Source organism: Bidens hawaiensis, unplaced genomic scaffold, assembly GCF_021521415.1.
Source record: "Bidens hawaiensis isolate Kalapana, Puna unplaced genomic scaffold, B.hawaiensis_p1.1 tig00012184_1, whole genome shotgun sequence".
NCBI classification, from domain to species: domain Eukaryota; kingdom Viridiplantae; phylum Streptophyta; class Magnoliopsida; order Asterales; family Asteraceae; genus Bidens; species Bidens hawaiensis.
This window is the reverse complement of record NW_027491981.1, coordinates 232079-304167: the sequence shown is the minus strand read 5'-3', so window position 1 is coordinate 304167 and position 72089 is coordinate 232079. Positions and strand designations below refer to the sequence as shown.

General features: G+C 33.9%; 4 protein-coding genes and 3 pseudogenes across 4 annotated transcripts in view; 1 reads left to right on the top strand and 6 right to left on the bottom strand.

Moving 5' to 3' along the window:
* Positions 1-2815, top strand: part of LOC143540263 (kinesin-like protein KIN-7N) — a 6704-nt gene extending 3889 nt beyond the window's left edge. The window contains exons 10-17 of the mRNA XM_077033369.1: positions 276-344; positions 428-487; positions 558-635; positions 706-948; positions 1229-1312; positions 1402-1542; positions 1619-1777; positions 2150-2815. Of these exons, the coding sequence (XP_076889484.1) occupies positions 276-344; positions 428-487; positions 558-635; positions 706-948; positions 1229-1312; positions 1402-1542; positions 1619-1777; positions 2150-2578 (1263 nt within the window). The 3' untranslated portion in view covers positions 2579-2815. The remainder of the gene's footprint in view (positions 1-275; positions 345-427; positions 488-557; positions 636-705; positions 949-1228; positions 1313-1401; positions 1543-1618; positions 1778-2149) is intronic.
* Positions 2816-16685: 13870 nt separating this feature from the next.
* Positions 16686-17900, bottom strand: LOC143540238 (transcription factor MYB14-like). The gene is made up of 3 exons (XM_077033351.1): positions 17520-17900; positions 17296-17425; positions 16686-17199 (listed from the first exon to the last, which is right to left on the bottom strand). Exons 1-3 carry the CDS (start codon positions 17650-17652, stop codon positions 16698-16700), a joined length of 765 nt encoding a protein of 254 aa, XP_076889466.1. The 5' UTR covers positions 17653-17900; the 3' UTR covers positions 16686-16697.
* A 7819-nt stretch (positions 17901-25719) lies between these two features.
* Positions 25720-28916, bottom strand: LOC143540237 (protein root UVB sensitive 2, chloroplastic-like). Its single transcript, XM_077033350.1, has 9 exons — positions 28788-28916; positions 28447-28535; positions 28259-28343; positions 28116-28175; positions 27942-28035; positions 27762-27859; positions 27445-27624; positions 27212-27334; positions 25720-26198 (listed from the first exon to the last, which is right to left on the bottom strand). The coding sequence occupies exons 1-9, from the start codon at positions 28893-28895 to the stop codon at positions 25785-25787; spliced, it is 1251 nt and encodes a 416-aa protein (XP_076889465.1). The 5' UTR covers positions 28896-28916; the 3' UTR covers positions 25720-25784.
* Positions 28917-30928: 2012 nt separating this feature from the next.
* LOC143540262 (uncharacterized) lies at positions 30929-33042 on the bottom strand. The gene is made up of 6 exons (XM_077033368.1): positions 32923-33042; positions 32694-32788; positions 31837-31937; positions 31585-31654; positions 31301-31344; positions 30929-31216 (listed from the first exon to the last, which is right to left on the bottom strand). Exons 1-6 carry the CDS (start codon positions 32933-32935, stop codon positions 31114-31116), a joined length of 426 nt encoding a protein of 141 aa, XP_076889483.1. The 5' UTR covers positions 32936-33042; the 3' UTR covers positions 30929-31113.
* Positions 33043-40694: 7652 nt separating this feature from the next.
* Positions 40695-42559, bottom strand: LOC143540261 (inorganic phosphate transporter 1-4 pseudogene; annotated as a pseudogene).
* An 18024-nt stretch (positions 42560-60583) lies between these two features.
* On the bottom strand, positions 60584-61255 carry LOC143540236 (ethylene-response factor C3 pseudogene; annotated as a pseudogene).
* A 1467-nt stretch (positions 61256-62722) lies between these two features.
* On the bottom strand, positions 62723-63403 carry LOC143540254 (secreted RxLR effector protein 161 pseudogene; annotated as a pseudogene).
* Between the last annotated feature and the right edge of the window lie 8686 nt (positions 63404-72089).

Sequence of the window (72089 nt, the reverse complement as noted above, 5' to 3'; positions counted from 1 at the left end):
GTGTTTTATATATCAAAATTTGTACAAAAATAAATAAATTAATTAAAGGAGCTCGGATCCAGATCTAAACGAGCTGAGCTCGGGCTTGATTTTTCAGCTCGATGAAGAAAATGAGTTGAGCTCGAGCCAATTCGTTTAACTTCGAGCACACCCTGGCTCGGCTCAATTACAGCCCTCATACCGTGGTACTGAAGCATATATTGACCTTATCTTTTATTTATTTATGTTTTGTTGTCCATTGTTATTAAGGTTAAATGGTTTTTTATTCTCAATAGATTCTGACAGATGCTGCCTTGCTGAAGCGCCAAAAACTCGAAATAGAGGAATTACGCTTGAAACTTGAGGTGAGGTGTTTATTACATCTTGTTTTGAGGTTGTGCCACTGCCACCAAGGTTAGAACTTTAATGCAGTGTACTACTTTGATAGGGATCTCATGCGGGGGTTTTGGAACAAGAAATCTTGAAACTGAGAAATGATATGCTCAAGGTAAGTTTATTCAGTTTAGTCATCATCTTCTTTTATAGTTAACTCGATTGTTTATGTTTCCATTTATCAGTATGAACTAGAACGTGAAAAGCTTGCTATGGAATTGGAGGAGGAGAGGAAATCACATAGAGAAAGAATCTCAGCCCAGGTAAGACTTCATTAGTTATTATTGTTATGTTTCATCTATACCGCTGGCTGATAATTTAGATTGTTTGTAGGGTAGCGAATCCTTAACACAAGAAACCGTTGACACACAAGGAGATGCTTTTAGTACTCCTACTTTTAAACCAGCTCCACATGCATTTGTTGCTAAACGATCTTATAAATTGACACCACCTGAATATAGCCCTCTTCCATATGAATGTGGTGTTGTTGCTGATGAAGACACGTGGTTCAAGATGAACAATGGTTTCATACCTGATCTTGATTTACTTAGTATGACTCCTGCAAAACAAGATTCTGTAAGTTCCAACTTTTCATGTTTTCTCCTACTTGTTTTCTTAATGAAACGCGGGTTGCTTAACTAGTATCATCTTTGGCATTGTAACAAGCCTATTATTTATAATCATCAACACTAAAGCCAAATTCAGTTGAGTTAATATTTAGATAATCACTTATATTTTCTAATACAACCTATCACATGCTTTAGGATGTAATCACACTACTATATAAAATGAATGATGTTAAACTATGTTGCCAATATGCATTTTATATAAAACCGCACACGCATAATTTTTACAGGATTGTCAAGTTGGCAATTACAAAGAATTTCAGAATCTTCAAAGACAAGTGCAGGAAGCTAATAGTGAAAAAACTGAATTTGAGGTTAGTTTGTTTCTCTATCACGTGATTTTCTACATCAAATCTTATCGAGAAGGATATCTAAACTTATTTTGTTTCAAATCGCACTACAGAAAAAGTATAAAGAACAGTTACAGTTGAACAACCAACTTGTGGAGGAGATATCGAAACTTAAGAGAGAAGCTGAGGAAATTCCTAATAGGTTGAGGGAGTCTTGCAAAGCCGTAAACGAGGAAATATCTTCTACTTTTCAGGTACCATGCATACACATTGCAAAGCCACAAATGAGGTGAAATTGACATGCATAATGAATCTTGTTGACTTGAACAGAGTTTGGTAGCGGATGACAAATCCACGGCTGCAAAATTGTTTTCTAGAACAAGTGAATTTGTGACGTTTCTCATGTCAACGTTTGAAGCAAATATGTTTAAGAATGAAGGAAATGAAAGCAGTTCTAGAAAAGATGAACAAGGAAGCAACAAAGACAAGGTAGATGCCTGGACAAAACTATCAACAAGTTACTACATGCGCATTTTGATATTTTTCATCATCTTAATCTTGAGTCTGTTGTCTACCCTGCATTTTAGTCAGGTATAATAGGAGGTTAGTGTTCAAACTTTATTGATTGTTAGTATATCTTTTATACATAGAATAGCTTTTAGGAGAAAACTAGATTGGGCATCATGGAGTGGAAAGGCAAAAGTAAGCATATATTTTTTTTTCAAGTTTTTATAATATTTGTTCAAGCACTTCCCATGATAAGGTACTCATTAGTTAGACCAATTCAGTATCCCTTACTTGCATGCATGATTGTCTTTTCACTTTTATTTTGGTTCTAAGAATATTCAAACGTGAATTTAGGACCGCCCACAAGTTGTTTCTTGGAAGACGGAACTAAGTAGTGAAATTGAATTGATCAAGGAAATGTACAAGAACATGGAACAAGAGTTAGATACTAATAACCGCCTTCTCAAAGCTTCTAAAGAAAGAGTTGATGGCCTTGAAAGGGAGTCTCAGCTTTTGTTAGCAGAAAGAGATGAGCTGCTTCTAACCGTATCTGATTCATCGAAAAGACTCGCATCACTGAGTCAGCAAAATGAAAAGATTTTGCAGGATCTGTCCTGTGAAATTCAGAAGAGGAAACGTCTGGAGGAAGAAATCAAACAGTTTAGTATTGCTTTTGCTTCTCGCCAAAGGTCACTCATCTCATTCCATTGCGACTTTCAATCTAAACTAGAAGATCATTTGAAAGCTCAAAGTCTACCCAAGTCTTTTGATTTCTCTTCTTGATACCGTAAAATATACCTTGTATGCTTCTATAACTACTTTGTTCTTTTATCTCGTGTATTTAAAGATTTATGTGGTTTGTGCTCATTCATTATGTCCAAATGGTAGAATACTACAACATTTTAAGGTTTCCACTCTGGTGTCAAAATGACTGACACTAAGATGTTTCCACTCGCTTGCTTATTTAGCACAATAACTAGTGATTAATTAACACTTTGGCATCATAGAAAAGTTAGAATTCCTAAGTTATTTTAAGTTACAAAACAGAAACACTAATCATAGAATGAATGTTTAACTACAACCTATACTGCTTACTCAGCAAACAAAATTGTGAGAACAAATACGACGCTACCAGAACTCATGTGCCGCATATCTAATAAATCGAACCACTACTAAAGTAAAGTCGTATTATACCACACCACAAGAATCTTAAGAGTGACCAAAAAACTGATGTGTCTCATTTAAAGGTTTTTAGATGCTTAACATATGCTCATGTTGGGTAAACTTTACAATCCTCAAACCATCTAACCAAGAAATTTATAATCAGCCATAACACATTATTTGATGAAATGCAAGTTGGAGCACTCAAACTAAGTCCTCGGGAACTCATTGTATACTATTATTTAAATAATCATAATACTCAAATATAATTAGTATTTAAAGCAGGCCGGGTTAAATTGCACTCTTACAAACTCGCCGTGAAGCGCGGTACACCCACTAGTATATTCTAACATGGAGAATGAAAGAAATAATCAACCAAGTTTAATGAGTGGGCCTCACTATAAATCAAATTGGAGTTGGGCTAGCCATTGCAAATTAAAAATAAAGGCTAAGAAGGCCCATGAGGGCTGGTAATGGCCTTACAGAGTTATGGGAATTAAAATTTAAAAGGAACAGTCGGCACTCGGCAGTCCTGGGGCTTTTTGGTATCGGGTTCGAGGAAAACAACACGTTCGTTTCATAAAATTCATAGGAATTTAAAGAAATTGGAATTTAAATCCCGCGACATGACGTGTTCGATTTGACAAGAGATGGAATAAGAATTTAGGTGAATTCCAATGAAATACCATATTGAGTGGAATTCGTAAATCTTTCCGACTTTAAAAAAAAGTTGATAAAAACCGATGAAATGTTTTAGACGTATCCCATCCCCCCAGCCCTCCCCAAATTTTTTTTTTGCTTGTTTATTCTTTTTTTTACCAAAACAAATACGGAGTAATATATCTTTTGAGTTGAGAATGAGGGGCCCACTCCCATCCAAAAAAAAGTAATTTTTTTCTTTCATTTTTTTAATTAAGAAAAAAACGATTTCATACAATATTAGCTAAAGATAACACAATCACACAAAGAAAAGGCAACACTCAAAGTCCCACCAGAAAAGTAAATTAACCGACCAACATAAAATTTAGAAGGGCATACACATAATCAAAGCAAAAGCAAATAACATGAACTAAATTCTGACAAAAAATTACCTGCGATGTCATAAAAGATTGTTGCCATCGATCTTATAATAAATTATGAACACACTCTAATCTACGGCGGAAATGTCAGGGCGTGAACTGATTTTTCACAGCTCGGAATGTACTATCATGAAATTTTAAAGCGACAATATCTAATTAATTTATTTATTATCAAGCAACATTTAAATACAACAAAAATAAAGAAAATTACAAATACAAAACCAACTATTATTATATATGTTTATTATCCTAAAGTTATCTTCACGTGAGTAGACCACCATCCAATCTATAACCTGCAAATGCGTACAAAATATATATTTGTCAATAATACATGTTGAGTGAGTAGATCACCAGTTTTGACACAAACAAAAATGGTAATATATAATGATATAAATGAATGAATAAAAATAGGCAGAACTGTTATATGTGTGTATAAACAACGAAATCGTTAAGCAAGTAATGAGTGTCGGTGAAACCATTGCCAATGCGATCGGGCTCCAGCCACTACGACGGTTGTATGATCATACTATAATGAGATTATGTTGGACCTCTCTGAATGCGATTCAAGTAAGCAAATAAACAAATAGCAAGTAACAGGCAGTCATTCAATTGATACACAACACAAAGATCACAGTTTGCGTTTGAGAAATAATAAGATAAATAATTTGATAAATGGTACGCAAGTGATTATTTTGTAAGTAAAATAATTGTAGTACTTGATTCCTCTTTCATAAATTACAGTACTCATAAACATAATTACACTACTAACACAGATAATTACATCAAATTCGTTGCTTGTTTCAACTAAAGTAATTATATTGTAAGTAAAATAATTGTAGTACTTGATTCCTCTTCCATAAATTACACTATTTGTTTCAACTAGAGTAATTATATTGTAGGTAGAGTAAATATTGAATCTTCTTCTTCATATATTCACGGCCATTTTCTTCTATTGGAAAATTCAATTAGCTTCAATTGATGTACTACTTCGATTCCCAGATTGACCAATAAATGATTCGCAAAAAAAATTCAATTTTATCCATAAAATTGTAACCTAGAATGAACGAGGGTAATACGAAACAACGATTGACGAGGTCTGGTGGCCAGAATCTGGCGGATGCGGACCGTGACGGAATTGATAAGCAATTGACGGTGGGAAGTTGAGGCATATGTGTGGTGGTCGGAGGATCAATTGAATTAAGCGGAGGCGGTTGGCATGGTGGGGAACTACGAAGTTGTTGGCCATCATCATTTATTTTGGGATTCCTTAACTTCGTACGTTTAACACGTATTTTTTATTTGTATTTGATCTTTACCCATTAAAAATTTATATAATTAAAAATATATATATAATTAGCTTTTGATCCCGTGTCACACACGGGATGATGCAAATTATAAATTACAAGTAAACAAATAATTGCAAAACGTTTATGAAAAAATGTTTTGCATCTATGTTTGTATATACTATGTGTACATAAATTAATTTTATTTATATCAAAAATGATTTTTATTAAATGAACTTAATAACAAAATGCACGTGCAAAAATGTACCCGAGAACACTCTTTTATTGAAAAATTCATTTTCAGAGTCATATATGTATCATTGAAAAAATTTTGGTTATGAACCAATTTCGGAAATAAGACTTCTCATACGATAGTAGTTCTAACCACTCAGCCTAAATACAGAATGAGCGTTACCTTTATTGATATATTTATCAATTTACTACCCATTGAATGAAATGAGATCATTAAATTGTAACGGCAGATGTGCTTCAGACTATGTTTTTGTAAGTTATACCATGAAAAAGATTTTGATAAGTTATAAAAACAACATGTTAACCTATTTAATTTTGTGAAAATTTTGCTTCATTTGAGCATAGTTTTGCATGACATGATTCTCATACACAGTTCTGATCGCAATTGAAGGAAAAGTTAACGCTAACACAAATATTTCAAATTTGATAAAAGTTAGAAACATTAATAGGCGTGAGGGTGGTATGTCGAAAATATTCACAATCTTTTCATAAATTTTAATAGTCGATAGGAAAATAGTCAATTTGCCAAATCACGAACCTTTGGATTATTTCCAAAAATGTCATTGAAAATAAATTTGAAACCCGAATCATGTTTAAATGTAACATCCAAAATATTATAATGTTCAATAAAGAAAGTTACGTTTAGTGATTTCGCGTTATTAATTAATTAATATCGAGTAAAGAACGAATCATGGACTTAGATTAATTAAGGTGGATTAAGTGGTAATGGGCTTTAAGTCCATGGGCTTCAAGAGGTATAAATACCCTCTTAAACCATCCTAAAACCCTAAATCCTCATTCTTACCATCTTATTATCTAACACACTCATAACACACACACACACACCCTACACCACCTTACGGCCGAGAGAGAAAGAGGGAAAGAGAGGTCGAGCGAACATTCGTTTTGGTGGATCTTGACTATTCGAGCCATACACGAGATTTATAGTTCATAAACAAGCTAGCCTAGGCCAAACGAAACGTAAAGGTATGATTTCGATCTTAAAGTTTATGTTTTTATAGACGGTTAGCCTTGAAACTTGAGTCTAGAATAGATCGGGTATGAATGAAACGTAAAGTTGTAAACTTGATGTTAGAGATGAACTTAATGAACTTACGGCTGCTATGGCTCGTTAGAAATAAACCTTTAAACCTAGTATTGAACGTTTTAATCTAAAGGTCCAAGCTTTACGCACTTTCGGGTCGTGTTTTACCCAAAAACGGCTAAAGGAATGTTTGCGAGAATTATTAACATCTTATCGATATATTACACCTTGAAAACCGACTGATTACAGAGTTTTTGGGACGAGCCGTAGCTGCTGCTGGGTAACTTCGCCCACAGCAAGTTCGCCCAGCAAGTTCGCTAAGCATACAAGTTCGCCTACTGTGAACTTCGCCTGGTATAAGTTCGCTAAGCATGCAAGTTCGCCTACTGTGAACTTCGCCTAGTATAAGTTCGCCAAAGCCAAGTTCGCCGAACACTAACGTCGCCGAATGTTAAGTTCGCGGAATATTAAGTTCGCCAAAAGTTAAGTTCGTTTAGAAAATAAATTAAAATCCTAGTGAAAAATGTGTTAAGACAGTTAATGTAAATAAAATTTTTCCAAGCTGACCTGGCAGCTCGACCCCAGCCAGGGGCTCTGCCCCTTGGACCCTGCTAGGGGCTGCCGCCCCTAGAACCCCGCTGCCAGGGGCGCTGCCCCCGGACCCCCGTTCGTTGTGGGATTACAATAGACTAGAAGCACGATATGGGTAGTGATAGTTAATTAATACATGTAATTATAATACAGTTAGTCGTGCACAGCTCAGGAAAGGGATAACGATTAACGGTGAACGCAACAGGATCCAGGTGAGTTCTAGCCCCATTTATGTGTTATGTTTTCGGGGCTGTGTGCATACTCAATATGTTTGTTAATACGCTTATCCTAAGAGATAAGTGTATGCCTTATGTGAATAATGTGAAATGTATGAATGATTGCTTGATGGTACGTGAACGATCTTCGGATATTTCACGTACTGTCAGGTTGTAACGCTATGTATAAGGTAAGTATGATATGTATGCTTATGTGTATGAACGTGATAAAGTTAATAAAAGAAGGAAAGGATGGTTGTATGGTTACGAAAAGGGTACCAATCCCTAATAATACTCGAGGTATGATGTATGGTTGTATGGTAACGAAGAGGGAATCAAACCCTACTAATATTCGAGAACTAGGGAACCGAGCCCTAATAATACTCGAGGAAGGAGGGTACCGAGCCCTAATAATACTCGAGGAAGGAGGGTACCGAGCTCTAATAATACTCGAGGAATGTAGGGCGTAATGCTCTTTATAACGTAAGATATAAAAGTAAGTTAGTATAAAAGAAAGTATGAAAGTATGAATAAAAGAATATAAGTTTGTGTGTATTGTATAATGTATGATTAACTAGAACTCACTCAGCGTAGCTGACTTTTAGTATGCACGCAGATGAGTAGGATGAGGCAGCTCGCTTGAGGAGACACGTGGCATTGAATAAGATGCTGGCATCAGAAGGCTCAAGACGTGATATGTTTTAATTACCTTGTTTTTGAAAGACAAGTTTTAGATTGTTACGAAATGTTTTATTAAAGTTTTTAATGTTCCGCGAATGTTTTAATTAACTCTGATATTTAGAACTGCGTTTATGAGTAAATCAAACACGAAAGTAGGGCTACCGGTAACGGGGCCTTACATTAAAAGTCTAACTTTCATCCGTTTGACATTTTCAAGTCAACACTTTGAACCAGTAACAAATTTGACGATAAATCTATTTGCATTCTCAAACTTTTAAAAATACTCAGATTTCCCATTTTTGACTCGTAAAAATTTTGACCCAGTTGTAGTTAACTTGCACAAAACATTCTATTACCAACATTTGACCCATAAAAATCAAATTTAACTTCCACAAAAAATCCGAAACAATCCTTGATAAAGAAAACTAAGAAATTAAATATGATAAACTTTGTTTTGTCTAAAAGTGATTGGTATATACTATCATTACATTTATAAAATTGATAAACTTTGTTATGCCTTACATTTAACATATATATAGTTTAATAAATTAACCGAAAAAATAAATCGAAAGATTTAAAGCATATATTTATAATTTATAAATTTATATGACAGTTTACAATAATAATAATAATAATAGATAATTAGATTGATTTTAAAAGGCTTGATCGAATTTAAGCATATATTTATAATTTAGTGATTAAAAAAATCACTTCGTAAAATGAAATCATATTCGAGTTTGTTTTTCTTTACAATCTTCTACAATATACATAGTACAATATGTTAATGATAACATTTGAAAATATATTTTTTTTCAATCTTTGACAAACATGGTTTTTTGTTGATTTTTGGATTTCACCAAGTATTTTAGATTATATATAGTAAAATAATATGTTAATATTTATTTTTATAAAAATGTATAGATATAATATAAATAGAGTGTATAAGAAAAGTGAATAATTATTGATCTATTACATATATTATAGTTAGTTAAAATCTTAATTTTGAAGAAAAAATAATTGTGAGAATTAACAAAAAGATGAAAATTGTCCATAACTATTTTAATTTAGTAGAATAGAGAGATTTAATTAGAGTTATAATATTGTCGTTCTAATAAAACTATATATTCAATTATCTCCTTTCCTTTATTACAATACGTCTGCATGATATCACTTTACACTTGATTTGCTAGAAATATATTACTTTACACTTGATTAGCTAGACTTTTTTTTTACAACAAATTTATGTTACCTACAATATTTATTTTCACGTCTATTGATTTAGGAGTAGCAATATTCGGAGACATAACATGTACCTAGAACTTAATGATGAAGCTAACTCAAGATCAAGAATCGAATCGTGCGTCTCATGTCTGCCAGTGGAACCAAAAAAGTAGATCAGAATCTCCAACCCACCACAAAAAACGAATAAGTTTAAACCTTAAAAGATATCTTAGCTTAAAAACTAAGTTACACAACCCACTCTATAACCTCAACCACAACACCATCATCCATAATTCAATGGCGTACTTGAAAAATATCAAAAAGCTTCTAGCTGCTAAAAAGGTTCTAAGATTGTTCACCTCCAAGCTCCGCCTACACAAGCTCCAAAGGTCCAAAACCACTAGTCGAAAAATCAAGAAACGTCCCACGAACAAAGGCGCGGGCAGCTGGCTCTCCTTGTCGTTTCAATCCAAGTTTAAACGAAAACGAAAGGATGTTCATAGATATCCTAGAAAGAAAACAAAGCCGGTTTATGTTGATCAGCTGTTTTTGGACAAGAAGCCGATGGTGGAGTATCCGGTGGTGGAGAGAATAAGGGAAAACACGGTGGAAGGGACGAGTGGCAAGGGTGGTGGTGTGGCGGATGAAATGTGGGAGTCGTTGGTGATGGGGTCGTCACAAATGGATAGGATTAACGAAAGGGCGGAGGAGTTTATTTCTAGGTTCCGAGCTGATCTCCTGGTTCAGGAAATAATGGATCGGAGATTGTAACGGTTCGAGCTTGTTGGTTTTGTATGTTGTATTTTTTTTTTTTTTTTTATTTCGTGTTTCTAAGGTTTGAAAAGTAAAAGTCAGTTGTAAAGCGACTTAATGATGTATATACATGTTGATATGCATTAAAATAATCTGTAGCTTACTACTACAAAACTGTCTGTCACTAATAAAAATTAATATGATCGATGTTAGTGATTACCGACGTAGCATATAAAATAAATTTTATAAATGTGATGATTGTGCTTTTTGCTCATAGCGAGCATGTCCTTTTTGGCTCCTTTTCGCTCTAATCGAATGGATAATTGCAAGCCTGGTCGGATTGCTTTCTCGATAGTGATAGTGTCCTTCGAAAATCGATGGTGTGTATAGTTCGTTTGGTCCATGGATCAATGGTGCAAATCGGTAGCACTTCAGAAGCCGAATGTGTTTTTCATGAATAAAATTAAATAATATCTATCGAAAAGTGTACACTTACACCATTGTAATTGATGGTTTGTGTAGAATTGGTCAAATAATATGCGTACAAGAGGTGCTTGTTGAAATGCTTGACCAAGTGAATAAAGAGAGTGTGTAGACAGAGGATTTAATATTTTATTTATTTGTTAGCAAGGACGTATAGGTCACTTCATACTAGTTCATAACATAACATAATTAATGGTGTTGGTGAGTTGGATCAAAATTACAAGATAATAATAAATCACAATGGAGAAGAACATTTTAAATGAAAATGATAAAAGTGAACAAACAATATGGACAGAAATGATAATTTACTTTACAAATTAATCATCTTTAAATTGAGCATAATATTGCTATATAATTTTTTTACAAAAATGATTTTTTTAAAGCAACGACTTGATATGCGTATAATTTATGTAATTATTTACATGTTTTGAGTAATCATTCATATATGTTGCATAATGATATAAATGTATCAATTACGGATGCTGAATTTTTAAAATAAATCTCAATTTTTATTGTTTATATCAAGGTACTTTTATCAGATCGAATTACCGATATGCTTTAGTTAGATTAGGTGAGTCATTGAAAAAGCTCTTGAGATGATTTGCTTCGATTTCTATTGGTATAGAAGATCATATCAACCGTGTTGATATGAAGTGATTTCTAATGTGTTATCGTGATTTGAGGTGACTTCAATTTAATATTTTTTCATAATTATTAAAATTATTGGTAGAGGCATTTGTCACTCAGATAGAAGGTCCAAGACTTAAACTTAAGCAAAGACGCAGTTTAGTATTATTGGTGTAAAATAGGAGTGGTGAAACATTTGTTGTTAAAAAAAGTTCAGATTTAAGTGTAATAATAACAACTATGTAGCCTTAAAATTCAAAATCAGCCACACAATTTTCATTTTAATTACAAAAAATCTATTAAGTTTTAGAAAGAAAAACATAACATATATGAGGGTTGTAATGTCTCATAAATATATGAGATGATTGTCTTTTAGGGGTGTGTATTAGTTAGTTTGGGGTTAAAACCGAACAAAAAAAAGAGCTGAAAATTCAGTTTTTGAGTTTTCAAAAACCTTTTGCTTTGATTGTTTCGGTTTTGGTTTTAGATTTGTGTTTGGTTCCATTTTTTTGTTGTACAAATATGATGTGCGAAATTATATATATATAAATAAACACAAATCGCAACTAAGTTTTAAAAAAAAACAAACAACCTATCATAGTCCACACAAACGGCAAGTGTACCGGTCGCGTATAGCAAAGATGAGGAAAGTCCGGATATCGAACTCGAAGACACGTGAGAACGGCTCAAATAATAAACCCTAATCCAAGTCATACCCTAATAATATTTGTAATTGATTTTTTTTTTATTTTTTTTAATTAATTTAAAACTAACTTACTTAACTTAAAGAAACTAACAAGAAAACTTAACTGCACTAAACGAGGTTTTAACAAATGTGGAGAAACGACTACCTAGGCAAGAGTCCTATTGACGGTTCAACGGCTAACGGAATTAACTAATCACACGACACCGGGATCTTAAAATAATTAACTAAGACTTATTAAATTTCGCTAGATTACTTCTCGGTCTCACCAACTAACCCTCACAAATCTAAGAAGATTGAATAAATATACCGGAAAAAATATTACTAAGGTACCCTAATGACGCATCTCCTCTCGGACTCAACGACACAAAACCCGCTTAAAATTGGTACTAGCAATTATAGGGATAAATGGGTAACAATATCTAACCCAATCTAAGACACATATTTGCACGCAAAACTAAACCGGATAAGACCAAAACTCGCTCTCGCGCAATTCTAACCTAACCGAATAAAGACGCGAGACAAACCGACTCCCTATTACCTCTCGGTCGCAAGGAAGGTGAAACTATTGAATTTTAATAATTAATCGTACTCAAGATTCCTATGGTAGCGCTAACCACAAACAGATCAAAAACACTAAGTCTAAGACCTAAACGTAGAACCCTAACCGAACGACACACAATCAATCAATCAAAGTAATACGCGGAATCAATAAACAATAATTATATAAAAACAATATTTAACACACCAAAAATTAAATTATATAAAGTTTTCAATAATAATACGTCGTGTAATCAATTAAAACCAAATAAACCGCTAAACAACGTTAATAATCATCAAAACCTAGGTAGTACAAACAAGTTTAGCTACTCATAATTTTTGGACAGCAGCAAACAATTGATTGATTTAAACATCATAAAACTCAACCAAATCATAATTAAACTCAATCCACAATCAAGTATAATCAATAGCAACTTAATCCTTATCTCAATTGCAAAAGAAATCAATAATATGATAACAAAACAAAAGAGTTATGAACATAAAACAAACTAAAGAGTATGAAGATGTAATAATGATGATCTTGGCTGTCCTTAGAAGCTTAATACACTCGTAAACAACTCAAAACTTGGCTGCCCAAAACTCTAAAATCTTCTTTGCTGCCAATCGATAATAAATCCCAAGGGTTATATAATATTTTATTTTTCTTTCCCACTTGATTTTTTGCCGTCCCTTTTTAACCAACAGTAGTTGGTTTATATATATATATATATTTACTTTCTAGCTGGCCACGTGATTGAGAAACCAAAACCAAAACAATTTGGTTTTTGATATCTTTTTTCCTTTCTTTTGCTCTCACCCGTTCGGAACATATATGGGGTTAGGGTTTTTATTTTTTTAATGCATAATATATAATATATAATATATAATATATAATATATAATATGCATGTAATGGTCTACACTTGTGGGCTTGGGTCGGGTTTCAACTTGGTTCTTCAAGATTTGATCAAAAAGGCCTCCAATGTCCTCAAAAATCCGAACCTTTTTTGCTTTAAAACTCGTAATCTACACAAAATAATAAACTTTGTAAAACCAAGTTAAAATGAGTTAAAATCATTAATTTATTATACGATTAAGCACTTAAAACGTGATAAAAAGGTGCGGAAAATAGGTGTGTTTTACGACACATCAAAATAAGACATGAAAGTATTTGAGTCAAGAAAAAATTTGGCCTAAAATAATAAAATTGAGCATACATTTTTTTGTTAATCAATTGATTATTATTTATTTAAGTTAAATATTTGAATTATATTATTTATTAATTTCTTATTAATTACTAAAAATTCAGGATAATAATGAAAATCCATTAAGTTAGTTTGGTTTTAGTTAGATGTAAAACCAAAACCAAACCAAAAATTCGAATTTTACAAAAACATAAAAAGTCACTTTTGTTTTGAATTGGGTTTTTATGGATTTGATGCATACACCTAGACACCTAGTGCCTCCATTTCCTGGGATGGGTAAAAAGATGTTATTTTTCATGATTAAATTTGAAAAAAGGACACTATTCATTTCTCATAACTTTTTAAAATATTTTTTTACCGTGGTTGTAAATGAAACAGAGAAAATGTAATGATAAAAATATAAAGAAAAATATTATTTAATTAAAATGAAAAAAAAAATTGTAATTTTTAGTGTAATTTTAAATTTAGAGATAAAAAACCAATTAAATATGCTCTAATGCAGATGGGGTTAGTGAAGCAATTAGAAAACAGATAATTAGATTGTAAGTAAATAAAAAATGTAAGACAAACAAATCGTGAGAAATTTAGCATCGTCATGTCTAGAGGTGGCAATTTTGACCCAAACCCTTACAAATGAGTCAATTTGAGTTGTTTTAAAAGTTAAATGAGTTGGTTTGGGTAAAAGGTTTTAAATAAATGGGTCAAAATGAGTCATTTGAAATTCCATCTTTTTTATTTTCGGGTCAAAATGGGTCGACAAGTTCAAAGAAATGGGTCGATGTGGGTTAGTGTCCTAAGGAAATGTGACAGGTTTCGGATCGGAACGGGTTTTCGTACAAGACAGGTTTCAGCATGAAGCGGGTTTCAGATCGGAACGGGTTAGGTTCAGGTTTCAAGTCAACACGAGTTTCACCCGTGACGTGTTGGGTTTTGGTTTATTTTGTTTCTTTTTGGTCGATTCCGGACTCGTTTTTGTTCGTTTTTTCAGTTTTGTTTTTGTTCGGTTTGAATTCTTTTAGTTTCGTTTTGATTGATTTTTCGATTTCGATTGATGTGGTCCGGTTTTGGCGTTTTGTTTCTTTGTTTCATTTTCGTCGATTCTTTCGGTTTCGGTTCGATTCTAGATGTTTTTTTTATGGAACGAGAACAACGTATGAAACATTTTAGTGTTTTTACTTTTTTTGTTTATGATTTATATTTTGAGTTATAATTTTTTTATTATTATTTTTGAATATTTTTTGAGGGTTTTTGATCTTAATAGAAAACCCCTCAAAAAATTCAAAAAAAATAATTAAAAAAATCATAACTTAAAATATAAGTAAAAAACGAAAAATCTAAAAAAACTAAAATGTTTCCGCCGTTATTCTCATTCACAAAAAAAAAAAAAAAAAAAAAAAAAAAAAAAAACTCAGTTTGACCCTAACTTATTTTGACTCAAACCAAAACAACCCTTTTTTTAATTGACTCATTTTGACCCAAACTCATTTTGACTCATACTCGTTTTGACCCATGATTCATTTAAACTCATGACTCGTTCGACCCAACCTAACCCATTTGCCACCTCTAGTCATGTCGCTAATATGATGTTTTTTGATTCTATGTTTTTACTTTTTAGACCTTACGTGTTACGTTTACACTTAAGAATTGATATCATGGGCTTAAATTTACAAAAGTGGGCTACAATTAAATTTCCTTAGAAGACAAAGTGGGATGCAATTGGGTATCTAAATGTATCAAAGAATGGTCACCGTAGAGTTTCGAAAAGGCTACTCTCCTCTTGATGGTATATTTTTTTATTACTTATGTCACGCAGATTATATTTATGGTCAATTGTTAAAAAAGATTGGGTCAATCCGTCAAAAAGGATTTGGATCAACCTACCTCAGCCCATGTCTATTCCCTAATTAATTGTGTCTCACAATTTGTGAGTGATTAGTTATATACATAATACATCGCGTAATATTTTACGTAATTATTTATGTAGGTTGCATAATTTATACGTAGTTATGGTGCAGAATCAATTTTGACACATATGCATCACGTCTATGATAGATGTCTCGCTATATCATTTTCTATGCTTGGCAGATTAAAAATCAGATGTGTAAAATAAACTCTGTATTTATATATGCTAATATTTTTTTTGGGTACGGTATATACATATATATTAATAAATAATATAATTGGTATACAAAGTTTCAAACTACTTTTTGCCTTGAAAAGTTTCGTCCACTACAAAACTTACATTACACCCCTATTCTTTGTCATGTTTTATTTGCCAACTTTAGTCCACAAAATTTGACTTACAATGCCTAAACGCCTAAAAGTCAAGTTGTCACCTCTACTCTCACATGGAGTCCAGTCCATTGTATCAATTCAATATTGGAAAAAAAAAGAGAAAAAAAGGAAAGAAAGATAAAGGGAAACGTCCTTGCATATGCGTTTGCAACCACTTTTAAAAATTTAAATATTTTAATTTATGATGTCATATACTCATATGTTAACTATTCTATTCTATAGTGATGTTAATTTTCGACACATTTTTCTCGATGATAACTTTATTAGACACGTTAACACTCACTATATTAATTGCCATTTAATTTATTTAATAATACTATTTACTACAATCGATTTATAATATTTATATTGCATTCAAATAAAATCAATTAAATTTTAAAATATTTAAGTTTGGTAAAATTCCTTTACATTTACTTGTTTCAATCATTCTATTGAATTTTGAGATATTTGTATCTTTATGTTTAATTAATATCCTATTAATGTTCATATTTTCATAATCATAACTTTTATCATTTATATTTGATAATGTACTTCAACACAACAAAATCTCATGACACACTTCAACTTTATACATTTTCCAAATATATGTAATATCAAGTATCAACATTAATTATATAATTTACCAATGCAAAACCGTTTATTTCAAAAACTTCATCACTCTAACAAAGTACATCTTTCTTTCATTTTAATTAACATAATTTGCTTAAATGATTTTTCTAAACAAAAATCAAACTCAATAATAACTAGAAAGAAAAAATAAACTTGTTGCCTAGAATTTTGGTAACTCATCACCTCTTGTTAATGCATTCGACCAAAACTGCATGTCATCATACATATTAAACTTGTAATATTCATACCCTCCTTCCACCTCCGTCAACTCACCGGAGCTTTCACCGGAGAATATCTCCGACCAGAAATCATCATCCATTTGCTCCAAGTTTCCTCCTAGCACTTGCATGTCACCTTTATTATCCAATGTAATCTCCGAAGATGTTTCACTATAAGAATGCTGAGGAGAATTAAGTTGACCACTTGTTTGACCACCCGCACCCGAATTATTATTTTCGGACATCTTTGATGATGATGATGATGGTGATGTCCCAATCTCCTCTTCTTTTAATTCGGGTTTTTGTTGCTGATGATAATCTAAGACTTGGTATTCCTTTTCGGGTTTGTTCATCGTGTTCACTCTTTTCTTTAAATGAGTGTGCCACACGTTTTTTATCTCATTATCTGTTCGTCCAGGCAATTGTGCCGCAATAGCCGACCATCTACAATTCCAGTTATTTAATTTGTTCATGTTAGTTCCCAAAATACCTTAAAAACATTATAAAGATTTACATGGTTAATAAAAGCATAGAACAAACCTGTTTCCCAAGGCTGCATGCAATTGTATGATGGTTTGTTCTTCTTCTCTTGTAAAGTTACCCCGTTTAATATCCGGTCTTAAATAATTAATCCATCTTAGCCTGCAACTTTTTCCACATCTCAACAAACCTGTCAAATAAAATTTTAAATTCAGTCTCTATAAGTTTTCTGGTAATAGATTCTCATAATAATAAAATAAAATGAGCTATAAGCATAAACGTACCGGCTAGTTTAGGGAGAGCACGCCAATTGTCATGACCGTACATATTAACATAATTAACGAGGATTTGATCTTCTTCACGTGTCCACGGGCCTTTCTTTAACCCCATCCTCTCGCAACACGGGGCTCTAACCATTGTTACACTTGAAATGTTTATAAAATTATATGGTATGTTTTATAATTTCTAGTGTGTGAGATAGTGAAAAATGGAAGGGAAAGATGAGGGGTTTATATAATTGATGTTGGCTAAAGGGACGTACACAAAAAGGACACTTTATGACCGAATATAATATGAAAGAGGTCAAAGTAGTGAATGCTTTTGGAATTTGGATCCTGTTAAAAAGGTAATATATCTTCAAAAGATATGGAACTGAAAGATAGTATTAATTACAAATATATCATTTTAAGTATTTTGAGCAATAGTTTTAATGATAATAATAAAGTATTTTCATATGAATAGTGAATCAAAGATTTCACACTTGATGGGCTATTAAATAAATTTCTTTTTTTTTCAAAGTTATAATTCATGATAACTTTTCCATAAAATATACAACACACAATGCCTCATTGAGTTATCACAAATGCAAATATTTACGTATTATTAAAGCTACAAGTTAGTTAAAAAAAGTTATTTTATAAAAATATAGATAAGACAACTTTTAGGAGACACGGCCCACGTTAATTTAAACGACATGCATGTTTAACTTACATCAATGCACATAAAGTTGAGTAACGTAAATGTTTTACACAACCCTTAAATTGGGGTCAAAAGGTACCTGTGTAAACAATACTCAATACAACATTGAGTCAAACATATAGAATTGGGTTTGTCATTGTTGCAAGTTGAAAACATATCTTTAAATTAAGGCTAGACAAACAATTATAATCAATGGCAGATCACATAAAATGCCGTCCTCCTAAATAATATAGTTATCAAATTTAATAAAATGAAGATTTACCTATGTATGGTATATGAAAATGTTAAAAATACAAAAAGAGACAAAAATAAGAAGTGTGAGAAAAATTTGTGGCAAAAAAAATATTCAAGAAAAATAATAATAAATCATAACTCAAAATATAAATTCTCGTTAAAGATACAACGTCGAGGAAAAAGACACAATGACGAAAATAGACAAAATAAAACACAATGATAAATAAATAAAAACACAATAGATCACAAAATATAACACAATATCAAGTAAAATATAACGCAATGTCGAATAATACAACAAAATATCAAGGAAAAAAGACAAATTAATTACGAAAATAAACATAAAACACTAAGTAAAAAGACACAATGATAATTTTTTTCCTCAACATTGTGTGCTTTTATTTCAATTGAGAAAGACGGGAGAAACATTTTAGTTTTTGTATGTTTTTTTGTTTTTTTTTATATTTTGTGTTATGATTTTTTTAATTATTTTTTAAGGTTCGTTTAGCCACAAATAATTTTCAATTTCTCATTTTTGTCCTCGTTTGTAAAATAATCTGACTCATATGATATAATTCAAAAGGTACGTATAATAAAGAAGTCAAATAATATTTTATCCGATGGTATTTGATGTGTTATAAAGTGCTCTATTTCTTAAAAGCTGGAGAATTTGTGTCATAATTTAAAATTTAAATTGATGTAACATCATCAAAAGTAGTGATGATGATGATGATGATGATGATGATAAAAGGAGTTAATGGTATTTAGTATTAAATGTGTCATTTCTAATTTCTAATGTGGTGTTGGTGTAGTGGTAGGAACTTTGGGTTTCTCAATAGAGACTCATGTTTGATTATCACTTACAACACTTTGGGAGTTTGGGAGGGCAGGGTGACTAAAAGAAGGAAGACCGGTATGTTTGTGATATTTGGTTCAATTCTAAGTGCCTCTGTTTTTTACTACCAATGGGCCTTTGAGCAGGTAAGTTTTCTCTGAAACTGAAAATAACTTGGAGGCGTTTAAGTGCTCCATACAACTGAGTTGGGCCAGTTGACGGTGTCTTTTACTATTAAATCATGTTGTACGGAGTAACTAAACAATTCTTTTTGTTGACCGTTAAAAAAATAGAATTAAATATAAAGTTGAAAATGGTAAATCTTTCTTTGGGTATTTAATTTCAAATCAGTTACGATTTGACAATCAAATCAGTTTTAACCTTTAATTTAATTATATCAATAGCTTAATTTCTTCTTACATTCTTGAAAAGAATTAAGAACATTTGGTTTTCCACATATCATGATTTAAGAATTTGATATTAATAAAAAAATAGATTTAAATCACGTGACAAGAGAATGATTCATTTTCCAGTTTTAAATAATATATATTTTAGCATTTTTTTATACAAAGGTCAAAATGGAATGTGAACACATGCGCGTATAGCGGCCAGTACGACTGTTACATGATTGCAGTGTGCTTGAAAATAGTGAATACCACCACTGTCTACATAGCTAAAAGGTATATTATTTTCTCACTAATCAATCTTTTATTTTATGTTTAATTTTATTTTTTTACGACTAAATTACATGGATCAATCTTCTAATCAATTATTTTTAAGATGGTCTCTTAGGCTATGCCGATGCGTAGTGGAGAGGCTACATTGGAGAATGATTTTTGACACGCGATACCACGTTAACAGTGAAACGATTTTCATTTTAGAGTATAGTAATTTGTAGAAAAAAATCACCACAATAATAACATAATAATACTAGATGAAAGAGTTGGGGGTGGAGGGCGACGTTGGGACAATTTTCGTCCCAAATCACTCTACTATACACAGTCTTATTAAAACTGTCGTTTGTGTATAAGTTTGATTCAAATGTTTATATTAACCAAAGTTATGAGCATTCGTGGTGGAGTTACGATAAAATTGAAAAACTCCATGTTACGTCACTGACACGTAAAATGATTATAATAATATCTATAACAATGATGATGCAAAACCTGGTCAAATGTTATAACTATTTTTTATGTTTTCTTTTTAATAAAATAGAAAAAAAAAATTAATCATGTAACCTTTTTAAAAGAACCATGAAAAAATATTATCATAATGACTCGACTTATAAAAATTAATTATTATTCGTATTAAAATTAATTATTAGAGATTTGTTTAAGAATCGAAGTTAATGTTACTCTAATTTCATTATTGTTCTTATTGTTCTTACGTCACTGAATCGTGTTTGTTAAGTAAATGGTGGGCTAAAGAGTCAATCCTAAACTGTACAAGGTGTTTGTAGTTGATAATGGTTTGATTACAGGCCCTCATGATAATGACTCATTACATACTTTACCATGTAAGTCCAAAGTTTGTCTTTTAATTGGCCTGTCAAAAGAAAATGTAAGTTGATCATATTATTCATATATTACATTATAAAATAATCATATATAATTATGTGAAATGTGATAAAATATCACGATTTATTGACCCTAGATATAATTTGACAAATTGGTTAGTAAATCATCTAAAGACGATCTTAAATGATTAATTTATAAATTATGTGAGTGTGGTTATATTATCAACTTAATTTGATGTTTTATAAAACAAGTTGGGTTGAAATTAAGTAATTTAGACTCAACTTCACAATTTGATATGTGATAATGACAAAATAAATAACAATGATCGATTTTATTTAATTAAAGTTGAACCGATAATAAAAATATTAAAATTGACCATGAAACCCTTTAATGTAAATGATTGTCGAATTAGTATAATAATTAAATTTGCGTTGACCATCAACCAACATCGTGCTAGAGTTGATCACTTGATTGAGTGTCCAACTATGACCCCGGCCTTCGCTACCATCGATGCGACACCTACCGATAGCTGTGATGCCATCACATCGTTGCCACCTACGTCAACATAGCCTCTGCTTCCACCAACTATGCCTCCACCTCTCACTATGCTACGCCTTAAAAGTATCATAGTATGAACCGTCATAACTCAACCTATTATGATTCAAACATATAAACATATATTTGACCCCCTAGATTCACCACTCATACTCGAGCAAAATGTTAGATCTATTGACATGGTTAAAGACAAAATGTTGGACTTAATTTCCGTCCTCGAGTCAATGAGGCGGGTTGGGCCGACTCATCGAGCTTATGATGAGTTCGTGTCTTGTTTATCAAGTTGAGCGCGTGACTTGGTTTACATGGAATAAATTACTTGGTGAACAAGTCGAGCCAATGACTTTGACAACAATGAATTTATTAATTAATTATTGTTTAAATATGTTTTTACTAATTAGTGTTTGAGTATGATAAGGAGTTTGTATTCTAGTCTAATTAGGTTTTCATGTTTAAACTAGTATATATACCCGAGCTTGTGGGTTATATCAAAAAAGAGTTTATGTATTGTAATTTTCGAGCTAATGAAAGTTACAAAGAACGAGCTTATGATCTAAACTTCGTTTTGTGTTTTTCGATCCTGGTCACCAAACTTCAATTAGTATCGGTTTAAACACGAGTTCTTTAATTATCTCAAGACCATCGGAGGTTTACGGCGGGGAACGCAAATTAGATTAGTTAGCGGTGGGATTTTTTTTGTTTAAAAAGTCAAACACCAGTTGCAAATCTTGAAGACCAACACAAATTTCAATAAAACAACTTTTGGAATTAATTCTCTGCTTCACGATTTAATTCTAGGTGGAATTAATTTCTTTATTTTACCACAAGGCTAGTTTTATTCATTTGTTTTACGGCGTGAATCGTTGATGTAGTCTGGGTTCCTTTACGGCGGCGAATTCAAGATTTGAAAACCTACGACGAAGAAGAACCGAAGCCATGGGTGATCAGCCGAATAACCAACCTAGTAATCAGACCACTATTTCTTTGCAATGTCCGATGCTAACCAAAACGAATTACACCATGTGGGCTGTCCGGATCAAAGCGGTGTTCCGGTACCATGGAATATGAGATGTAATTGAGCCGGGAAGTACGGACGAGAAGAAGAATGGTGCCGCCATCGCTCTTTTCTTTCAATCCATACCGAAAGATCAAATCATGCAAGTAGCCCAATACGAGTCGGCTAAAGAGATCTGGAATGCCATAAAAGCCCGGTATGTCGGAGCGGAGAGGGTTATAGAAGCACATCTACATCCCCTTATAACTGATTTCGAAGGAATGAAGATGATGGATTCCGAGTCTATAGACGATTATTCTGGGAGATTATCCGGTTTAGCGACTAAATTTGCAGCACTCGGTTCCACCATAGATGAAACAAGATTGGTGAGAAAGTTTTTAACTGGCATGCCTAAAAGATTCATAAATATTGTAGTTTCTATCGAGCAGATGGTAGATCTCAAGACACTCAAGTTTGAAGAAATAGTTGGGCGTCTTAAAGCTTTTGAAGATCGTGTGAACAGTGTTGATGAAGAACCTGAGAATAATGGGAAGTTACTGTTCAATAGGGCTAAGGCTGGAAAGTTTAAAGGGAAGGGCAAAGCAGAATCTGAGCAATCCCATGATAACTCAAAACGTGACCGAAACAAAGAAGGTAACTCGTGGAAGAAAAGGGATTATTTAGGGGTTCAATGTTTTCGTTGTGACAAGATGGGGCACTTCGCTTAGACTTCGGGTTGAAACGTCGATCCGGGTTGAAACACCGATGTGTTTGCTATCACTTACTTCGGTTAAAAATTTTGATGACCGAAGTACCCCTATGGTTACCCTAGGTACCGAACCCAGAAAAAAGGCATATCAGAAGTACAACCCGGTTTAGAACCAAATACGTGTTTCTCGAGATGTAATTTTTTATGAGAAAAGAGGGTGGAACCTGGTTGATAAAAATCCTAAAAACCGAGTTAATTCGCTTCATAGAAGCCCGAGCAAGGTTGCACAGAATGTTACAGCCCAAGCTAAAGGTCCGGTTCTTTCTTTGTCTGATATGCAAATTGATCCGGGTCCATCGACCGTGAGACGGATGACTCGAACCACCATTTTTCCAAAGAATATTATTAATGATAATATGTTGGAAAGAAAGGTTCGTTTCGAGCGAGGAAGAGACGACGATATTGATAACCCGAAATTACTTTTAACTCAAGATGGTGAACCGACGAGTTATGTTGAGACATCCGGAGTAAAAGAATGGGAGAATCGAGACAAAAGAGATATGCTCGGAGTTAAAGATCCACCAATTTTCGAGTCCGAAATTAGAGGGGTGATTGTTGTACTTAATTTCCGTCCTCGAGTCAATGAGGCTGGTTGGGCCGACTCATCGAGCCTATGATGAGTTCGTGTCTTGTTTATCAAGTTGAGCGTGTGACTTGGTTTACATGGAATAAATTACTTGGTGAACAAGTCGAGCCAATGACTTGGACAACAAGGAATTTATTAATTAATTATTGTTTAAATATGTTTTTACTAATTAGTGTTTGAGTATGATAAGGAGTTTGTATTCTAGTCTAATTAGGTTTTCATGTTTAAACTAGTATATATATCCGAGCTTGTGGGTTATATCAAAAAAGAGTTTATGTATTATAATTTTCGAGCTAATAAGAATTACAAAGATCGAGCTTATGATCTAAACTTTGTTTTGTGTTTTTCGATCCTGGTCACCAAACTTCACAAAAAAGTTACTTTTATTGCTTCATTTTTATTTGATACACATGATCAATCAACAATCAAAAAATTTTAAGACATAAAAAGGCAATTGAACAAGAAATCGTAGATGGGCCCCGACCTTTACCGACAAAAGATTCAGGGCCGCTTTTCAACGTTCAACACCCAACTTGTAATTATTGCAAGTTGAAAGCACTTTCTCTTTAACATCTTCATCATCATTATCATCAGCAATAAATCAATAATAATAAAACAATTTTCACCCAAAAATCAGCCAAATTTAGTAACTTACTTGATTATTTTGTTTCAATTTTAATACATTGAAACAAGGCATCTCATCCATCAACTTGTTAAATTACGCACTCTATACTTTTTAAAAAAAAAATCAAAGAAAAAGTGGATGCTTCATACAAACAAAATTGTAGGACCCAAACCTATTTTTTTAACCTTTGACAAAATGGGCCTACATGGCTTTTGCACGAGTTGAGCATTGTCAACAAAAAAAGGCCATCCACAGGACACCTTCATGTTGGTGTTGGACAATCCGTATTACCTCATGAATCACAAGGCTTCTGTCTTATTTCCAAGGTGTCGCGTACTATCCTCCCGCCCTAAGTATTTGTACACGTATAGATTAAGGTGTTAAAACAAGATATCGGACCTCAACTCTAATCAACTACTCATCGATCAACATATGACAACTAAATAAACCTGTTGAAGTATTTATACGTGTATAGACCTTTTAAGAGAGTGTATATAGGTACTATCATAGGGGTTAGTGCCTATTTTTCCGTTAATTGTTCTTTTACCTGTTGCTACTATAATTTATTATTTATCGCTACATCTATCATTATTGATAATTTTGTATAGCAGTTTGCTATGATTCTCTTGGTTATATTTATTATCCGGATTACTATATTGTAAATAATATAAATCACATCATCGAGACCCTACCGATAGCTCTATTAATCGTTACATATTTTATTTGTTACTATATTTAAACGGCAACTTTTCTAACCACAATAAAGGGAAATTAACTTGTTAAGTATGGTTATGAAAATGTGAAAGCAATATGTCAAATGCAGGAGACAACATGTATTGCTATAGCCAAAATTCCATAATTATTAGTGGAGCAACAGTAGTCATGGACATGTAACATCACCCACATTTTTGTTATGCACTTATGCTTAGATGTGTTCAGATTTCTTACATCCCCCTTGTAGACTTGTAGTGATGAATTGATGATACATTTGACAAATCAAACATATCTAAATATGTTTTGTCAACCTGTCCATAACTCCTTTTTTTATAAGTAATTAAGATATAAAATAAGTAATGAAACTTTACTAAAGAAATAAACAATAATACTGCATATGTGTAATTTATGAATTTGGGAAGTTGTATACACTTGATAATACTTTATGTGCCGACGTGCCGTCATGTTTTTCTTACCGTTAATTTAAAACTTATCCCATTGACTCGTTATGAGAACATACAAATTTAAAATTATATATTTTCTTGTATAAAAATTGATATTGACAACTAAATGGCCAGAAAACACATCCTATAGATGGATTACCTGGATGAGTTCAAATAGTTAGACAAAGAACAAGAACAAAGCTCATATGTTTCCAAAAACTAAAAAATGGGTAGATTAGGAACAACACATTTTTGTTTTCAACTAAAGTCGATTCTAGAATTAATCAACTTACATGAAACTAAAAACCAAAACGTATACCTTTTCCATCAAGAAAGCGGTCAGTGTGCCACCCTTTTGCTTGTAGTTCAGGAAGCAATGAAGGCATAACCGCCTTCATCTTCTCATACGCATCTTGTAAATTCTGTTCAAAGACAGAGCTTTCACTGCTAGCGTATGCTGCCACCAGCCACCCTCTTAACGCATCTTCACCACTAGCATTTTGCTCCAAAACCATGTCGGTCCACTTGTTTCCATAACTCAACAGAAATTTCTCGTTTGGAAATATTTCTTTGAGCTCTTTTAGTTTTGAAGGCTTGATTGCTTTATGTAATTCTCGACCGACTTTAACATTTCCAGCATCTTTTATGAGCCGCCCGGGAAACAAAAGATTTTCTTTGTACCTTAGGTCTGCAGGGCTTGATACCTTCCCTGTCTAGATCATATACATTTCAACATCACACGCAAAATAAAAAAAAAAAAAAAAATACCATTTTCCTCATTGTGGGTCCCATTTCGTTTCTTAAATATCCCGGATAAATGGGTGATGCTGGTCATGTGTTTGATTTTTTCTTTTCGTATGTGTACAAAGTACAAATGCATGAAGATCGGCCAACACATTTTTTTTCTTCTTTTAATATTATTATCGCATTTATCAGTATATACATTAAAGGAATTTTTACATATTTCCCCTTGCTAAATACCCTTAATTACATATATCCCCAACCCCAAAAATCAATTACATATTTCCCCTTTTTATATGTGTTAGGAAGGGGAAATATGTAATTATTTTTTTAGTATTGGGGAAATATGTAATTAAGGATGTTAGGAAGGGGAAATATGTAAATGCCCTTACATTAAATATGATCACAAAACTATATTAGCAAAACTATAATGACATTGTGAGTCAGGATGTGGTAAACATTTTAGTACACCTTTATTGACTTTTGATCAATGTAATTCATTTGACACATTTGACCAATTATCTATTCAGTCAACCTTTTTAGTTTTACATATTTTAGGTAAATAGGTCAAAAAATGAGACTGCATGATATCCTAAGGATATTTAATAACAAGTCAAAACTGTTTGGTTGAATTGGACTTAGGCACAACTACATTTTTCCCCTTTTTTAATTATTGAAAATAACTATTGCATTAATAATTATTACAAAAACAATAATATTTGTAACTAAATCTTTGAGAATAACAATTTAGGAGGTTATATGCATCATTAAAAATAGACATTGGGTGATTGACTGATTGTCAACCCATTTAACATATTCCCCTATCAAATACTTTTTACTTGACCCATTTGACATAAAACATAACTCAGGTAGACCCGTTCATAGTAAATGGATCAAACTTGCTACCTCTAACCCAAACAAATAATATAAAGTTGTAAACTATAGAACCTTACAAAATCCTTTTTATTAGCATTTGTTTACTAACCTTTAGGAACTCTTCGACAATCATTGCAGTTCTCTGTGGATTCAATGTGTTGACCGGAGCAGCTCTCATTTCTTGACTTACACTATAAACATGTATAATAGAAAGGATGGGCCCCACAATCATCTGCACAAATTCAAAACTATCAAGCATTTAGAGAACCAAAAGTCGAAAACTAATAATGTTATAAAAGGGGTCAATGGTTGACTGCAAAATTGAGACCTTTGGGCCCATACCTTCCCTTGCATTGACGAACAAACCGTGGAGACCAACTGAATCCCGGCACCTAGTCCGAGCACATTAAAAACAGTTGAAATCGCCTCTCCTTTTGCAAACAAATCACTAAGATTACCCTCTTTGGCAAATGAAGAATATATCGGTAATCTTGTTGCTCGTGCAGCAACTACAGCCATTCCCTGTTGAATCACAGTTTTAAGATTAAAAAAACAAGAAGAAAAAATTGTCCAACTCGTTAACCGGTTTTGATCCATTTTAAGTTTTTAACCTGACCTGCCCCTTTACAGTGGCTAATGTAGAGATTTTTTAGTATTACCTTTGCAAAATTACCGAGACCAGCCGTTTCAAGAAACAATGGTGGGCATAAAGGAGAAAAGATTTCAAGGCCGGTTCCCAGGTCATATAGCACGTCAGCTACATTTGTATTTAAAAAAATAAAAAGTTCATTAAAGTTGAATATTTCATAGCTACAAAGAATATAAAAAATGAGACCAACCCAAAATTCTCCAACTTTTGGGCTCAGAATCCATCCGCGCCCCTAAATTGCTACATATTAGCTTCCCCACATGCTGCATTCCGTCTTTTAGTACCTGTTGAAATCAACATAATCAGTTAACCCTTTATACCGCATTAGCACATTTGAAAATTTGAGTTACTAATTGATTCTCACCCAACTAACTGCAGTTGCTTGTGCAGGGGTCGGTCTCAAGCCTGCAGCATACAAGAGTGACTGGAAAGGGGTAAGATTACACATCGTGATAATAACAATATGTTTTGTATATATCAAACAAATATCAAGTATCAGAAGAGGACCTGAGTTGATAATACGGATAACGCTGCACTTGAAAAATGTTGTAACGCACGGAATTGTGTGTATCTAAGGTATCCTTCATTGACACTAGAGTAACAAAAAACACATAAAACCATTAAAATAAAAAAATTAAAAAAAAAAAAAACTTCTTGAATTCAGTTTAATCTGAAATAAAACTTGATGAGGTTACCTATACGGAAACCCGGAGGGGAAGAACTGATTAACAAAAGACTCAGCCATTTTGTGGACAATAGGTCTTGAATCATCAAGCACTTTCACCTAAGAACAAAATTAAAAATCCCACAACATTTAATTGTAAGGATTCATCTTTCCAGCATACTCAGGTTATTAACATTAAAAATATACAGTAATAAATAAAATACTGAGCTTTTGATATAATATAACAAGTAAAGGAATAACATATTGAAAAAGTAGCATCAAGATTATCAACATTACTCCTACCCAAAGTAAACAAATTGGTTATTATTATTATGAGAATTGGAATGTAAAAAGAGTGGATTGAATACTGACGGAGAAGTGGCCGTCGGATTGAAAGAAGAAGTGACGAGAAACGGTGTCTGAGGTCTCAGTCCACGATACAGATGATAACGGCGCGTTGTTCTCCGTTAGCGACTTCATTCCGACGGTGAATTCGCTGTTACAGGAGAAAACTATGAGAATGAAATGTTTCAATATGTGTGGGCGGTTTGGTGTAACTTTTTCAAAGGCAAAAATGCCCAAAATGTTCATTTTTAGTTTTTTACAACTAAAATAAAATGTCAGTTTGATCACTCAAAACGTTTGATTAGGGTTTTTCCAAGATGTCCATTTGAATTAGTTGTTATTCGTCCTGGCTGTGATGCGCGTATATAATGTATATATATATGTGATTTTCGGGTGAACAAAAGGGAAATTGTACTAAGTTTGACGTTATTTTACTTATTTCGTGAAATTAACGTTAAAAGCGATGGAAGGTTAATCGGGCATCATGTGGTGGCGTTGATGGCCAAAAGACAAAGGTACATGCACCAATCAGTGGGTGTCCCAATGGTTGAGTGTTATGTGTCTTATGTCCAATGTTTGATGCAAAACTACTATCGAGCCGGATGTCTCACTGGAAGCAACATCTCTATTCTTACGGAGCAGAGGTAAGGTTCTACATGTTACCCTCGTCAGACCTACCATAGCTTTGCTATTTGTGGGATTTACTGAGTACGATGATGATGATGATGATGATGTTAGGGTTGTCACTTCTTCCTAAAACTCGAAATCCAACTCGAGAAAAGCTGTACCCGAATCCAAGAAAAGGCTAACCCGAACCAAAGTAATTCGAGTTGGTTATTGGGTTTGAATTATAGGTTTCAGGTCAACCCAAATAAACGTTTAGTTTTATTGGGTTTGAATTCTAGGTTTCTGGTTAACCCGAATAAACATTTAGTTTTAAAACCATATATATTTTTAGGTATTATAGGTTAAGCATTAGCTACTGACGTTATCAGAATTTAGCTCAAATCGACTGTTCTCATTCCATTTATTATATATGAATCGATTGTTTATTACTGTTTTAATTTATGACTAAAAGAAACTATAACTCAACACCCTAATCATGCCATATTGAAGACGATTATGTTGGTCTTATTTATTATGGTTGAACTTTGCTAAATTTTACTCTTTTTAGGATGTTTTATGGGTTTATATCTGTTTTATTGTTAAATTTTACTCTTTTAAATTTTACCCCTGGTTTTTACATGTGAGATAGTTGAAAATCTACTGATTATTAAGTAAAAATAAGCTAGTCAACTGAATATTTTGTTTACTTTAACTAATGAACGTTTAGGTTATTACTTATTAGCCTTTTGAAAGTTTTGTTGTGAAACAAGTATTTTAATATAATATTTTATAGAAAATTAAATTCACTCCACTTTATATTTTATGACATAATTTACATTATATGCTTATCATACATAAGTTATATCAAATTTTTAATGGCTTTTCTCTTGTTTTTTTCTTTCGTAGGTAAGATTTGAATCTTTAACACTTAAAAAAGACAAATTTTTATCTAACACATTAATACCACTAGGCCAAAGACCCTTTGATACATACGTTACATATTTATCAACGAATTTCTTTTAATCCTTGTCATCTGTGAGATTCTAATACATAATACGTTACATGGTATACTTTATATAACCCAATGATTAAAAATGGTATGTATTTATAACATTTTATTATATTTATATGTAAACATATTTCAAAAATAAGATTCTATAGTATTAGGTCATCTCTTATAAGGCTTCCTAAATCAATCTTGTTTGGCTCCGTCAGGACAACTACTGGTTCATATTAGAATGTCCCACCCTTGAGTTCCCGATACACATCCAAACCATAAGGTTGGACTGTACAGACGCCAAAATACATATTATCCGAATAAAAAGTGATTTGGTGAAAGTACAAAACGAGTCTCATGGTAAAAGAGTCGTTGACATACATCAGAAAAATGTGATGCAACATCTCGTCTTGTATTTATTAATTCGCATTCAATGCGTGTAGCAACATGTTGATATAGAAAACATTTAGTTATTTCGAGTCGAGCAACCCCAAAAGTGGGTCATTAGCTCGTTAACAATGCATTTTTAACGCATTTAACACGCCAATGATTCTTGATCATATGAAACATATGAATGTGCCTTAAATTCATGATAGTCAACAATATATATATATACATCAAGAAACATGAATCTTTATGAGACCAATGATGGCAAATCCCACAATTATACTAGCAGTTCATAAATTTTGTTTAATCTTTAACCTTTTCAATAGCATAACTAGCACTAAACCTAGGTAAACAAGAATAACTTCAAAACAAATCAGAATCATCTTCATAGTCAAAATCAGGTTCGCTGTATTGCCTGATTCTTCTCACATCCCTCGGTCCCGGCCTACCCTTCTTTGGTTTTCCACTGATCAAACAACAAAATCTCAAACAGATCAACATATTAAAAACTACAAATAAACGAGTTAGTAAAATTAAAGAAAGTGCTTACGGGCCCATCCCAGTTGGAGCTCCCATTGCAGCATGTTCTTCAGTCTGTAAAATTGCATAAAGATTAAAGAAAAAAAGATAGCAACTTGTAATCATACGAGTATAAGAGACTTTTTAATTACTCGACCAGTTTGACCCGTCATCAATTATAATATAATACAAATTAACAAGCCTTCATAGAAAAAGTTGATGCTTGATATTGCTCCTATAGTCCGGAAAGAAGATTTGTGACAACAAGCTATTATTACAAATAAATAATATAGTAAAATGACTAACAAAACGCACCGCTGGTGAGGTGACTGAAGACAGTGAAAAGAGCCTATCTTCTGGCTGAAATTTCCTAACCCGCTTGTAGCTGCAATCGCAACACGTAACAGAAATCATGAAATTGCAACATTTGCGTTTTTGCAAACATTCAAGTTAAATTACTTATTTGCCCTTTATCATCGTCTTATCGGCAGGCGTTTTAAATATTCAACAACAATTTCGTTGTATGGTAAAAGCAAAGAGACGTAATATAGAAAGTTAACGACTTACAGCGAAGTGCTCTTAGATGCTGACAGAAACCCTTCATAACCTTTTAATACATTTCCACATTGGCTTGGATCCTGCAAATAAGCCGTCTCCATGTCATAAACCTGCAACGACACTTAAAACGGTTAAAGTTTTCACATTACTTTAAAACGTACAACAGCTTTAACAATCAAAGCAAATAACCCATCGATTGTGTCACAGATATTAAGACGTGATTTAAAAAAGATTGACCCAGACCCTATTACGACCTAAAGTTTCAAGATTTATAAGATCACAAATACCAATGTCGTGAAATATTGTAACGACAATCCTGGTTTTCCACACAAGTAAAGTTTCAAGATTTAATATGCATGACTTGCATAATGCATATAAGTACTTTAAACTCATTAAAATAAACCGATTAATTTGCACTAGAATGTAACTTAGAGGAGACACCTTTACTTAAAGACTATAAACAGACACTCTCCTTTCAATTCAAATTCGACTCCGAGTACAGTCGTTTCAAGGAAAATAAACTTTGATCAGCAACTTGCAATAGCTTAATATCATTATGAGTTACCAAAATGTGTTATGTTACTTACTTCCTAGCAATTGATAATATGAGAATATCAAGAAATGAACCCTAGCTAATTCTATTACTAACACCAAAAACATCTTAGATCATTCCATTTAGAAAATCTGATTAATCAAACACATAACAAGGTGAAAAATTTAAACTTTTGCAAGCCCACCATTGATCCAAACATAATCAAACTGAAATTATTAATCTTTTTTGTCTATAGCCCTAATTGACACAAAATCTTTAAACTTTCTTCTATAAAAAACTAGGCAAACCACACAACAATTTAAAAGAACCAAACCTGTTTTTCGATGGAGCGAAGATCCTCATGATGTTTAGCTCTTTTGGATAAGAGAGATGCGATCAAGGCTGATGGGTTGGGTGAGTTTTGTTGCCCTGAACATGGGATTCAAATGAAATGAATATTATTATTATTATTATTATTATTATTATTATTAAAAGAGGAATTGGAGAATCAATTGAATGAATATTTTTAATCAGAAAGAAAGAATGACCGCCGTAAGGAGTACCTTCAGATTCCATGTTTATGTTTTTATGTTTTTTTTACTGTTTGATTTCGTATTTGTGATCTCGTTGAAAATGAAAACCCTATATTGGTTCTCCGGGAGACAAAAGTAGTAGTAGTAGTAATCACATATTCACATGTGAATTGTGATCGGAGAGGTTACAAACAGTAATTTGACTAAATTAAATTTTTTATTATTTTTCTTATATTTTATTTTCAACAATGTCAATTGTCAAATCCACGTATAAGCAAAAAAGAAAATAGAGTATGTTATCATTGGACGTCTCTTACCCGTTGTTCTTACAATCAGTTTTAAATAAATAAAGTGATGGGTATATCATCGGTAACGGATAGAAATTTCAAAAGATTAAATAAAAACAGATAGATCAATGGCTCGTTTTCGGATACAGATACACCACCGAGATAAACTATCGGGCTACGATTGTTTTCCAAATATACAGATACACCACTCCGGATAAAAAACCGTGTCTAAGAACACCACTCGGGATGCCAAAATCAAGCTAGCAAAGACAAATTAACTTTACTCAAAATCCATTGAGAAAATTAACCAAAAGTTGTTTTAACATGGATAAATCATGAGAAAATTACCAAAACAGCCATTTTAATGAGAGAGAAAACACCAAATAGCCCGTGAGATTTGAATTTCCCAAAATAGCCCTTCAAATCTCACGTCCACGTTAGTTTGTGATATTCCCCGTGAGTTTTCGTGGACGAATCAAATTCTGCCATTTGTGTTCCATTCCCACCTAACATGCTATTTTTCATCCCAAATCTGTCGGAAACGTAACTTTTGACATCAAATATAACTTGAAGAAAACCAACTGCAACGTGATGTTTCAAGCTGTTTTTATCGGCAATGTGAGTTTTCAAATAAGATGGATTTTGAGTTATTTTGAAATTGATGCAATGAGAGAAACCGACAAACAACACGAAATTATTGCCCAAATGTTGGAATTGTGGGAAATGAGTGAAGAATACAAATCCCTCAAAGATGTCGGGTTACACGAAGATGCCGCATTATTGCAACGACAACGAATAGAAAAAATACGCGAATAATATGGATATTAGTATTTTATTTAGTTATGTTTTTTAATATTTTTAGTTATGTATTTTTTTTTAATTTTAATGCATTATTAGTTATGTTTTTTAAGTTTTTTGTATTTCTTTTTAATTTTAATGCATTTTTATCTAATTATTTAAATAAACTGGTTTTTATTTGTTTAGTTTAGTTATAAAAAGAAAATAATAAAAAAAGAAACTGTGGGCCCAACTTGTAGCTTCTACACCATTACACCCCAAAAACAAATTTCCACTCCATGCTGACTGGGCGCCACGTGTCACAATTCGCCCCCAATTGTAGCCCTCCACTACACATAGCCTTAGAGGGAGTAAGTGATATAAGACTATGACCTATGGGGTATCAAAAGCTCATTGCTAGCCAGCCTAGCCTTCACTCGATATCATAATCAGCGCTATATCACATAGAACTTCCCTTCATTAAATCAAGAATACCATTTGTTGAATCCAACTTCAAATTTTGACCAACCTGCATGTCAGCAATATGATGAATAATTGTTGCTTGTTGGACATCCTTCTTGTTGTGGAACATCATTTTCAAGGTAGATACAAAATATTTTGTCATTATCTTATAGTATCATATTGTGACAAGCATGCATCGCGTTTCTTAGAGCATCCATAACAATAAATTCATGCAAACCATCGCATCATCGCCACGTCATATTTCAAACTTTTCTTAAAAAAACCCTACATTCTTTTACAACAACAAACATTTACAAACCATATTAAAAAATATTAAATATGTATGCATGTGTGTGTATTATATAATATGGGTGTGTATGAGGGGGGGGGGGGTGGATACTCCAATTTTGCAGTGGCAAACCTGCAACAATCCAGAATGTAGCATGATGTAGTTGCTCTTTAAGTAGTGTACGTGTTTTAGGCTCACCAAATGATAAAAGTAATTAAGCATTTATAATTTTTTTAAAAGAATGTTTTTCATATTTACCGGTTATATGATCGTTAGTTTCAAAAAAGCGAGGAATTTATTTTAATATATGCATGAGTTGCGTGAGAACACCTTCAGTTGTGTTCACCGCTAGCCCCACAGCAAATCACTCATTTTTGCGGTAAAACAAGGTATAGTCTAACCAAAAGTTACAAAATTGAAAAATCACATAATCCAATATATGCAACTTTGGAATTTATAATTCGAAGATATAACTTTTGTAAACCAAAAAAAACTATTTGTGCAATTAGCTCTATTTGAAAAGCTTATATAAAGTTGAATTTGATTTTGATGTTTTAAAAAGATAACTAATTTTATATTTTATTATTTAATTTAAATTTGTTGACCTTTTTATATACGCTTATAACTTTTAATTAAGTTCTAATTGTTGTGTTTAGGGTTGTTGATCCATTTAACGAACCGAATTTTAAGTTAAATTGAATCAACATATGAAATTTTGAAGCTGCAATCAAGTTAGCTTCTTTAATACTGATTTTGAAACCTAAATCGAAGGATTTATAATATAATTTAATAATTATATATAATTAACTGTAAAATGATTACAATAAAGTGGCAGGCAAACGGGCAACAAGTTGCGCCGCAACCCCCTTTTGAATAGCAAAACCAATCCTGCTAAAAACGAAGTTTTGGGACCTAGAAGCTGAAGAGGTTCCGAGTACGACGCGCTGAACCCTACTAAAAAATTTCACAGCCTCTGGGGCCAGAAAACCAAATATATCAAAGCAAATGGTAGAAAGACATGTTGATTATCTAAACAAGCTTTCTCGTGTTTAGCAACTTTGCCCGATTCAGCCTTCAACGCAGCCTGACTCACAACAAACCCACGGTCCCTGAGCCCAACAAGAGGAGACACTCCTGTAAGATCCACACAGGCGTGTTTCCCCCCTGCCCACCCGAACAAAAGAATATCAGCTGGTCGTAAAGTAAACCTCCATTCACGAGGATCCGTGAGAAAGTTAACAGGGGTCTCCTTTTTAGCAGAAATCCCTCTTCGTTTAAGAACATCACACAGAACATCCCTAACCAAATCATGTCTATATTTAAAGCCAGACAATTCTTTGCAATGCACCGTATGGTCACCAAAAGAATCCAACCAGATCTTGCGACAAATTGGGCAAGGTTCATCAGTCGGGAACATAGGGATCATTAACCGGTACTTAAGGATAGCCCGATATTCCAAACCCGACATACGTTGGCCTAATCCTTCAATGGGGATGGCCGTCAGAAAATCCTGAGCCCGAGGAGCCCGAAGGCATTCAAACACCGCCTTTTGGCGAGGGGATAGATCAAACTTCACTTCTAAACTCTTGACGATTCCACTAAATAAGGCACTCGCCACAACATGTTGGGCTTTAGGGGGGGGTGGGGGCGATGTCCTTATTAGAGAACCCGCTAAGATCAAAATCTGGAAGTGAAGTACGTAAATGATCCATCGCACACCCATAATCAGAGTCCAACCCGTAAATATCACAGCCCCGAAGAATATGGTTTTGCAAACACCATGACTGTGCCCTCGAAGCCACAAAAGCATAAGTAGATACATCCTCGGCCGAACAGAGACCCAACCCCCCATAACGGGTCGGAAGTGATGCCAACCTCCATTGGAGATCCCCAAAGAACGGACCTCCACAAACCACGATGTCCTCAATCACCCTTCGAAGACCATTGTCAAATATAGAAACAGCTTCCCCCACATACATAGGTTGGCATGTTCTCAAACCGAACAAAAGCTTGGCGACTCCCATACATGAGCGAAGCAAAAGAAGCTCGCATTGAGGATCCCGAAGTCTTGGGAGGCAGCTCATCAGTTCCACAGCGCTAGATGCCTTTTTCATAGCCAAACTGCTGATAAACCCCGCATCCCGGCTTACAGCACCACCAAAGAGTTTCACGCCAAGCACCGGCCTTCCAATCCCGTAAAGGAACAACCCATCCTGTACCTTCACCCCATTGCATGTTGGCCAAAATAACTATGTTTTCTTAACGTTTAGTTCAAGACCCAAACGAGGCCCCTCAGACCTGATAATATCTAATGCTTTGGTCACCTCTCTACTGATTTGAATTTGGTTTGAGCTAAAAAATTATAATTCAGTTTAATTCGATTCAAGTTGTACGTACAAAACAAAAATTATACGTACAAAACAAAAATTATGTATATTAATATAATTCATTTTTGGATTTCAAAACTAATAGATTATAAAAAAATTTTGGCTAGTTATTCTACAAAGGGTAACAAAAATGAAAAGTGTGAGAAGCCATAAATAATTGACATGTGTCAAGTGGGGACCAAAAGAAAAAGGGCATAGATGTAATTGTACACATTTTCTCTCTCCACATGCAAGACACATGTTAATACTCCCATCATTTTAGAACGTTTATAACTTTTTCGTATGATATTTTTTTTTAAAAAAGTTCATCATAATAACAAGCGTTTTTTTATCTTTAATATGAGTATGATTTTTGTTATATAAAATTTAAAACAAAAATCACGTCATTGTGTCTTTTTTCGTCATTATGTTTTTTCGCACACTATTGTGTCTTTTCGTTTATCATTGTGTCTATTTTCGTTATTGTGTCTTTTCGCACACCATTATGTCTTTTCGCTTATCATTGTTTTTTTTATTCATTGTGTCTTTTCGCACACCATTGTGTCTTTTCGTACACCATTGTGTCTTTTCGCTTATCATTGTGTCTTTTTTCGTCATTGTGTCTTTTCGCTTATCATTGTGTCTTTTTTCGTCATTGTGTCTTTTCGCACACCATTGTGTCTTTTCGCTTATCATTATGTCTTTTTTCGTCATTGTATCTTTTCGCACACCATTGTGTCTTTAACTTGAAACGTAAAACACAATGGTGAATACGTATAACACAATGACCTAAAACGTAAGACACAATGATGAATACGTATAACACAGTGACCTAAAACGTAAGACACAATGGTGAATACGTATAACACAATGGCCTAAAATGTAAGACACAATGGTGAATATAATGACTTGAAACGTAAAACACAATGGAAACAACATATTACACAATGACACAATGAACAACAAAAAAACACAATTAAAAAGCCCATTAATTTTTTTTATTTTTATATAACAATATGATACTCATATTAAAGATAAAAAAACCCTTATTATTGTGGTGATTTTTAAAAAAAAAATCATGTCGTATGAAAAAGTTATGAACATTTTAAAATTATGGGGGAATTGGCATGTGGAGAGAGAAAGTCAACAAATGTGTGTTACTACCTTCATGCGCTTTCCATCAATTTTTATTTATTAAATTAATCTCAGTTATTCAAATCTAAGATCAATGAACATGATTTCTTCTCACCATTCTCATTTTTGTTGTCTTTTGTATTTTAACTTTACCCTATAATCTAAATCTAACATTGACTAATAACGCGAAAACCAAATTGGAAATTCAGACCAAAATCAAGTCAATCCCTTAAAATTAGGGATGACAAAAAAAGCCCGAGCCCAATGGGTATACTCGAAACCCGAAACAAATGGGGCGAGTATACGTGAAACCCGATGGATATGGGCCCGGTATGAGATTAGGTTTTAAAAACTTTCGCGGGTATGGGCCGGGTATGGGATTAGATGATACCCGACCCGATTACTCGAAAACACATACCCGTTTACCCGGACTATGTACCCGAATTGTATACTCGAAAATTCTTTGTATTTCATAGGTTGTGAAGCACATATAAAAATATATATAAAAGTATAATGATATTATTTATTTATTGTCACACTATTATATATGAAGTGCATTATATTTAAGTTTTGTATGAATAGAAGGTATAAAATAATTATAAAGATTAAAAAAAATTTAATTGAGAGTTCCAACTGGTATACCAAATACCCGCAGGTATGCCCGTAACCTGACGGGTAATTACCCGACAAATTCCCGACTGGTAATGAGCCGGGTATGTGACACGGTTTTACAAACGGATATGGGCCTGAGATTACCAATTACCCGGCCCGAACCCGGCCTGTTGCCATCCTTACTTAAAATATTAACCCACACGCTACATTGCTAAAGAAAAAGACCGGTAAAGTGGTCAAATTTAACCAAATAACTTGTAGACTAATGGTATTAAGATGCTTGTAAATACGGAGATCTTATAAATAAGAAAGGTTGAACTTCTATAGTGGACAAACTTGATGTTATTAAACAAGTGAAAATCTCCGAAATGTCCATTTGACTTGATGATTTCAACAAAATACTTCTTTGCTCATTTTTTTTTTCATGAAGACGTCGATCCAAAAAATTAATGATCTGCCAGTAATTAAAGATTGATCCGACGGTTTTAAAAAGCAACCACATACGAACACATGTACCAATACTATCGAGATGCTATATTTTGCTAAACCACCAATCTTTGAGATGGTCCCGTCACTAGCGATGCCGCCATTCTTACATAAATCTCACTGTCATACGATGCTAATTTAATACCAGCGGATGCTAGTTTATAAAAACTATTGTGTCCAAATTTTAAAAAATATGTATATGCATTAACAAACAAACCGTGGTTCGATAGGGAGGGACGTTCGTGTAAGAATGAATGCATTGTCGGTAGCAAGGGCATTTTGCAAAGATAGGTTGGTTTTCAAAACCGTCGGATCAATCATTAAATATTGGTGGGTCGTTGTTTTTACGGTGGAATGTATGGGAAAAGTTTGGTCAAATGGATAATTTGTTTGTTGAAGTTGGAATGGCCATGTTTGGAATTCCTTATTTGCACCTTCTTTTGACTTGTATAAGCTGTTTTTGATAAGTCACTTCATAGTAACTTATTAAAAACTCCCCCCTCTTGGTTTATTAAAAACTCCTTTCTTTATTTAAAAACTTAAAAAAGTCATATTTTTCAGACTATTTTATAACTTATAAAAGTTAATAAATTATGAGGAAAAAAATAAGGAACCCAAAACACCACCAAGTCAAAGGGTCATATATCAAATACCAGTCATGTCGTAATATGAGAGAAACCGTTGTATACCGCAAGTAAGGTGTTCGACCAAATGTCTCTGGCCCTTTGGGTGTTGCTGAGTGCTGACTACTTCAAAGAACACCTTCTTCATTGCTTGGTTAGCTTTTGTCCCTCACCCATTCAATTTGCCCACAAGATTTCTGATTACAAAATCTCAATGCTACTGGTTTTACAGAGATGGAGGACAATCACCAACCCCGTCTTATTTCACATCATAACAGTAGCCATTAACAAAACACTTACAAACAAATGTTTGACCAAAAAAGACAAAATTTGAGAATTATTGGTTTGAACAGCCGTCTGAACATTATATACATTACATGGGCGACTGTTCAAACTTTTAAATTATCAGTCCATTTGGCTAATATCTGGACAGTTGTTCTGATCATATATAAACGATCAAACTTTCAAATTTTTTTTTTGTCAAAATGGTCATCCAACCTCCATCTAGACGTCTGCTTAAAACGGCATGGGATTAGATGTCCGACAATGCCCCCTTTAGGTATTAGTTATGCACACTTAATGTAGTTTTTAGTGTCGTTATTTGGTCACTGTAAGCATACATATCAATTAGTTTGTTTTTTGAGTTGCTGCATTTTGTTTTTTGAGTTGCATATTAAATAGTTTGTAATATATTGTTATACATGGTTGCATTATTTCTCATGTTTTTTAACAAGTGTTTGACTAAATAGAGATTAAAAATTTAAAACATACAACTTTAATTTGCTCATCCCAAGTAAACCAAAAACAACTAAACGAGTAGGAATGGTTTTCAAAAGTAAAATGATAACAGGGTTGTTATTTAAACACCCAAATGATCGGCTCGTAACGATGCATCGACTAACAGTGGCCCGACACATACGACTGTAGCTATGGCTGCGCATCTTCGGCTTCACCCGTCATTTCCTCGAGCGACTTCCCTTTCGATTCAGGCACCAAGAAAGTACACAAAGTCCCCAAAAGATTGACCACACCCAACACAATCAATGAATTCTTGACACCAATACCCGCTGGATAACCCGCATCTGTCTTAGCTGGATCTTGATTCTGTGCAAGATACAAGAACCCGAAAGCACCCACCATTGCACCTAGCTTCCCGGATGCTGCTGAGATACCATGACAAGTCGAACGCACCCTAGCCGGGAAGATCTCGGCTGGGACAACGAAAGTGGTCGTGTTAGGCCCGAAATTGGCAAAGAAGAAAGTAAACGAGTACATAACCACAAACTTTATATTGTTTTCGGGTTGGGTCCAGTGGTTGTAAGGGAAAGCTAAAGCGAACATAAATATCGTCATCATCGAGAAACCGATTAGCTGAATCGTGAATCGCCCGATTCTATCAATCAAGAAGACCGTGAACCAGTAACCAGGAACCGTACTGCAAAGAGCGATAAGCGTTTGGGCTCTTGCTATCTTAAAAACTTCTTCGACCGCATTCATTGTTTTCGCAGGCGGGATCCAACCAATAGCAGTGAATATGTCTTTTTGGAAAAGGTTTTGACTATAGAAAGCGATATCGAGTAGAAACCAAGTACTTGTGGTCCCGAGCAAGTGCAGCCCGTGTCGTGTTAAAAACTCGCGGCTAAAAAGCCCGTAACCCTTTTCGGAAGTCTTTTGTGGTTCGGACTTGATTTCCACATTCAAAACTTTAGACATATCAGCCGCTGCCTTGGCGGCATTCTTCGCCACCAGGGCGGTGTAACGTGCGGTTTCCGGCATCTTAGACCTCGAGTAAAAGGTCATAAGAGCCGGGACGGCCCCGACCATCAAAATAATCCGCCACACGTAATCCGCTTCCAAGACCGTTGACTTTACCGGGTCAACCTCGTACGCTGGAGCCGGGAACTGAGAATTAAACACCGACGACATAATAATCGCGAACACCCCTCCCGCTAAAATCCCAAACCCCTGCATTGCGAAAACCGCAGCAATAAACCCGCCACGGGTCTTCTTATTCGAGTACTCGGACATTATCGTGGCGGCTAGCGGGTAATCTCCACCAATCCCAAACCCGAGCCAAAACCGAAAGAAACAAAGAGTAGTCATAACCGATTTAGGCGTGCTCCCAAACGACAAACCCGAAGCAATCGAGCAAATACACATCAACATAAGCGTAATACCATAAACTTTCTTTCGTCCAAGTTTATCACCAAGCCACCCAAAAAACAACTGCCCGGCTAACGTCCCAACAAGCGCAACCCCGTTAACCATAGCCGAAACATTCGGGGGCAGACTTCCGGGCTTGGGTGCGCCCGGTTTGGTGTAGTAAATGCGACCGAGCATTTTTGTGACTAACGATATGCAAAACAAATCATAGGCGTCCGTAAAGAAACCCATACCGGCAATCACTATAGCCGTGAAGTGATACCATTGGGTTTTGGCTCCATCAAGGGCATTTAAGACTTTTAAATTCCCTGTTGTCGCCATTGTTGGTTCTTCTTGAACCACCTTCTTCGATTTCAAACCCTAATTCCTTTGTTTCTTGAAAATCTGCAATTAAAAATACGTATATCAACCGTGTGCATAGTAATGTTATGAGTTACGACTCCAAGATCAGTCAATGCAGTTTTTAAAAGATTTTGTTTTGTAATTCAAAAGGGGTTAGCGGTGCAGTGGCGAAGCTTAGGTGAGTTTGTTGGGAGGCCGGACTCAAAACGTATTAAAAATTTTAAAAACGAGGGGGACCGGACTCAAATTTTTGGTCAAAAATGGGTTAATTTACACGACGTATACAAATTTTCAAGCGAAAACGGGTAAATTTACACTGTTACGCAAAAAAACATGGGGCTAGGCCACCGGACCCTCACTAAGCTTCGCCAGGCGGCGCAGCTGGTTACCCGTTTGCCTTCTATTTCAATGTAACAAGTAATCACTTCTTTTTTAAATAGATTTATATAAATCAATAGTGTTATTTATTCGAAATAATTAAAATTTAGATGAATCAAATTAAACAAGCATGCGCTTGTGATTCATGCATGCATGCATGTCAAAAGAATAATAATATAATATATGATATGAATTAAAGAAAACGACGAAGAAACATGAGGAATTAAGGAACAAGTGATACTGACCTTTGTGAATAATATTCGATGGTGAGGCTGATGGAGGATTTGGGGGTTTAAATTTATAAACGTGCAACAAATAGTATGACTGAGTATCTGGTATGGTATATTCTTATAAGTTTGGCATCTTTGTTGAGCCAGATATTTCCGTGCCACCTTCTAGGGCTGGATTTGACTGCCAGTATATATTTCTCCTTTTTTAACTACAATTTTGAATTATTATTAATGACCATAATATATCAAAACCGACTAGTAATTATGACTCATTAATGCTCATCCATGTCCACAAGTTGTAGACTTCCCATTATCCCGCTAACAATTTTTTTCTTAAAAGATATTGAAGTAACAAAAGTTTTTCTTTGTATATATATATTAAAACTAATATTGAAGTAACAAATTTATCCTTTCAATAGATTATACCGTATACATATTAGGTATACTTTTAGCTTTCACTTTTTTTTTTCAAATACAATCTGTTCGGGTAACAAAGTACTTTTGTTTCTTAAAATTTTGCCCAATGCACTTGATTGCAGAGACTTGAGAGTTAACTTGAAATCTTAAAACTTTATTGAATTATTCAATTGACAGTCTTTCTTCAATTGGGTTGATTTTGTTAAATTGATAAGGTAAGAAGGTTTATTATGTTAAATTGTAAATTGTTATGTATGTGTATTGTTAGTTAGTTGATTTTGTTTAACCGTTTATGTTGAATTTGCTAGATTGTTATATATGCGTTCTAGGTTATTAACCCGTGTACGACACGTGCAGAAATATATAAATAGTCAAGTAAACATATATATAATTTCAAACGACAAGTTATTTTTAGTATATTTTTTAAGAAAGCAACGTGATATTTAACTGCAATCCATATTCATACGCAAACAAAGTATTGAAATACATAAACTTATAAAGAATGACTTTACATAGTAGAATGTTTACGAATAAAATTAAAAAATTTAAAAAATAACATTAACATAAAACAAAAAAAATTCACTAACATTAGTCTGGAAAGGAAGCAAATCAGAAGATAAGCATCCATAAAAGATCTCCGATAATCATCCAAGAATGATTCAGGCTTCTTTTCTTCCTGGACCGGGAACACAACTGATGACATAAACATTCATAGTTTCATGCACCAATCTAACAAACATAGTGACTAACTGACTACGGAAATTGTTTTTACATTTCATGTGAAAAGTCTTGTACCCTAATAAACTGAAACACCTAGCTCCAAAGCACATTTAAAAACCAGAACCAAATCGAAATCTTTTTAAAATGATATGTTTTGACCAGAATCAAATCGTTACGTTTTGAGAATGACCCATTTAAACCCGAACCAAATCGATATCTTCTAAAATTGACCCGTTATCACCCGAACCAAATCGATACCATTTTAAAAAAACCCATTGAACGAAATAGATACCCTTTTATATTGACTCGTTGACCAAAATTAAACTGATACCCTTTTAAAATGACCCAGTTAGTCATTAAAATGGCCCAGTTTGAGCCAAGCCAAAGCAAATGAAAATTGAAATAACACACTTGAAGACTAAGAAGAAAAATGAAGGGTAACACATATAACGCTTTTAGCTTTTGATATCCTTTCTATCAAATGTTAATTCATTATTACTGGTTATGAAGATTAAAAAAAAAAATAATATAAAGCTTCAATAACTTCAACTCGCTTGAAAGTTGAAGCTCATGTGAGCTTTTCACTTAATTTGTGAACCCTCTATATTCTTTCATTTTTCAATAGTCACTAAAACAAAACACCAAACAAATTAAGCACAAATTTAAATATAACTAAATAGAAAAAAACTAAAACCGAAAACCTAAATAAAACCAAATACCAATAAAACTAAAAAAATCGAAATTAAACTAAAAAACTAAAATCGATAAATCTGAAACCGAACCAAAAACAAAAACTGTAAATACCAAAACGAAAAGCTGAATAAAGTTAAACCCACCTAAAACGAAATTAAAAAAAAACACAAAATCGAACCAAACCGAAATTCAAACGAAACAAATTAATTATAAAAACTAAAACCGAACAAAAATCAAAAATCGAAATGAAACCAAAATAAAAAATAACTACCATGAAATATTGAAAAGAAAAACCATAACTAATTAAAGGACACATGTATTATTAATAGTATAGTAGATTAAAATATGTTTATGTAATTTAATATGATTTTTTATTTTATTTTTAAAAAATTATGAGATTATATATTATTTATGAGAATAATTATTACTTTAATAGTATAGTAGATTTGTATCTATGAATTATTGATAATTTTGTTACATTGTTTGGGTTTATGTTAAATTATTAGTTGTTATATACATATTATATGTATAAGTATGTATCTATGTCGTAATAGTCGGATTCCAAGGCCTTTGAATCGGCGATTTCAAGGTACTCGGACATTAACCTTGCCGCATTTTTCCATCTTGGTTACCATTACTCTCCAAGATCCAACTCGGTCAAAAGTCGGAATACTCGGGATTACTTGGCCTCCAAGGTCAACCAGCCACCATTTTTTTAAGTAAAATAATTAAAAATAACAACAAAACATGAATTTTTTGAATCATGTTTTTTTTCCATATGAATTATGCTTATTATGACGTAAAATATGTTTGTCTTAACGTATACATAATATCCAATAATTATTTTATGTTATATTTATCATGTCCAAGTACTCCCCGAATACTCCGAGTACTCCCTACAAGGGGTCAGACGCCTAGCGACCGTCTAGCAAGTTTTACAACATTGGTATGTATGTATGATATGCGCATATATGTATGTGTATGTAACTATGTATTCGTATAATGATTACATGTATTGGTTTAATATGACAGGTTTAGTCTCGAACTTCACTCGTGGCCTTTATTTATTTTTAAATAATATTTAGTTCCACAACACTTATAATGTTTTTGTAAGCTTTAAAACAAAAGATAATCTCCTTTTTATAACACGAGGAAGATGGTAAGTGTTTTAGGTTTCTTTAATAGTTTTTCTTGTTAATTTAGTCATTAACAATTTGACATTTTGGTCTAGATCAATTTAAATCAAGAGATTAACTCCTTTTATATTTCATAGAAACATCCAAACGATTTATAATGAAGTGGCATATAAACAAGCTATCATAGACAAACACAAAGGGAGATCAACGAAACGGAGAAGTGTTTTCTATCGTAGACAAACACAAAGGGGGATTAAACACTTCTAAAGTCACCCTTTGACCATAGAAATCCCCATCATGTTGATTTTTATAAAATAGTTGTCTTATTTCGAGAAGGCTTACCATACATCAACTATTATCATAACTATAACAGTTTTTTAACATGATCTTGGATACTATGACATGCTCATCACGAGAGATGTGCTAAAACCTACCTTGAGACAAGAACTTCAAGAGAGATGTGCTTAAATCGAGTTTAAATCAAGATATCATCACAAGAGTTCATAATTGTAATTTAGTTACATCATTCAATTTTGTATTAATTTAAAGATTTTGTATTTATTTTGAGATTTTGTATTAATTTTTTTTAGTTTTTATTAGTTGGCAGATTTGTATTTGTTATTATGTTTTGTATTTATTTTTTCGAACGGTGACTTTCACAGTTAAGTTATCTCACTGCGCGAACACGTCGCGCCCCGCCACCCCACTCAGACCAACTATGTTGACATGATCGGGATCCACGCTGACATCCGAGTTTGGCTTGGCATTCCAGGTAAAACCCAGTTGGCTCACCCCGCCCGAAGACACGACATGTTTTAATGCTCTGTAAAATCCGATCGGAATCAGGATTTGAACCCAGGAATCCGGTCGGAATCAGGTTTTTATGTTTTGTATTATTTATCATATCTATATTTGTTTTGATTTGTTATGAAATATATTTAACATTTAATTTATCTTTACCAAAGGGTAAGCCCATCAACATCAATGTATGATATACCTGAGAAAACTTGTCATGCAACAGAAAAGACTTAATTTGCCTCCTATGAATTTCTGTTTGTAACCCCTCGCTAAAATGTCGTTAGTAAAACTTAAGTAATCCGTCGGCTAATAAATCACACAAGCTGATGGATACTTGTTAGTAATGACCACTTTCATCGACGATAATGTCCGCAGGTAATTATCGTTTGGGTTGTGGTGATGGATAATATGTCAACTGGGAATGAATACTGTTTCCTTAATCTAGTTATAATTTTATTTTTCAATTGATTAACAAGTGATTTAATTTTACTGTTGTCAACATCGGGCAAAAACATTGAATAGTACAATATTGTCTAGCTAAACCATGATAATTGAAAGTATTGGCAATAATAAAAAGATGAGAAAATTCCAATTTGACTCCCTGTGATATATTGGCGGGATATGGATTAGCCACTGAAAACGAATTTGCGCATTATGGACGTCTCTCATATTTGGGCGGGGCAATCTGTGCCCTTCCGTCATTTATTTCTGTTAATGACCGTTGAGAAGGAGGGTGTTTTAGACTTTTTACATAGAGAAAATTGGCCGCTCAATGTGTGCCCTTCTGATTATTATATTTTTCAAAACCTTGAAAAAACCAGGTTGCTGTGAAAAATGGCAGTCCGACCACCGGGTATTTTTTTTGTCTTCTTTCCTGTTTCCTTACCCCCATTCTCCACCACAATTTCCTCCCCTCCTTCCTTTTCCTTACTTCTCTCATCTTTCTTCCTTCATACTCAATATATATATATATACATACCTCCATCATCATCCAAGACACTCAAACCCGAAGCCGGCCACTTTCTTCACAACTATCTCCCCCGTCGAGCGTAGCCACCGTCAACCGTAGCCACCATCCCGTCGCACCCGGTTCTCCCCGTCGCCGTCACTTCCGCGTCTTCCCGTCGCTACAATGGCTCTCACCATCAACCTGAGCTTCAATCGGGCCGTGTTTGGACTGCCAATTGAAGTGAATTTCCGATTCCGAGTCCGGAATCGGGAAATACCGGCTCGTGTTTTGGCCAAATTTGCGGGTCAAAACACAATTAATTTCAACCGGACTTGGAACTTTGGGCCGGATCTCCGTCGCCTACCAGTGTGAAAACCCGAAGTTTATAATTTGGGTGAAAATTAATTAGTATGTTATGTATGTGAAATCCCGAAGTTTATAATTCGGGTATTTTGATATATGTATTTTGTGTTCGTGTTATATATATAAAAAAATTGTTTGTCTTCATTGTGTTGCGGTTCGGGTTTCGGGTTCGGGTTGTTTCGGGTTATATTGTATCTAAAAAGCGGGCCGTTTCGGGTTGTTTTTTAGCTAAAAACGGGCCGTTCGGGTTGTTTTTTAGCCAAAAATGGGTCGTTACGGGTTGTTTCGGGTTGTATTTTTAGCTAAAAAACGGCCCGTTTTGGTTGTTTCGGGTTTAAAGTTTGTTAAAAAACGGGCCGTTTCGGGTTGTTTCGGGTTTTTTTTAGCTAAAAACGGGCCGTTCAGTTTGTTTTTTAGCCAAAAATGGGTCGTTACGGGTTGTATTTTTAGCTAAAAAAGGCCCGTTTTGGTTGTTTCGGGTTTAAAGTTTGTTAAAAAACGGGCCGTTCGGGTTGTTCGGGTTGTTTTTTAGCTAAAAACGGGCCGTTCGGGTTGTTTTTTAGCCAAAAATGGGTCGTTACGGGTTGTATTTTTAGATAAAAAAACGGCCCGTTTTGGTTGTTTCGGGTTTAAAGTTTGTTAAAAAACGGGCCGTTCGGGTTGTTTCTTAGCTAAAATGGTTCGTTACGGGTTGTTTCGGGTTGTATTTTAGCTAAAAAACAACCCGAAACAACCCGAACGGTTGTTTCGGCTAAAAATGGTTCGTTTCGGGTTGTATTTTTTAACAAACTTTAAACCCGAAACAACCCGAAACGGGCCGTTTTTAACAAACTTTAAACCCGAAACAACCCGAACGGCCCGTTTATTAACAAACTTTAAACCAAAACGGGCCGTTTTTTAACTAAAAATACAAGCCGAAACAACCCGAAACGGGCCGTTTTTAGCTAAAAAAAACCCGAAACAACCCGAACGGCCCGTTTTTTAACAAACTTTAAACCTAAAACAACCAAAACGGGCCGTTTTTTAGCTAAAAATACAACCAGAAACTACCCGTAAAGACCCATTGTTGGCTAAAAAACAACCCGAACGGCCCGTTTTTTGCTAAAAACCAACCCGAAAAACGGTTCGTTTTGGTGGTTTCGGGTTTAGATTTTGCTAAATATCGGTTAGTTTTGGTGGTTTCGGGTTTAAATTTTGCTAAAATCGGTTCGTTTTGCTTGTTTCGGGTTCGTTTGGATGATATATATGATGATTATATGATTATGATATATATGATTATGATGATAAGAAGGTATATATAATTCATATTATATATTTATAACAAATGGTGGCTTACTTCAAATGGTTAGTTTTGTTGGTTGTTAAAGAGCAGGTCGGGGGTTCGAACCCCACTCCACATGATATATAGAATTATTAGTTTTAAATTCATTATAGGCTCAGTGGTAAAATGGTAATTTCACCCTTTTTTGGTCAGTCAACTAACGGTTAACATGACGGAATGGCACAGATTGCCCCGCCCAAATATGAGAGACGTCCATAATGCGCAAATTAGTTTTCAGTGGCTAATCCATCTCCCGCCATATATCACAGGGAGGCAAATTGGAATTTTCTCTAAAAAGATATTGGACGAATTTGTTGTTTTCTGATTGTTTAAATTATTTGTGCCTTTTTATTTTGAAAGGTATGATGTTGTTCTTAGCAGAAAAAAGAATATAAAAAGACAAAAAAAAAAGCAACAGTGGAGTCTGAATTTGTCATCAAACTTAATTCCCACAAATGATTGTCTTTATAAAAATGAGTTCTGATTGTTAATGCGAGTTTTGATTGTTAATGTATACTGTCACCGAGATCCCTTCATTCATCCTAGCAATAACCAGTTCTTTCATCACATGCACCTTATGTTAGTTGTGACTATGTGAACTTGGTTAATAATCAGTTACACCCAACTCATAGACAAACTTTGTACCTAGCCACACAACGAACTTCCATCAGCGACTGAGAACAAATATCTGCGGCTAGCACCCCAACTATAAGACACATAGAGGCTAAATATAATTACATCTGCACTGATCACGGGAACCAAGGGCTCTCGAACACCAAACCCTGATCACGATTTGGATCACCTTCGAATTCTTTCGATCAAGAAAACCAGATCTTTTTGCGAAGTCGTCTAAGTGTAAATCGTGCGCAAACAAGGAGCCAATAGGCTAGAACTTTAAACTACTCGAACCTTTCCTAAAAATGGGCCTAGCGAAATGCCTAATCGAGAACGAACCAATCAAGTATGTGTCTTCTTAAAAAAATCGATAGAAACATCCTACTTAAACCGAACAAGGGTTGATCGAACAATGGAAACAAGTCTGGCGCTCCGATACCACTTGTTAGGTATCAAGCGATGCAATAGAGATAACTAACACTTAAATCACAATCGAAAAGCACAATGAAAATAGGAAAAACAAAGAACACGGGAATTTAATGTGGTTCGGTCAAGATGACCTATGTCCACGACCACAAAAATTACAATTACAGGCAAGGTATATAAATAAATGTTAGGGCTAATAACTTGATGAACAAGATACAAACAATGGGCCATCTATAATAATTAAACCCGACTCAAGCCTTCCAAATACATCAACCATTTATCTAAGGATGTTTGAAGTTTAGCTTGATTCTAAATGCTGCTACCGGTTTGCTTAAATATGTGAGTGAATATTTTATTTTGTGAACTGAACTGACAACAATTCAGATTATGTACAATTGTATATGTGATGACATTTAACAAATTATATATATTCATCTAATTTATAGAGAATTTTATTTTAGTTAATGAATTTGATGGACCGAATCTATATATATATTTTGGAAGGACGGATGCAAATATATAATATACTAGTTTTTATCCCCCGTATTACGGGGGTTGTGTTTCTTTTTCGTGTCTAATATTCATATTTTTTTGCATTTTAATTTTATTTATTATAAAAAAATTAATAATATACTTAGAGTTTGATGATGAAATAGTTTCACAAATAAATGACATGTTATAACTGGTTTAAAATCTATAGGTTTGGTGAGACCCATGACCCGCTTCTTTTTTTTTTACTATAAAATTGTTTCTTATAAATAATATATTATTCTTAAAAATGGATATTAATATTTAGTATATCTCTATTTTATAAGATTTGCATATTAAATACTTGGTGAGATTTATTTTTAAAATAGTGAGATGTTATAACTCGTTTAACGTTATCTAGGTATTGTGAGACCCATACCGTGAACTCGGGTCAAATGCACTTGAAATCTTCATTTACAAATAAAACAATATGATGGCTTGAGTAAATGTAAGAAACAACCATAGAGCTTTTAAATGTTTCGTTTATTTACAGGGGGTTGTTTTATATTATTTGTTTTTAATATTTATTTTTTGAATTTTTATTTTTTTATTATATGAAAGTTAATAATATACTTATGGTTTGATGATAAATTGTTTCACAAATAAATGAGATGTTATAACACGGTTTAAAAGCTATATGGTTTTATGAGACTCAAGACCCGTTTATTTTCTTTTTTACTATAAAATTGGTTTTATAAATAATATTTATCTTTTTTAAATAAATAATATATTAATTTTTAGTATATCCCTACTTTATAGGATTTTTATATCAAATATTTAGTGGGATTAGTTTTTATTTAATGAGATGTTATAACCCGTTTAAGATATATATGGGTTTGATTAGACCCATACCCATAAATTCGGGTTAAATGCATGAGAAGTCTCCATTTAAAAATCAAGGAAATCTGGTGACTCCAAAAAAAGGGGAAGCGACCACATCGCGACACGTATGATTTTTATGTTTTCGTTTATATATATTATAGATTATTGATAGATATACTCTTAAAAGGTAACATTTATAAGATAAGAAAAAAAAAACCAGAAACAAAATGAATAATTTCTTTGTCATCTTTATTTAGCATGTACACATCAAGCCACTAGCTAGTTAGGTGTCGCACCACTGGTGTAGCCTCTCCTGTGTTCAAATTACTACATAACTACTAAGATATTATTAGCTATAAAAACCAAAATAAAGTACCAAACAAAGTAAGTATTGATTTTACAACATTAACTTCTTTTTTTTTCCTAATGGTGAAGTGTCACAAGTAACTATTTCAAAATTAAAAGTAAAAATACGAGTGATGTGCGTGATTTATGCAGCTTCTTTTATATCCGTTTTAAGTTTTAACTGTTTTTATCATCGACAACTTATAATAAATCAACGTATAAAAAAATGATCACGTTGATTTACTTATGAATACAAACCTTAACATTTCGACTTATTAACATTGGCTATAAATGCATGCATTTGTCCATTGCAATAGTCTCAACTCGACTTATGTACAAAATTTGACTTTATAATAGAGAAATGAATAGTTTGAAAAGGAGAGAAGTGGAGGTAGGAACGAAAATAGTGGGCACTAAGCATGTGTTAGTCCATTCTCAAGGGCTATGGCTTATCTTGAGTTCTTTCTGCCAATGTCTTTAACTTATTTAAATCCAATTTCCTAATGGAATGAATCCCCACCTTGTATTTCACATCATAAGGACAAGGGTGGGTCATGACCACATTCGTGATCAATTATATATTGGTTACCTTTTTGTATTACTATTTATATAACTTACTTACAAAGTCAAATTACATTTACAAGAAATCAAATTAAATTTATATAAAGTTGGACGTCTTTTTACCAAGAATAAAATGTAAGGTGTATGTTTATTTATAAAAAGTGGACATCATCATCTTTGGGTAGCTAAAGTGGGACTTTACCTTAAATTACAAAAGAACTTTTGACTTTTAATTCCTATTTTGACTTGTATGAAAAAGTAAATTTTTTCGATGTTTTCTTTATTATTGTTTTTTTTATTAAATGACTAGTTTGGATTATTAATGTGCCTTACTCATTTGATTATCTCATTCTTCAAATATCGGAGACTGCTCTCAGGAGGAATCCTATTTGAATGAGAAACCCCATAATCTAACCTGAAACCCCTAATTTGTTTTCTTTTTCTTTTTGTCATAAGTAGGAGTTGAGCCAATACCTCTTTTAAAAGTTTTTCCAAGGTGTTTTTCAAATATTATAATTATTTTCATAAGATTTTTCAAGTGAAAACAACAATTAATGTGAAATCTATCTACCTATAATATTAAAACAAAATTATTTTTTCACATGTCATTCAACCAGAGTAACTAACTAGGATGTCAACTAATACTATTACCATTTATAGAAATATAACTTCAAATGTTGTATTAAAAAAAGTTTTTAGATTTTTATGAATTATAAAATTTTATTTATCATTATTTATATATTATGAATCCATAATGTATGTTATTATGTATATTATTAAATTTATTTTTTTTTCTTACAATTTTTTAATCACCTCTATATTACACGGGCTATATCTTAATTGCTAAAATAAAGAAAAGGAGAGAATGTTTTATATGATGTGTACACCACATCAAAATGTAACGCAAGAGGTCCTACGTATACTAAGATTGTCACTGTTGTTAGCTGTCACAAACAGACTAAAGACTAATTAACTAACTTAACAAACTTGCCATTGTAATAGATGTGACAAAATTGAATATTGGTAACTTGAGTATCAAAACATTCCCCCGCAAGCAAGTTGAACGCTAGGTTCGATGTACTACAAGTTGATTAGTAGTAGATATACAACAAGCCTTGAGAATCTAGCCGGGGCCGTCTTTAGGGGAGTAAACTTAAGCTAGGGCTTTAGGTCCCCACTCGGATGGGGCCTCAAGTTTAGACCAAAATTAGACAAAAAACATAATAAGTAATGAAAATGACCCTTGAGCTATTTGATTTGAAAAGACAAACATATCCGTTAATTGTTTTGCTTTGTAACAAAAAATTCAAAAATTATCCAGAATTCTCGTTTAATTTAAGACCTTCAAAATGGTTGGCGCTACGTGTGGCCATAGTGACGTATTGCAAAAGTTAGCAGTTAGTCCAAAATGTGAAGTGTCAGATCGTTGAGCATCCCAAAAATTGTAAAAATAATGCTTGGACCTAAAATTAAGAAAAACTGCACATTAGGTGATCAGAATGACCGTTTGCCAATTTGTGTACTTAGAAATAGAGAAGAAAATGGCGAGGAAGCTACATTTAGAAATGTGGATCAAAGAAACCTAAAAAGGTTCGTGTGCCACCCAAGAAGGTGTGTGTTTGGAGACGCCGTCTAACACAATATAGCATCATTTGTATCATAAAGAGGAACCCAATGGTTGGTGTTATTTCTGAAAAAGCGTCGCGGTGAGTTTTAGCTACATGGGCAGCCTCATGATGTGACGAAGCATCAACGCCATCAACACCAACAAACGAGTAGGATTCATAGCTTGTGATGACACATATGAAGTGACATGGGGAGACCTTGGCTGAATTTAAAAGCATTAAATATTCAAGTGATTCTAATAGGGCCCGCCCTACTAATTATCATTTATCACACGTCACTCAAAACTCAAATCCACCACCTTCTATTCAAACAGTCAATCGATGAAAAATTAAAACATCCATTCGAAGGCAGGGGCTGTGACGCAAGCCCTAACCTTCAAACGACCGTTAGACAAAGCCGCTTAAAAGTATGTGACTCTGACGCAAGCCTTTTCCTTGAAACTGCTCGATGCAACCTCAAACGACCATTTGAAAATGGCGTGGATTATATTGTCACGGGTGTGTGCAGGACCCTATTAATAAGAGTCACACTTTTGTTTAGTTTGTATTGTAATAAAAATGCATATTGTACTTAATTTTTAGTTACTAGTTTTGGAGGTTACTTACCGATAATGAGATAATGGGTCTACAGTCTACACAAACCCCACTAACTTGAAGTTATATTTGTAGATGAAAAACATCAATTTTTGTTTCCCTTACATTCATGATCTTTAGTAATATAATGAAGTGAGAAAATTTGCCCAAAGTATTGAGTATCACTTGTGTTTAACTTTAATTTGTTTACTTCCAATTTACAACATTTGGTATCCATGCCTTGTATTAGTATACGCCCATTGCCCAACTACCCCTCTATTCAACCCCATGTCTGTTGCTACAACCTCCGAAGTCATGACTCATGAAAGAAAATAGCTCGGTATATCCCTTCAAATTTATATGCTAACAACAACGAATAATTACACCACATGGCAATAAAAATGGAAGTTATAATGGATGCACAAGCCCCATAAGAATTCACTGAATGATATGCTGGGTGACCTAAGATGAGAAAAAGAACAAAACTGCTCATTCTTTCATGTTTCAAGCGACCCCAGAGATCAAGGATGTTCTTTTGCAGGTTGTGAAGAAGAAGACACCAAACGATATATGGAATTCAATGAAGACGAGGAGGTATTTTTGTGTGTGTGTGTGTGTGGGGGGGGGGGTGATAAGGTACAAAAGGCCATGTTACACACATTCAAAGCAAGTTCGAAGCACTTAGAATGAAGGATGGCGAGTCCATAGACCATAGATGATTATGCAGGAAAGTTTTCTAGAATGATATCCTAAGTATAGTAGTCTTGGAGCAAGGCTTGAAGTCAATGTGTTGGTTCCCAAGCTACTTGACACGATGCAAACATATATTTTCAATTAGTTGCCTCAATAGAGCAGTACTTAAATGCAGATACAACGACGTTCAATAAAGCAATTGGTCTCCTAAAGGCATACGAAGACATGTTTAAGTCGTGTCAAGAAACTCGAGTGGAGAAAACAATTTGTTAATTCATTACGGTGAGTCAGTGTAATTGTTTTATGGAAAAGTGATACTTTCCTAAATAATTGTTATGTTTAATATGTATTATTTAAGTTGTACATATTATTTATTTTAGTTTCCTTATTATACTATAACTAAGTTTCCTTGTTGTTTACCTTTTACTATTTTTATGTCCTTGGTTTTCCTATAAGTTGTAATCATTGTTTAAGAAAAATAATCAGAAAAATTATCTCAAGTTTGGTTTCTCTTCTTCTATATTATTCTTGGAGCCTAACCCACTCTACGGGTCTATAGGGAGATTGACCATCTCGAATCGGTCTCTATCAGAAAGATACACTAAGCACATGTCAATGTTAAGGCAGGTTTAGTGACAGGGGTGGATGAAACAACTCTAGACAGAGAGGTTCAAGTCGGGGTATAGGTGGTTGCTGGGGGTGACACATCTCATTAGGAGCTTGGTAACTTAAACTGAAAGCCAAGAGACAAGAAGCATGTAAACAAACTTCTTCAACTATGATCTGTTAAGGCATTACGCTAATTATGAGTCCAAGAATAAAAAGGAACATGGAGATGGGGTTAATCTAGCAAAAATGCAGGAGGAACTGGCCCTGTTGTTGAGTGTGTATGATGAACAAACATCCCAAATTGTTTTATTAAATGAAGATAAAGTATTCCCATCATTCTCAAGACAAGAAGAGTACATAGGAGAAAACTAGGATATGTGGTACTTATATAATGGGACGAATAATCATATGATATGACTAGTCACGAAGAATTCTTCGCGGAATTGGATGATAAGGTAACAGATCAACTATGCTTTGGTGATCCATAGGCGATTGCTCAAATAAAAAGAAAGGACACCATATTCTATTCAAATGCAAGAATATGATCAACAAGTGATCCCGGATGTGTTTTTTAATCTAGCATTGCGTAACAAAATATTAAGTTTAGGGCGATAAACTTAGTATTAGGGCTGTTCACGAGCCGAGCCGAACCGAGCGAAGGGTTGCTCGTTGCTTGGCTCGTTTACAACAGAACCTAACCGAGCGGCTGAAATTCGAACCGAGCGAAAACCGAAACGAGCCAAAATCGAATCGAGCATTTTTCGATCGAACATCGAGCGATTTCGAGCATTATTTATTTACTTTTCACTTTAAAAAATTCAATAAGAAACAAATTTAAATGTTGTAAATAATAAATTTTATAAATAAATTAGTAGTTTTTAGACAAACATGTAATATATTGTAATTTTTTATTATAAATAAGTTTAGAGTGAGATATAATGATCATGTAAACAAACTTTTAGTTTTCTAAAAACTTGAATTGAACAAATAAAACTATAAAATTAGCGGAATATGAAAATTTTAAGGGGTAAAAATAATTGTAAGCTTGTATTTATGTGTTTTGTCTATATATTAATATATTTGTTCATATATAATTATATATAAAATAAATTAAAAATATTCGAGCCGAGCCGAACCGAGCATACCCTTGCTCGTTGCTTGGCTCGTTTACAAACCGAACCGAGCAGAGCGGCTCGTTTTCAATCGAGCGAAAAAACGAGGGGGCATTTCCGAGCAATTTTCGAGCGAGCGGCGAGCGAGTTCGAGCGTCGAGCGGTTTGGAAGGCCCTACTTAGTATCTTCAATGGGCCGAGTAATTTCTTTTTTTCATTTGCCAAATCAAGTAGAGTCCAAACTTGAATGATTCAGTTCATGGGCTTTTGTCAGTTAATATACATGGCCCAAATTACTAGATTAGACCGGCCCAAACTAATTTTTCTTTTTCTTTTTTCACTCATACATATAAAAAAGAAAAAAAGAAAATAATATGCCTTACAAAGTTATATTTTAATTTATAAAACTTTATCCATCTAACATTGTATAAAGTCGAAACAAATATGGCAATATTAATGATTCAGCATGCAATTGATCTTCTGGTCTAATGATATGGGGGTGATAGTTAAGGCTTGAAATCTTTGTGGTCGATCTCAGGTTTAAAACTCGACTCAAGGGGTTTTCCCACAATGGTGGGTTTCCTCTTTAACGATGTTCCTAGGTGAGTTAGAAAAGTGTAGTCCTGAATGATATTAAAAAAAAAATCAATAGCCTTATTAACGAAGAAAGTAGGCAAGTATTAATGTCAATCCTTCAGCTTGACCATGATTACAACCAATCAACTATTATTAACATGTTGGTACATGCACCCTTAGGAAAGAGTGAGAAAAATAAAGATAAACGTTTAGGGGTGGTTATGGGGAGCTAAATAAAGCAATAGCTTCACTTTAGCAATAGCAAACAATCTATAGGTAATTTTGATTTTGAGATCTGTTGATGATAAGGTTTGTGGATTATTCATACGCATAGATGACATGGAAGTCAAAAGATTGAAAACAATTTTTCTTATAAAAGGCCCCCAATAAATTTGAGACGACCCTGTAATTTTGGTGTTAAATGTGAGAAAACAAAAGAAAAATGAGACTCAAAAGAATGAAAGAGAAAAATGAGCTGCTAACATAGTATTAGGGTTTAATTCACTCTCTTAACATTTAACAGGTTTGTCCCATGTATATTTGTGCTGCTGTCAGCTAAATTTTTCATCATATATACATCCAAGTCGATAAGAATTTTTTTTTTGTCTTTATTAATTATGAGTATGGAAAAGTAAAATTTGATTTAATAATTGAAGGGAGTACGACGAGATAAGACGAAGAAAGGTGAGATACGTTTGGCGGGATCTAGAAGAAATATTTACATGTAGCGCGGGTTAAAAAAATTTTGTTTATGGGTAGCCGAAACATAAAACGAAAAAGAAATTTTTTTTTACTAAAAATGTATTTCATGAAAAAAAAGTTATGCTAGATCGGCAATTAAGATGACCTTCATAAACAACAACTATGTACTTTCATGGTTTTTTTTTTCTAAATAAAACATCATAATTCATACCCATTAATGAGGTTAGGTGGGGGGGACTACTTGACACTTAAGATGACCTTGGCACACTTCAATCCGATGCGTTCACGAGTTCACTTATTGAAAAGAAAATAAATAAAAGGAAAACTTTCCTTTCTTTTCCATTCCTTCTATTTAATTTAATTTCTTTTTCTTTCATTTCAATCTAATTCTTTTCAAATTGGAAGACATTCATGCTTTAAAACATCTTATTGAGTTATTTCTCTCGATTTGCTTTCCTTTCCCTCCTTAAGTGAAACTTGGGAACACAAATTTTTATGTTTCATTTCTTTTCTTTCTAAAAAAAAAGTTGAACACACACCAAACTTTCACTCTTTCCATCCCTTTTTTTTCCTTACTTTCATTAAGTGAAACTCGAGAACAGAGTGTAATGTTTAAAAATCTGCATACTATCAAGTCAAGCCATCTAAGTAAACTAGATGACTAGATACTTTGACTCGTAAACATATACATGGCTCCAAGGTTATTGACAAATCCATCCTTAGTTAGCTATTGAAGCTTGTTCGAGTTGCAAAATGAATAGTAGGAGATGAAATTGGAGTAGAATGACCTGTGATGACAAAAGAGAGAAGAATTTAGTAATTTACTATCAATTATTGTAAGTAATTGAAATACAAATTTTGCAGTGCATACCCTAGTTGAAAGTTATTTGGTTACCACCCGTCAGCAAAAACAGATCAAATGGCAATTAACGTCAAAACGAAAAGACTAAAAGTTTAGTATAGACATCTATTGAAAGATAATCCTAGACTATGTGTTGGATTTTTGGTGGGTTGGTGGTAAAAGGTGTTTTTGGACAAACTATAAGACAAATGAGTGAGAATAAGTTACATTATCATTTTCTTAGTTAATTATTTCTAAAGAGATCATTTAGATTTGTGACATTTTCTAAAATTATAAAATATATTTTAATTATAGTTGCCGTTGTCTAAAATTAGATTCATAGATATTATAAATCTGTATTTTTTATTATCAATTTTTTATTATCATTTTAATCTAAAAAGATATTTTTTAACATTATAAGTAAATGAAACTTTTTTTTTGAAGATGAACTAATTATAACTGGGATTGGTATTAATTAAATTTTAATGTTTGGATGAACATTATTATATCTTATACAAAATATGCTTTCAATTATTATTATTATTATTATTATTATTATTATTATTATCAAACACTATGCTCACTTATGGTTATTGTTATTTAATTTAAATTCATAAAAAAAGATTAAGTTTCCAAAACCTTATAGAAGTTGACAACCAACCCCTATTAATAAAATACAAACACGATTAAAAGTCTAATACACGGATTTATAAATTTTGATAGAAAAAAAAAGTTTAATATTAAAGTAAAAGTAATTTCTACGCAAACTTTTTGTCGGATAAGTCATAACTATTTACACAAACCTATCCTGATATTACCAACTTAACACATTCAAAAGTACGATTATTCTCTAGTGATCGATTTCCTATAGCAAAAATAATCAAACTAGTTTTTTAATTTTTTCTTTATTAATTTCTCATATAGAAACTGATATTCAGCAAACTCAGCAAACCACTTATGAAATTTAATTTACCAAAAGGGATTTACAAAGATTACCATATTTTTTTTACATCTTTATTCAAAAACTAACCTAAAGAAAAACATGCATACACTATGAAGGGCGAAGCATAGAAGGGACCCGAGAGGTCAGGTTCGTGACCTTTAGCTCCTCTTATACAAAAGTTCAAGCTTCGCCGCCGTACATTATGAATTAATGGAACCATTTTCGGATAGAGTCAACAATTGTTCCAAATAATCAGCACCCAAATCCTCCAACACTACAGTCTTCTTCTTATTCTCCCGTTCATCTTCTCTTCTACTCCGCTGACGGTGTCGTTTCTTGAGCACAACCACGGGCGAACACCCGTCTTCAAAACCATATTTCATCTTCTTCAATGACTCCTTCACTCTCTCCACAGGAAAATTCAACACTGCCAAGGACCCTCTCATTATAAAAGCCGCTTCATCGTACGCCATGGCAGCCTCCTCCGCGCTATCAAACGTCCCTAGCCAAACACGGACTCCATGTCTCGTGGAATCTCTAATCTCAGCTGCAAACTTACCCCATGGACGTCGTCTCACACCGCGGTATGACTTGTTGGTGCTTGATTTTGATTGGTTAACTGGTTTGTTGTTGTCCTTGATGGTTGTGAAGTTGGATTCTGATGATTGATCAAGATCCACCTTTGCTGCTACTGAAAGCATGTCACAAAGCAGCATATCTTGAGAGTTGTTGAGGTTGAAAGGGAGTGAATCATGGGACAAGGATGATTCCGGTGAGTTATTCGGGCTCCGAGTGTAAGAAGCATCCATGGAAGCTTAATTTGCTTGGAAGAGTTGCTATAGAAGATTTTCTAGGACAAGCTTTATACTCCCACATAAGATACAAGAGTTCAATATATATATATATATATTAATTAACTAAATGTTTGTTTGGTTGTTTGTTTATAATCAATTTGTCTATTCTATTACATATATAATAATAGATAAACGCAAGTTTCACTAGTTAGCATAGTGTGTACACCATTTTTTTTCCATCTTCTTTCAATAAGGGGTTTTGTTATCGTTTCATTTTGGTATGGTTTTTGAGACTCTTTATATATAGTGTTTTCATGGTTAGAAAATACGGTTTTTCACAATCTCTTGTGCATGTGTTTCCCAGCCGTGCCAGATGTTCAATTATCAACAAATCGTGAAACCACATAAACACTATATTTGAAATGGTCTAGAAAAACCATACCAAAACTAATTAAAAGGATTTATCGCAATGCAACATTTTTGAAAAAGAATTATGTGTACTCTCATAAAAAGCGTAAGAGCATTCCCATCTAACATCATATCCTTAAATTCAAAATTACACTAAATCACACTACATATTCTCTCTCATTTTCAATTAAATAATACTTTTTATACCTTTATCATTACCATTTTTTTTCCTTTCACCCACAACCACTTTCAAAATATATTAAAAAATTATAGGGGGTGAACAGTAGCTTTTCAAATATACAGAAAAATCATTATGTTTTCTAAAATATAAAAACTCTTCACTCAAAACATCCTAAATCACTCTCTAAATTATAAAAACATCCACTCACTTAACATGGGGGATTGAATGAGAATGCAAGTTTTGTAGGTACAATATTTGCATTCATTTATGAATGCAAGTTTCTAGCACCGGTGTCACAATATAAAAAAAAGTCATAACAACAATCTACTTTTTATAACAAAATGAATTTTTTCGTACCCAAAACATATATCAGCATTGTGTAACTTCATAGCCAAATGCATGTACAATTTAAAATGAAGACATAACTAAAATGTTTTAAACAAGTGAAACAGTAAACAAATCCAAGACTCAATACACGATCGAACAATATTTGCTCAAACACACGAGCGTTTTCTTATTATGTGAAAACAAGAAAAGAAAGATATAAGACAAACTTATATTCAATATAAGACACACTTGATATATATTTACAAGCCTTATATAGGCAAACAAATACTTAAGGAATTAAAAAACTTATCTAGTAAGACTTTGAAACTTACACTAATCCTTATCCTTATCCTATTGAAATAAGGAAACTTATCTACTAGCTAGACTTATCTATAAAAAGACTTATCCATTATGGATATTAGCAAGACTTGTCCATACTAAAAAGTCTTATCCATTATGGATACTAAAAAGATTTATCCATTAAGGAAACTTAGCCACCAAGTATGACTTAGTTTTCTTTTAAGTCCCTTTAGTTATGATCTCCTCCAATCCACTCCTTTGAGATCAAACCGAACCACCCTTTAGCCCACAAGTGTTGCTCGTTTAACACTCCCTCTCAACACTTGTGTTCGTCATCCCGAGATCATTGCAAAACTTCACCATCTTTACATTAGTTAACGGCTTAGTGAACATATCGGCTTCTTGATCGTTTGTATCAACATACTCCAACTCGATTTCACCCTTGAGTACCTTTTCTCTAATGAAGTGATAGTCAACTTCTATGTGTTTCGTTCTTGCGTGAAACATGGGATTCTCGGCTAACATTATTGATGATATATTATCACAATAAATTTTCACACTCGGGATGACACTCTGATTTAGGTCTATCAACAATTGTACCAACCACACACACTCTTGAGCAGCCATTGCTGCTGCTCTATACTCGGCTTCGGTTGTGGATAACGAAACTGTTGGTTGCCTTTTGCTGCTCCATGTTACTGCTCCTGACCCAATCAAAAACACATACCTTGTTGTCGACCTCCTGGTAGTCAAGTCTCGGGCATAATCAGCATCGCAATACCCAACCAATTCGATTCTTGACTCCCTCTTAAACATGACTCCGAAGCTAGGTGTTCCTTTAACGTACCGTAACACCCTTCTAACAGCATCAAGATGCGGTTTCTTCGGATTCTGCATGAACCGACTTAACACTCCTACCGCATACGTGATATCCGGTCTAGTAAGTGTTAAGTAAATAAGGCTTCCCACCAATTTTCGATACATAGTTGTATCCGTCAACTCCTTTCCTTCCTCTGCTCAAAGTTTTAAATTGGTTTCCATTGGAGTAATCGCCGGTTTGCAACTCGCCATGCCAAACCTACTTAAAAGTTCAACCGAATACTTATGTTGGTGTAACACAACCCCATTCGGTTGATACTTTAACTCCAATCCGAGAAAATGACTTAACCTTCCCAAGTCTTTCTTGTGAAACCGGGTACAGAAATTTTCTTGTAACTGATCAATCACGGTAATTAAGTTTCCCGTGATAATCAAGTCGTCAACATACACTTGGACAATTGCCACCTTGTCTTTTTCGGACCGAACAAATAGGCTAGTATCGGCTACGGTAGACACGAAACCATAGTGTTCTAGGAACTCTCCTATTTTCCCAAACCATGCCCTTGATGACTGTTTTAGGCCATACAATGCTTTCTTCAATTTGCAAACATAACCCGGGCGCTCTTTGTTCTCAAAACCTTTCGGTTGATCCATGTAAATTACATGATCAAGGTTTCCATACAGAAAAACATTACTCACATCCATTTGCCACATGCTCCATTCCTTACTTGCTGCGATTGCAAGTAATAACTGAACCGTGGTTAATTTGGCAACCGTGCTAAATGTCTCGTCATAATCGAGCCCGTGTTGTTGTGAAAACCCGCGAGCTACAAGATGTGCCTTGTATCGCTCGACTGACCCATCCGCTTTTCGTTTGATTTTGAACACCCATTTGCATGATACCGTGTTTACGTTATATACTCGAGGAACTAATTCCCAAGTTTGGTTCGTAACTAAGGCTTTGATTTCTTCTTCCATCGCTACTATCCACTTTCGGTTTTCTTTTGCCTCTTCGAAAGATTTCGGTTCGGTCTCTTCATTCTTCACATTAGCATACCGAGGATTTGGTTTTCTTTGATGACTCGATCGCCTTAATCCATGCGCTTCGGAACTTGACGGTTCGAGTTGTTGGGCCGAGGGACTTCGGCCAGTTTGCCATGGGCCTTGGTTTGAACTTCGGCTTGGTGCAGAGTCCGTCGAATCTTCAGTTTTGACTGGCCCGATGTTCTCGACATGGTCCGACCCATATTTCTCATTGTCTGATTCTACTTCTCCAAGATTAAAAGCTACTTCGGTTTCAAGCTTCTCTTTCAATTTTTCAGAATCCGGTAACACTTCTCGATTTCGAGACCACCATGACGACATCTCGTCAAAAACAAGGTGTCGAGAAACATATACTCTCCCAGTATCTGGGTTGCAACAGTGCCACCCTTTTCGTTCCGTGTCATACCCAACAAAGATGAACCTTGTTGCTTTCTTTTCCATCTCGTGTCTAAGATGACTCGGTATGAATACGTAGCACACACACCCGAACACCTTCATATGACTAACCTCCGGTTTAAGTTTGAACAACTTTTCAAACGGTGATATATTCTTTATGTTTTGTTGTGGTAAGCGATTAGATATATAGGCTGCGGTTCGCATTGCTTCAGCCCAAAACCGACCTGGTACATTTTTGTCGTGAATCATGCTCCTGAGAGCTCGGTTAGGGTTCGGTTCTTTCTTTCGAAGACTCCGTTTTGTTGCGGAGTATTTGAGCAAGTTAATTGGCATTTAAGCTTGCACTCTTTGAGATATTCATCGAACTCCTTCGATGTATACTCGCCTCCGTTATCGGATCGGAGGCACTAGATATTGATCTTAGTTTCCCTTTCCGCCATGCTTTTAAATTCTTTGAATTTCCTAAAAGCTGATTTTTCTTTCATAAAATATACCCAAAGGTATCTAGAAAAATCATCAATGAACGTAATCATATACTTCATACACGTTATTGAAGCTTGTTTCATCGGACCGAACACATCGGTACGAATTAGCTCCATGGGTTTCGTGGATCGATAACTTGAGCTTTAAAAAGGTTGTGCGTGAGCCTTACCGAACTGACAACCGGCGCACACCACACCTGCCCGGACATCCATCTTCGGTATTCCGGCTACAAGAGACTTTTCGATCATTAAGACAAGCCTATCGTACCCAACGTGACCGAGACGTTGGTGCCAAAGATCGATACTTTGGACTGTCTTAGTTTTCTCCACATAAGCCGTTCCCGCGGAAAGAACGTACACTATCTCGTTTTTCCTTCCTTGGATTATGGCTTTGGACGAGGTTTCGAACTTATCGAACACCTTGACATCATTTGGACCAAATAGGACGTACCGACCCGTAGACGTAATCTGAGGGACCGATAGTAGATTCTTTTTCACACTCGAGACATGGTATACATAATTTAATACAAACTCACCTTGTTTATACGGTTTGAATCGTATGTCACCAACGTGTGCGATTTTGTGTTTTGAATTGTCGGCTATTACAATCACCCGATTACCTTCATATTTGACCGGGTTTCTTGGCTTCGCCTTTTCTCCGGTCATGTGGTTCTAACACCCGGAATCAACAATCCAATCATCCAAAGGATTGTCTTCGATTTCGGTGTTCGCGGTTAAGGCCATCACATGTTCTTCGGCTGTAAAATTGGCTTCAGCATCCCAAGCCACTTCTTATAGAATTGTGGCGGCATTCCCTTCATTAGGCGACTTCCCCGGGCAATCTTTGGACATGTGTCCACGTTTGCCGCAATTATAACATTTATATGGAAACCGCTTACCAGATTTTCCCGACTTCTTTTCGTTCATCGTTTCCCACTGATTTGAGCTTTGTCCGGATTTGTAGTTATCCGACTTCTTGTATCGGTCGTTTCACTTTCGTCCTTGATTCCCGCTTGATCGAAATTTTCCCTTCCCCCGATCGGCGTACAAGGCTTCGGTGTCGATCTTCGGGCTTGAAATCGAGATGTCACCGATCTGTTTAGCCAAGTCTTCTTGGCTCGCGAGAAGATTCTTGAATTCGACCAAAGATGGTTGTTTCAGCCAGCCTTGAACCGCGGCTACGAAACTTCGATACTCGGTTCTTAAACCGTGTATTAAGATTCGTTTCATTCTAGCATCTCCAACTCTTGCTTCCGGATCAAGCTCCCCAATGTCACGACACAAGGTCTTAACCTTGTGAAAATATTGCGGAATCGTGAGATCTTTTTGAGAGATTGACAGATGCTCATTTTCAAGAAGCTGAAGTTTCGCGTCTTTTTCTTGGAGAAAAGTGCCGCCAAAGCATCCCATGCTTCTTTTGGTGTTGCTAGGTCTCGGACGTGATCCAAAAGCTCTTCCTCGATCGTTGTTTTCAACTAGAACATAGCTTTTCCGACCTTTACTTTCCACTTGTTGATCGCCCCATTGGTGTCGATTCTTGGTTGGGTGGTGTTTGACCCTTGAACAACTTCCCACAGATCCTGACCCTGTAGATACGAACTCATACAGGTTGACCACGTATTATAGTTTTGATTGTTCAATTTCTTCACGCCTCCAACAACTTGAAAATCGGCCATGTTTAATGGGTTGGCTCTGATACCACTTGTTACGTTTTAAACAAGTGAAACAGTAAACAAATCCAAGACCCAATACACGATCGAACAATATTTTCTCAAACACACGAGCGTTTTCTTATTATGTGAAAACAAGAAAAGAAAGATACAAGACAAACTTATATTCAATACAAGACACACCTGATATATATTTACAACTAAACCTTACAAGCCTTATATAGGCAAACAAGTACTTAAGGAGTAAGGAAACTTATCTAGTAAGACTTTGAAACTTAGAGCATCTGCAACAACAAAATTCTACAAACCGCCACATCATCGCCACATCAAATTTCAAACTTTTCTAGAAAATCTCTACTTTCTTCCACAACAACAAACGTCCACAAACTACCACATCATCACCTACCTCTACAATTAAGATTTATTTACTAGATTACTTTTATAAGAAACTTAGGTTTTATAGAAGTGATTATATATTTATTTTTTTTAACATCTAACCATTATAACATAATTTCAATTTCGTTAAAAAAGGGTGAAAAAGAAATAAAAAAAATACATTGTAAAAGTCTAGGGTTAATTTTATTAAACCTTATAACAAGAGGATAACAAGTATAAATTTGTTAACAAGATGAAAAAAAGAAAGAAAATAAATACATCATAAATTTAAAATATATTTTAACCTAATCTCTTTCTCTTTCTTCTTTGGTTCTTCCACAGGCGCCATACATTCATTTCCTGGATATTTCTTAGAGCATCATTGATGTTCCAATTTAAATCCACAAATCAAAGAGTAAGCACCTGTATTCTAAACCTTTTTCGTTCAAGATTATTATTATTTTTCAATTTGGCCTTTGATGAAAAGGCCCACTTTGTAGTCCGTTGCAGGGTTGCAGATTCGGACCTGCATCACAAACACCACCTCCACATCGGTTGCGTCTGCACCATCATTCGTCCGTGATATGCCATGTGTGTTCAGACCTTGGGGATTGGCCCCCGTTGTAGATGCTCTTACACCAATCCTTATCCTTATCCTATTGAAATAAGGAAACTTATCTACTAGCTAGACTTATCCATTATGGATATTAGCAAGACTTATCCATACTAAAAAGTCTTATCCATTATGGATACTAAAAAGACTTATTCATTAAGGAAACTTAGCCACCAAGTATGACTTAATTTTCTTTTAAGTCCCTTTAGTTATGATCACCTCCAATCCACCCCTTTGAGATCAAACCGAACCACCCTTTAGCCCATAAGTGTTGCTCGTTTAACCACAAATATATTACAAAGTGCGTGACACCTTTTAAGGTCATTCTTTTTTTAATGTCATTCTTTTTATATAAAACTATATCGGTATATATAATATATTATTCTTATATTAAAGAGAATAAAATACTAACTTTATAGCATAAATTTGATGAAAGTATTAAAGTATTTAAATAAAAAAATATTATGATAAAAAAGTTGATATAATTAGTAATGAAACCAAGTGTTTATAGCATAAGAGCATTCTCAGTCCATCCTCTATATTTACGTAAGAAGAGTTTATAAATTGTAAGGTGGGGTTTTGAGTGGTTGTGAGTGTAAATTATATGATGGAGACATAAAATGTTGTGATTTTTTTTGTAAATTTAAGGAAACTTTGTTTGTCCCTATTTATTTTTTAATATTTGTTGAATTGGTTGTGAGTATAAGAGAGAGAAAACTGTAATGATAAAGATATAAAATTATATTATTTAATTGAACAGAAAAGAAAATTGTAGTGTTTTGTAGTGTAATTATAAAGATGGGGATGAGAAATCGGCTATGAATGCTCTAAACTCGATATAAATCGGCTTTAATTTATTCTTTAAGTTTTAAGTGATCCTATAGAACCTAATGAAACAAGTGTCTTGTAGTAGCGGGGATATCTATCAACAAATTTTACTAATATGTGTAGTGGAGGGGCTACAAAATGGGGCGATTTGCGCCGTATGGCACCCAGTCAGCAAATGATGGGTTTTTTGTTTTAGGTGTGTAATGGTGTTGTAGCCCTATATATATACACACATGTATATATATCACACACACACACAAATATAACAAACATGCATATAGGCGACAAGAGCCTCTCACCCTTACACATTTCACCCCTATGTAACGGTGTTGTAGCCCCAAAACCTCCATTTTGTCGCCCCACTAAACTACTCGATCGACTCGTCAAAACTGAATTTGGAAGAAAGAGTTTGGGTGTGGAGTCAATTTCATGTGGCCACAAACTGATAATCCTAGTCTGAAAGTCGTGTCTGGTGGACCTAGAGCTTGCATTAAAGGATCAAAATACAAATCAAGTTGTCACGATGAGTATATTGTAGTCAGGTCCATTATTTCGAATTAAACAAGCGAAAAGAAATAAGAAAAAAAAATCATTTAAACTACAATTAATGAAAAGGATTTGGATTAACGTTGGCTTACAGGTTATTCGTTTAACACTTAATAGATCATAGATGGTTGGTATCTTAAGACGAGATCGAATTAGATTCTGTTTCAGGTATTATTTAAGAGAATCCGCATAGAATTTTTTTTTATTTTTCTTTCTATGCTTTTTCATGTAATTAGTTTTTATCTATTGTGAAAATCATTCTTAATGCCCATTTTTCAAAGATGTTCTCAAACAAAAACTAGAAAAAAAAAACGTGTGACGAAGGCATATATATGGTTGGCCTGGGTGAGGGTGTTTTTACGATTCCTTATTATGTGGGTTTGGATATTTTAGAAAATGATATTTTTATAATGTGACAGCCGGTTACATGTGTTTTTTTTTGTGTTTTTGTGACTTCTTATTGTTGATGTTCTAAAAACACTTTTAAGTGTTATTTTTTTAGCCTTTTTAACATGTTTATCAAGTTGAATTAATTTAAGTTGTTTGATGTAGTTTTGTTCTTTCTAGTGGACATTTTTTAATCTTTTACATCTGTGACTTCTGTTTGGCTTGTGTTTCTAAGTCAGTCATATGATGTTCCCAGCAATCTTCTTAGTATCTTTTGGAATTTTATAAGTTACGAATAATGACATTTTTGTTTCTTTTCTCTCCAATCCCCATGTTGTGTCATGCTCTCGGGGTCCAAAGGACTTATGGGTCATACTCTCTGACCCAAAAGGAACACATGTTATGACTTATGACTCTTGATTTTCATAATTTACTGAACGATGGTGAAAGTGTATGACTTCAAGCATTCACTCCATTCATTCGAACTCCTTTCACATGGTTAAAACCTAAACACAAAACATATATGTACTAACGTGAAAAGGTATTTGTTTCTATTGTAGAAGTTCTACTTCTAACTTTATTGCATTCAATAAAATAACACAATTGTTATGATAGATTCATGTTTTTTTGAAAAAAAAAACCGTACTTGATAAGCATTAAAAAAATATCAAATTTAGAAGAAAATGAGCTTTTAAAAGTTAAGAAAAAACATAACTTCAGAAGATAATACCGTTCCTTGTCAAGTTTTTGGTGGTACTTGTTTTATGTTAGGCATCGATCAATGGAAACAGCAATCACACACTCATAAATGAAAAGTAAAACAAGAACACATGATTTATGTGGCTCGGTCAAGGCAACTAATTACATCAGCGAGCCGCAATGAGAGTTTCTTTACTATTGCTTAGTACAAAGATTACAATATTAATAGATGATCATATATAGAGACTTACTAACGTTAAACAGCTTAGGGAACAAGAAAGCCGACTTTCTACCGCAAACTCAATTAGGCCCAGAAGCTTCCACAAAGCCTAACAGTCTCCCACTTGAATAGTTGAATGTCTTGTCTATACTCTAGCTCGCCATCCATGTTCAAAGCAACCCAATTAATCGACAATTTTAACGGTAATATCAATAACAAGTCTTCCAAGCCTCTAATTCCCCGCTAAGATTTCAGCAAATAAAAAAGTCAAATCTTTGTAGCGACCCTCTTCATCAGTTACCTGAAAGGCCAGTTAAAACATCCCTAAGCTCCAACTCAGTCATGACAAGACCCATTAAAGACCCATCAAAACACAACAAAAACACATTACATTATAATTTAGAATTTGCTATAACATATTCGGTTAAATTCTTTTTTATGCAAGTCGACTTCTACTCCTAAAGCTATCAATACGATATTTATCACTTGAATCCCAAAACGTTGCAACACTTTTAAGTTATCGTCGTATTTGTGCATGGCATATGTGTACATATAGAAACACAAGAGTCATCTTATAAGAACGAATGGTAACTTCATCAAAATTAAAACAACAAACACTTAAATCACTATTCATTTGTTATAAGTGCTCTTTTAGGCTGTGATATAAATCAACGACACGTTAGGTTTGGAGGTAAACTCAAGCAAACTCTTACACAAACATCTCGACTACTAAAGCAATCCATACGATCGCTACAACTACACCAAAGTCCAGTACCATGCCCATCATTAAAGTTGCAAATGAGCCAACTAAGTTTGCTTGACGAGTTTAAAACACATGTTTCATTTCTTTCATTGCTTCGTCTACATACAAGATATTGAATATATATCAACTGAAGCAAGGTGCTCAATCGTTTTTGTTGTAAGAAAAGAAAAGAGATCAAATAAAAAAAAAGTAGAACTTGAAAAAAAATAAGAAATTGGACGGAAATCATATTGAAAATAAGGAAAAGTGAGATCGCTAACTTTAGCATCTTTGTTCATGGGATTATAAGTAAAACAGACAAAGGTGGCCGAAATACAAATGACATGAAGAGATTTATATACACATTGTAGATGTTAAAACAATTAAACTAGAAGGATTACGATAATTAACAATAAATATGTAGGGCTAATATATTATATTAGTTTTAAGATTGTGTATGTCTTTATATTTCCTTAGAGTCGATGTATTACGTACCTTAGTACATTTATTTTGTAAGACGAAATGTAAAAATTGGAGAAATGGAGACCATATAAAAGGTCACTTTACCCGTTTCTCCAACCAACTTTTCATAACTCTACACACTTTCAAGAAAATAAAGATAAACTTTTCTCTCTACCAAACACTCCACTATATCTTTCTTTCTTTTGTTTATACCAACTAAGATCCGAGATCCGAGTGGTGTTACTGATTTTCACTAGCTAACAATACGGATTGATCCGAGTAAAGTTATTAGATCTATCCCAAGAGGACCTACAAGTTGTATCAGAGCTTTCGGCTCAACTTTGTGGTTTTCGGATCAAACTTTTCGGGTTTTGATTTTAGTTTTTG

Coding starts and splice junctions, on each gene's coding strand:
- LOC143540238 (XM_077033351.1), bottom strand. CDS start 17,652: ATGGTTAGAGCCCCGTGTTGCGAGAGGATGGGGTTAAAGAAAGGCCCG. Junction 17,426..17,519: donor TGCTCTCCCTAAACTAGCCG/GTACGTTTATGC, acceptor TTTATTTGACAG/GTTTGTTGAGATGTGGAAAA. Junction 17,200..17,295: donor CATGCAGCCTTGGGAAACAG/GTTTGTTCTATG, acceptor CTGGAATTGTAG/ATGGTCGGCTATTGCGGCAC.
- LOC143540237 (XM_077033350.1), bottom strand. CDS start 28,895: ATGAAGTCGCTAACGGAGAACAACGCGCCGTTATCATCTGTATCGTGG. Junction 27,335..27,444: donor GTTCGTCAATGCAAGGGAAG/GTATGGGCCCAA, acceptor GAATTTGTGCAG/ATGATTGTGGGGCCCATCCT. Junction 26,199..27,211: donor TTGTCGAAGAGTTCCTAAAG/GTTAGTAAACAA, acceptor TATATGATCTAG/ACAGGGAAGGTATCAAGCCC.
- LOC143540262 (XM_077033368.1), bottom strand. Junction 31,938..32,693: donor TTCGCTCCATCGAAAAACAG/GTTTGGTTCTTT, acceptor GTGTCGTTGCAG/GTTTATGACATGGAGACGGC. Junction 31,345..31,584: donor CTTCAGTCACCTCACCAGCG/GTGCGTTTTGTT, acceptor GCAATTTTACAG/ACTGAAGAACATGCTGCAAT.